The sequence below is a fragment of the Macaca mulatta genome, chromosome 14, assembly GCF_049350105.2.
Source record: "Macaca mulatta isolate MMU2019108-1 chromosome 14, T2T-MMU8v2.0, whole genome shotgun sequence".
Classification (NCBI taxonomy): Eukaryota; Metazoa; Chordata; class Mammalia; order Primates; family Cercopithecidae; genus Macaca; species Macaca mulatta.
The window spans coordinates 6,723,096-6,789,550 of NC_133419.1; the positions used below are offsets into that span (position 1 = coordinate 6,723,096).

The following is a 66,455-nucleotide window of genomic DNA, read 5'->3' on the forward strand; positions in this document are numbered from 1 at the left end:
TGTAGATTTTTCCCACAGGAGACAACTTTGCAGGGCAGTTGCAAGATATGGCAAGGAAATACATTTCGGGTTAAAGTATTTTGATTTCTTCTCTTTTTTGTTATGTGAGGTTATGCCAGAGTCAGGTCAGAAAGCAGACCACGCTACAGGGTTAAAATTAAAGCCTCTCTGATGAGACTCTGTGGTTTGTAGGGCGTGACTCCCCAGGCCCCTTAGGGGGGAATTTGGGCAAAAGAAGAAAAAAAATCAGAGTTTAGTCCTCACAAACTATAGGCACTTTATGACAGAAAATTTCCTTGAATCTGGAAAACAAAGTGAGGTGACAGTCTCATATTTAAGTCATATTAAGTCTCACATTTAAGTATTTGTATCAATTACTTAATTTCATGTAATTATTTTTGTTTTGTTCAATCTTTTTATTTTATTTTATTACCACAGAGTCTTGCTCCATCACCCAGGCTGGAGTGCAGTGGCACAATCTTGGGTCACTGAAACCTCCACCTCCCAGGTTCAAGCGATTCACCTGCACAGCCTCCTGAGTAGCTGGGATTACAGGTGCCCACCACCACACCCGACTAATTTTTTTGTATTTTTAGGAGAGACAGGGTTTCACCATGTTGGCCAGGCTGGTCTCAAACTCCTGGCCTCAAGTGATCCGTCCACCTCGGTCTCCCCAAGTGCTGAGATTACAGGTGTGGGCGGCAAGCCACCTAGGTGCCAAGGCAAGAGACTTAGGGCACAAGCTGTTCCAGTATAATAATGAAAATATATAGAATAAGAATAGTTATACTAGAAATAGATTATAGATATGATTGTATATGAATATCATTAATCATTAGTTTTTAGCATTACTCTTTATTCCAATATGATAATAATCTTTGTTCTACAATTATAACGTAGGGAAAACCAGGCCATACAGAGATAGGAGCTGAACGGGCACAGTGAGAAGTGACCAAAAGACAAGGGTGTGAGCCCTCTGTTACACCTGGACAGGGCCACTAGAGGGCTCCCTGGTGTAGCAGTAACGCCAGCGCCTGGGAAGGCACCCATTACCTAGCAGACCTTGGTCTAGGGGTAGCATCAGTGCCTGGGGAAGGCACCTGTTACTTAGCAGACCGGGAAAGGGAGTCTCTCTTTCCCCAGGGGGGCAGTGATTAGAGAAGACTCTGCTCCACCACCTCTTGTGGAAAGCCTGACATCAGTGAGGCCCGCCCACAGCCATCTGGAGGCTTAACAGTCTCCCGGTGATGCTGTGCTTCAGCGGTCACACTCCTGTCTACCAAGTAGCTGGGACTACAGGCACCTGCCAACACGCCTGGCTAATTTTTTGTATTTTTAGTAGAAACGGGGTTTCACCATGTTAGCCAGGATGGTCTCCATCTCCTGACCTCTTAATCCGCCTGCCTCCACCTCCCAAAGTGCTGGGAGTACAGACGTGAGCCACCGCGCCCTGCCAGAAATTTAAGCATTTGTGTGGCATACAACCATGCGACACAATCATCACAGTCATGACACATATTTTGGCATATCAGAGTTTTAGGAATCTCAAACCATTTCCCATAGTTTAGTGACACACTTACACAAACATTACTTAAAGGAAGTTAACACCATTTCTATTTGACAATGCTTCCCATATTATTTACCAAATAAGCCTGATCATTTAATGTCTCCAAAAGATGAGAGACACAACCTTTGAGGCTTGCTCCAGGAGGCCCTTCTGGAAGAATCTCAAAGTTGATTTTAGGCCAGATGGCTTCATTTAGGATTTGGATCCAGGGAAGCCTGCCAAAAATGTCAAAAAGTTCAAATGGCTTCCTTCAACAGAATCAGAGATCACTGCCAAATGATAGTTACTCGTTTAACCACAGTGATGATCAAAAGACTTCAAAAGCAACATGGAAAGTTACATGCATGGAAAAACCTTAGCACTTTAAAGCTCAGTCTCCCTAAGCAATCTGTTTTCCTAAGCCAGTGAGCAGGGGAATACATTAGTAATACCGTGGGAAGTCCTGGTTACATGAAACAATTCAGACACATTAAGAAAAACCCAGAACACAGAATCAATTTATACTGGTATAAAACTGCTTTTGTCGACCTTTTTTTTTCTTTTTTTTTTTTTTTTTTGAGACGGAGTCTCGCTCTGTAGCCCAGGCTGGAGTGCAGTGGCTGGATCTCAGCTCACTGCAAGCTCCGCCTCCCGGGTTTACGCCATTCTCCTGCCTCAGCCTCCCGAGTAGCTGGGAATACAGGCGCCCGCCACCTCGCCCGGCTAGTTTTTTGTATTTCTTAGTAGAGACAGGGTTTCACCGTGTTAGCCAGGATGGTCTCGATCTCCTGACCTCGTGATCCGCCCATCTCGGCCTCCCAAAGTGCTGGGATTACAGGCTTGAGCCACCACACCCGGCCATTTTGTCAACCTTTGAGATAAACTTGAAACCAGAGAAATTTGATATTAAGAAGGAATATAACAGAAACAGAAACTAATTTGTAATTTAGAGAATGGCTATTAATGAAGCAGGTTTTAGAAATACATGTCAAAGCCTCTTGGAACTTTACTAAGAGTAAATTAATGTCTTAAGAAACTGCTGTTTTTTTGTTTGTTTGTTTGTTTGTTTAAGACGGAGTCTTGAAAAGTAAAATATAAAATTGGACCACACAGGTACATAATTCACATTAAAAACAAAAACAAAACAAAGCAAAAACTAATTTGAAAAGACGGAGTCTTGCTCTGTCACCCAGGCTGGAGTGCAGTGGTACAATTTTGGCTCACTGCAAGCTCTGCCTCCTCCTGCCATTCTCCTGCCTCAGCCTCCCAAGTAGCTGGGAATATGGGTGCCCACCACCACGCCTGGCTAATTTTGTGTATTTTTAGTAGAGACAGGGTTTCACCATGTTAGCCAGGATGGTCTCGATCTCCTGACCTTGTGATCCACCTACCTCGGCCTCCCAAAGTGCTGAGATTACAGGTGTGAGCCACTGGGCCTGGCTGAAACCACTGTTATTTTAACATAGGGGGCCAAAATTTTAAGTTATGTGTCATATGTTTTAATATCCAAATTCATTATTTAGAAAAACTGTTATAAGCCAGGCATGGTGGCTTATACCTGTAAATCCCAGCACATTGGGAGGCCAGGATCACCTGAGGTCAGGAGTTCAAGAACAGCCTGACCAACATGGTGAAACCCTGTCTCTACTAAATATACAAAGATTAGCCAGGCATGGTGGTGCATGCCTGTAATCCCAGCTACTCAGGAGGCTGAGGCAGGAGAATGGCATGAACCTGGGAGGCAGAAGTTGAACCCAGGAGATGGAAGTTGCAGTGAAGCAAGATCAAACCACCGCACTCCAGCCTCGGCAAGCGAGTGAGAGAGCAAGACTCCATCTCAAAAAACAAACAAACAAACAAACAAAAAACAACTATTACAAATCATTTAATTTAATTACAGCCAATTTAATCACACCCAACACTTCTATCACAAGTTCCCATTCACAGGCCTAATCATGACTTACTCAGACACCTGTGGCATGCTTGGACTTGCCCTGTACTTCCTCTTTCTTAAATGTCTAGTCATTTTAGTCTAAGACAGAGATTGACCACACAAGGTTCTTTCCTATACAAAATTACTCTCATTGCTTCACATCTGTAACTTTCTTTACATCTATGTCTCATCTACTTACTGGTTCCTTTTAATCTTTTTTCTATTTCTTTCCTAAATCCATATTTTAAAACTCCCTTTAAATAACTGCTAAATTAGACAAATTACTTTTTTTCTCAATAAAGAATATATTTTATACCTTTCTTATTGTTTTCTTATTAAGTACACCTTACTTTTGGCACACTTCCTATATAGAATTGTATATTAGGATTTTTAAAAACCCTTAGTACTCTCAAATTTTTGTTTTTAATTATCTTTTTCCATTTTTTGAAACAGGGTCTTGCTCCATCACCCAGGCTGGAGTGTAGTGGCATTGATTTGGCTTACTGCAGCCTCGACCTCCCTGGCTCAAGTGATCCTCCCACCTCAGCCTCCTGAGTAGCTGGGACTACAGTAGGCATGTGCCACCACCCCGGCTAATTTTTTTTTTTTTTGGTAGAAACAGGGTCTCACTATTTTGCCCAGGCTGGTCTGGACCTCCTGATCTCAAATGATCCTCCCACTTCAGCTTCCCAAATTGCTGGAATTACAGGCACAAGCACCCATCCAGTTCCCTTAAATTTTGTTAAAAACATAGGAAGCACAAAATCTTGAACTGACTATCACATATTGGTATTTTATGCCATTGTATGCCATTTTGTAATTGTTAGAAAAACATGTTTTCCTATAGCATAATTTTTATACGTATTTATAGGCCCAAACATATTTAGTCTTTAAATTAAATTTAAGAGACCAACAGCAAACATATTTATGGTCAGCAATTTGTTCCAGTTTTCGTCTTATTTGGAAATAACTCACATAGTTAATGAGTATCCATTACTTAATAGAGGATTTCAAATTACATTAAAAAGTTGATAGATACTTATCCCATTTACCTTTACATACTTTATTTATTTTTAGCGGTTCACCAGGATTACTTATGAGAACTGATACATTAGACAAAGCTAGTCATCATTCCAAATTATTTATCTGTTAATTACCTTTTTATATAGCTGTATGTCAGGCAACTATCATAAAAGTAAGAACCTTTAAGGCCGGGTGCAGTGACTCACGCATGTAATCCCAGCACTTTGGGAGGCCAAGGCGGGTGGATCACGAGGTCAGGAGATCAAGACCATCCTGGCTAACATGGTGAAACCCCGTCTCTACTAAAAAAAAAAAAATACAACAAAATAGCCGGGCGTGGTGGCGGGCGCCTGTAGTCCCAGCTACTCCGGAGGCTGAGGCCAGAGAATGACGTGAACCCGGGAGGCGGAGCTTGCAGTGAGCCGAGATCGCGCCACTGTCTCCAGCCTGGGCGACAGAGCGAGACTCTGTCTCAAAAAAAAAAAAGTAAGAGCCTTTAAGTTGCGTTTCAGAAGACACAGCATTCCCATGAAACCAACAATTTTAGACTAGTTCCATTCACCAAAAGATTACCGTCATGTGAACTTGAAAAGCACTTAGTCTTATTTGCTTGGTTTATGAGTACTCATTTCTTTATAAGCCAATTCGGTACCATAGACAAATACAACCAGACCTGTACATACTATCAGATATAAACAATGATCTTGTAGCTTTAACTTTTAAAAGTTTAGCCACGGGTCAAGTAAAATTCACTACTTAAAAGACAGATTCCAACTCTGTCTCTGTCCAACTAACAATTTTAGCTAAAATGTATCTGTCCCATACAGCAGAAGCCCTTTACTAAATTTTAGGAAGAACACAGTAGAAAGGAGACAGGCAAAAATCTGGCTCTAGTGTCAGCTAGAAAACCCATGAGTCTCTCCCACAGCAATTGTTACCCAATCTAGCAGTTCCTGGATCATAGAGGCGCCCCTGAGTCCCATCACTTCTGGTCACTATTAGCAAACTGTAGCATCGGGTGGGCTGATTGATGAGGAAGTTTCTTCCCCTACCCACTGGGGACAGTTAGGACACTCTAGTACCCAATGGCCCTAGTACCCAATGGCCCTCTTGTTTACAATATGCACATTGTTGTGGTCTCAAGAGCGGGAGGCCCTTTGGCCAGGCAGTGGGGGCCCTAGGGATCTTACTTATGGCTGATCATCTCCAGTGAACTGGGTTTTGTTTTGTTTGTTTTTTTCAAGAAAGAGTTTTGCTCTTGTCGCCCAGGCTAGAGTGCAATGGCGCGGTATTGGCTCACAACCTCTGCTTCCTGGGTTCAAGCGATTCTCCTGCCTCAGCCTCCCGAGTAGCTGGGATTGCAAGTGCCCACCACCATGACTGCCTAATTTTTTGTATTTTTAGTAGAGACAGGGTTTAGCCACATTGGCCACGCTGGTCTTGAACTCCTGACCTCAGGTGATCTGCCCACCTCAGCCTCCCAAAGTGCTGGGATTACAGGCATGAGCCACCACACCTGGCCGCAGTGAACTGTTTCTTGTGTACTTACTGGCTGGTTGTAGCCAAGAGACTCGGTAGCTTCTTATCTTGTGTTGCCTTGTTGGGTTTTTTTTTTTTTTTTGCCCCTTCCTGGATTTGGCCACAGTTGCTTAATACCTTAAGGGCAATCTCAACCAATTGAGATGTCAGCATCCCCAATGTCCCTTCTGCTTTTTGTAGTTTACCCGCATGGCTTGTGCCACTGGAGTCCTGCTATAATTACTGTTTTCCCATATTACCCACCCAGCAGCTTAGAGGAGGGATTGGTGGTGACACAGATCCCACAACTCTTGGCCCACACTCAACTAGTTTAAAAAAAAAAAAATTGGCAGGAGGGGCGGGTATGGTGGCTCATGCCTATAATCACCACACTTTGGGAGGCAAAGGTGGGCAGATCACTTGAGCTTAAGAGTTCGAGACCAACCTAGGTAAGATGGTGGAACCTCGTCTCTATAATATTAGGTTGGTTCAAAAGTAACCGCTGTTTTTGCCATTGAGAGTAACGGCAAAAACTTCTATTACTTTTGCACCAATCTAATTTTTAAAAAATTAATTTTAAAAATTGGAAGGCGTAGATTTCACTCAGCAAGGCAGGAAACTCGTAACTGCTCTACACTGGCTCTGCTGACCACCCGGCGCTGCTCCAGAGGATGCAAACTGCCCGAGATTTAGATGAATTGACTGAAGGCAATAAAGACATTGTGTTGAAAAACACAGCAGAAAAGCTGGGTGTGGTGACTCACACCTGTAATCTCAGCACTTTAGGAGGCTGAAGGGGGTGGATCACTTGAGCTCAGGAGTTTGAGACCAGACTGGACAGCATAGCAAGACCCCATCTGAGAAAAAAAATTAGCTGGGCACGTGCCTGTAGTTTCAGTTACTTGGGAGGCTGAGACGGGAGGACTGTTTGAACCTGGAAGTTGGAGGTTGCAGTGAGCCAAGATTGGGCCACTGCACTGCAGCCTGGGTGACAGAGCCAGACCTTGTCCCCAAATTAAAAAAAAAAAACCCATTGCAGAAGACCTTCAGAATTGCTTGCCTCTAGAAACTATGCTGTCCTTAGAACATCTCACCCTTCAAAAACTACAGCAGCAGCCAGGACCCACCATTCACGCTGATGCATTCCTTTGTGATGAAGACTTCATTGATTCATTATGTGACAAAGGGAAAATAAGCAGCAACTACTGTGTGGTTCACACCAAACAGAACCTTTAGACTGATTGTTTGTTCCTTCTCCCTCATGGAATTGAAGTTCATTTATCTTCGTGCGCTCCCTGATCAATCAGGAAAGGTTGTGGCTGACGTCAGCTCCAGGCTCAGCACAGTCTTTAAGGGGTGATCTCATAGTTTAGCAGGTGCAACTCTGTGGAGTAGAACTGAATGGAGACTTTTGCCAGTTGCAGGAAATGGTCATTAAAAAATACCAGTTTACTCACAGAATAAAGTTGCTTCATGCAGACATCTGTCCCCAGGGTTTCTTCTGCAAAATGCTCATGCTGTTATCACGAATAATGTCTTCAAATATTCTCTTAATGAGGCAGAACAGGCCAGAGCTAGGAATATATTCGTCATAACATAAGGAATCAGATCATTATTAGTGACAGTGCCAAGTCTTGAAGATTCTCTCCTGGGTCTTCAGACTAATACACATTTATCTCCTTGGGCTGAAGAAGTACTATGGGACTATGACGTATACCCACAAAAGGATATTGACAAAGAAGCTCTTTATTTGTTTATTTATTTGTTTGTTTATTTATTTTTTCTTCTGAGACAAGGTCTTACTCTGCTATCTAGCCTGGAATGCAGCGGTACGATAACGGCTCACTGTAACTTTCAACTCCCCATGCTCAAGTGATCCTCCTGCCTCAGCCTCCTGAGTAGCTGGGGCCACGGCTGTGTGTGCCACCACCTGGCTAATTTTTTTTTTTTTTTTTTGAGACAGAGTGCCGCTCTTGTCGCCCAGGCTGCAGTGCAATGGTGTGATCTCGGCTCACTGCAGCCTCTGCCTCATGCCTCAGCGTCCCGAGTAGCTGGGATCACAGGCACCCACCACCACGCCCAGCTAATTTTTGTATTTTTAGTAGAGACGGGGTTTCGCCATGTTGGCCAGGCTGGTCTCAAACTCCTGACATCAGGTGATCCGCCCCCCTCAGCCTCCCAAAGTGCTGGGATTACAGGTGTGACCCACCGCGCCCACTCTAATTTTTTTTTCGGTAGAGACAGAGTCTCCCTATGTTGCCCAGGCTAGTCTTGAACTCCTAGGCTCAAGCGATCTGCTCCCCTTGGCCTCCCAAAGTGTTGAGATTACAGGTGTGAGCCACTGCACCTGGCTGACAAAGAAGCTCTTGAACAAATCCATTTAATGAAATTAGCATTAAAATAGTCCTGCCTCATTGTAATGTTTTGTAGAGTATCTTATAAAATAATGAAAAAAACCAGTATTTTAATACATATTTTTCTGTATATTTCCTTCTAGCCTTTGTACATATGGTCATGTAGTTGTAAAAAGTTGTATGTGTATATATACAACTTTACCCGCTTTGTGTGATAATACAATAAAAACACTTATCTGAAAAAAGCATTTTTTTCATCAAATAGCAGAGCTCCTGTTTCTGGTAACCCAGGGTATGGCAAGCGGGGGCTCTGGGAGATGGAGCAGCTCAGCCTCCTGTGAAAAAATCTGTTTCTCTAAAAAAGAACAAATTCCCGTGCCGGGCGCGGTGGCTCACACCTGTAATCCCAGCACTTTGGGAGGCTGAGGCGGGCGGATCACGAGGTCAGGAGATCGAGACCATCCTGGCTGACACGGTGAAACCCCATCTCTACTAAAAATACAAAAATTTAGCCGAGCGTGGTAGCGGGCGCCTGTGGTCCCAGCTACTCGGGAGACTGCGGCAGGAGAATGGGATGAATCCAGGAGGTGGGGCTTGCAGTGAGTCAAGATCACGCCACCGTACTCCAGCCTGGGTGACAGAGTGAGACTCCGTCTCCAAAAAAAAAAAAAAACCGATTTCCCAAAACCAGTCCCACTGTTGTCTACCCAGATCCGGGTTGCCCTTGACCTGGCTGGAGATGCCCCTCAATCCCCCAGGGCACACAGAGCAGAGACAGAAACTGGAAGCAGAGCTGCACTGCGCTGAAGTCTAGAGATCCCACTGCTAAATCCAAAGAATTTACCCTTTCAGTCAACCCAAGGGGCAACGTCCACTTTCTTCCCTGAAGGAGCAGCACCGAACAAAAGCTCCAGGCAGCTGCTTCCGCTGTTTCGGGGGTAGGGCCAAGTGACAGCCCCATGGGCCGTGCAGCAAGCGGAAGATCCCCGGGAGTCATCCTCAACCCTCTGGGGCCACGTGGGTGAGTTCTCCCGGGGGAGGTGCCGCTGCCCACTGCTTCACCTTAGTGACTGTCAAGGAGTTAGGATCAGAATCCCAGCTGGCCCCGTCTGGGTCGCCAGAGTTTTGTTATCCACACAACCGGTGGGCTCGGTTGCTTGGCAGGTGTCAACTAAAGAGGACTTAACAGGGGATTTTATTTCTTGCAACAAGTAAGGAGAACACCGAGACATCTCCCAGAGTGGTGTCTCCCCAAGCTGCCGCAGGTTTTCTAAGCATAGGGGAATGAGGCGTGATCTGATTGCATCTTGCAATGAGGTGATGCTAGGAGGCATGATCTAATTGGATGCTGCCACAGGGGGACACCACAGCTCTGACCTCTCTCTGGGTCTCAGTTTCCCCAACTGCAGTGAAGAAATTGGCCTCAGTGATGATGCCCATGACACCACCATCCTCTGCCCTCACTCACGCTGGAGTCTCCATGTGCCCATTTTCAAGCTTGTGCCCGCTCTTTGTTCCTCACTCCCCACAGGTGTCCTTGGCCAGGACTTTCACAGCGTGGAGCCAAGGCCCAGAGAGGGCACTGAACCTCTCCAGGTCACACAGCCTGTCAGGGAGGTGGGGTCTAATCCAGGTTACACGTGTGCACACACACACACATGCACACATGCTCACATACATGCACACACACGCTCTCAAGCACATGCACACATGCACACACACACATGCACATACGTTCTCATGCACACACATGCACCCATGTACACGCATGCACACGCACACACATGCACAAACACAATACTCTTGCACATGCACACAGGTACACACTCATGCACACATGCATGCTCTCACGCTCACGCACGCACACATGCTCTCATGCACATGCACATATTTACTGATGCACACATGCATGCACACACATGCACACATGCACACACACTGCTGGGACTGGGGGCTGCTGTTTCTGAGGGCTCCTGCATGGGCTCCTGGCCCCCTTTCTGTTCCATAAACACTCACTGAAATGCAGAAGCCGGACCCCAGCCAAGGGAAGTGAAACTTTCCAGCACCCCTACTGCTGTCCTCCCCGAAGCTGGGGGCCCAGCGCCTCGTGGCAGGAAGCACCCCGGCTCCCAGCAGCCCCCAAAGTAGCTAGGTCTGCCAAGCAGGCCCTTCCTTCCTGAGAGGCACCACACCGAGTCAGCAGGATCCCAGCCTCTGTGGGGGTTGGCGGGGCCTTCCAACAAAGACCATGGCCTGGGACTGGTGAAGCGGCATGGGGGTCCCTGAGACCCCTACCCCAAGCAAGGAGGGACCAGACCCAGGCCGACAGGCTCCTCTGCTGACTCCCTCTCCCACCACCTGCCAAGGACTCAGTCGAGTCACCCAACCCCTAGAGCTTCAGTCCACACCTGCAAAATGGAGCCAGTGACAGCTGCCCCCAGGGCTGGATCAGATACAGGAGTAGATGGCATGGCATGGCCCCCTAATGGCAGTCTCTGCCCTCCCTTTGCTGAGGCTCCAGGTGCCAGGAGGAGTGGTCCCTGGAGGGGGCTCCTAGGGAGCCCCGGCCTGCTGGGGGCTCAGCCTCACACTCCATCCACCCCCCTTAACACCCTGTCAAGGTCCCAGATGCCCTGATGGGAGCCAGGATGGCAAATCCCCTGTCCCCACAATCCGTATGCTCTGAGCTCACGGAGCCCTGGGTGTGGAGGGCAGGAGAGCCCAGGCCACACGGAGTTGAGTGTGATCTGGGGCAGCTTCCGAGAGGGTGTAACTTAAGAGGGTCCTGGCCACCCAGAGCCCCCCAGGCTGGTGGGCCTGGCATCTGGAGCAGGGCTGGACTGACCCGGGGAGACCCAGTGTGGTGGTAAAGAAGGCCTGGGATCGGATGCCTGGGGGAGGCTCCAGCTCGGGGTCCCAGCACCTGGCATCCAGCAGGCCCTGGCAAAGCGGCTTGCCTCACTCCCCAGTGACTTCTGAACTGGCCTCAGCTCCTCCCAGCAGACAGCTGAGCCTGGTGGGAGGGAGAGGCCCCAGGGCTGAGTGCGGGGGACCTCACCTTCATCCTTCCCCACTTTGCTCTTGAGAGGCATCGGGAGGGGATGGAGCCAGATTGGACGCCCTGAGTGCCTCCTGCAGCCCGCCTCTAGGGCTCTGTGTGCCTGTGGGCAGTCCACCTCTACCACCTCTAGGGCTGTGTGTGCCCATGGGCAGTCCACCTCTACCACCTCTAGGGCTCATGTGCCCATGGGCAGTCCACCTCTACCACCTCTAGGGCTGTGTGTGCCCATGGGCAGTCCACCTCTACCACCTCTAGGGCTGTGTGTGCCCATGGGCAGTCCACCTCTACCACCTCTAGGGCTCGTGTGCCCATGGGCAGTCCACCTCTACCACCTCTAGGGCTGTGTGTGCCCATGGGCAGTCCACCTCTACCACCTCTAGGGCTGTGTGTGCCCATGGGCAGTCCACCTCTACCACCTCTAGGGCTCGTGTGCCTGCGGACATCTGTCTGAACCTCAGTTTTCACATCTATAAAATGAGCCTGAGGTTCGTTTCCAAAACAGAGCAAACTGAGTCATCTGAGTTATTCTGTCCTTGAAAATGACTGAAATCCCGGATTTCAAACATTTTGAAATTTTGCTTAAAGCAACAAAGAGCTGTAACACTAGGGCTCCCCGTGGCACCTTTGGGTAAGGGCGACTCAGGAGTGACCACAGCCCTCTGGGGGCTGCAAGGACAGAGGCATGCTGCCAGGTGGCGAAGGAGGAGCAGCTTGTCATCTTGGTGGCCATCAAGGTGACACCTCTCTAGTAACTTTCAATAGCCTGCTCTGGTGGTGACCAAACCCGAGTCACCACCCCACTGCGGGTGTACCTCTTAGTGGTGTTAAGGAAGGTGGCCCCTCTGGGGACCAGCAGAAGGACAAAGGGCAGGGGCAGGAACTTGCCCGCAGGACCTGGACTCGATGGACCGTGGCAACACAAGTAACAGAGTGGGGAGGGCGGGGCAGGGGCAGTGGAGCAGCCCCAGCACTCCGACCTTTGGCTGCGTGAACCTCAGCCCGTCCCACCCGCCAGCTGCTCTCTGCTAACTTGCCACAAAACTTCCCATCTGTGGATCTCCAGGCCCATAAATACCAGCCTCTCTGCGAGTTAGACGCCAGTCCTGGTGGCCTGGGAAGCCCAGATTCGCATCAGCAGGCAAGTACCCCCTGCCCTAAGACCCCTGCACCAGCTTGGAGGAGCAAACAGGAGGGGCAGGAAGGCGAAGTTGTTGCCTAGAACCCAGACACTCCACAGCTAACTCCGGTGACACTTTCCACTCCCCACGCTGTGCCTCAGTTTCCCTGTCTATAAAAAGGAGCACAGTCCTCTTCCTATAGGGAGTGTGCCTTGGTGAACCCATCTTCCCGAACAGTTGGGCCCTTCTTCTCAATTTAGGAAAAATAGCCTTCTTTTCTCCAAAGGAGCAGGAAAATTGTCTCCTCAGAGAAAGAGCCCCTGGGGGTGCAGGGGGGACACAGCTGAGACACTCCCAGCCAGCCACACCTCTTGACAGGCGGTTGCCCTGAGGGGCCTCCCACCGCCATCCCCGCTCTGTGCTCAAGGCCCTGCATCGGGGCCAGGGTCTCCTAAGTATGCCCACCCCCAGGTGCTGCACCCCACACCAGCATGTGCTCACTGCCTGTGCCCCGGGAGCCCCTGCGTCGCGTGGCTGTCACCGGGGGCACACATGGCAACGAGATGTCAGGTGTCTACCTGGCCCGGCACTGGCTGCAGGCCCCCGCGGAGCTACAGAGACTCAGCTTCTCCGCTGTGCCGGTGCTGGCCAACCCGGCAGCCACAGCCGCCTGCCGCCGCTACGTGGACCATGACCTCAACCGCGCCTTCACCAGCAGCTTCCTCAAGTGAGTGCTCTTGCCTCCAGGTTGGCCCAGGCAGTCAGGCACCAAGTCCCCACCACAAACCTTCCCTCCAGCCACCAGCAGGGCCCTCCCTGTCTTCATTCCTGCTTCCCCTCTGCCTGTGTGACCCATTCCACCACGGGGACAAACTGAACATTTAGAGAAACCCAGATTGATGTCACCTCCTCCAGGAAGCCCTTTCTGACTGCAGGTTGGGTCAGGACCTCTTCTGGGGATCCCAGACTCGGTGCTTCCCTCAGATTAGCCCCACAGGCCACGTTTACTTGTGTGCCCTGACCACTGTTCATGCCTTCTTCCAATGAATAGTCACTGAGTCCTATCTCCAGGCCAGACTCTGGCCAGCTCAGGTGAGAGAATGGGGAATAGGACCAAGGTGTTGGCTTCAAGCTTAATGGGGAGACCAAGAACCGGGCAACCATAACCCAGGAGGCTAAAGGCAGGGCCAGGGGCTACACAAAGCAGCTAACCTGGCTGAGAGCAGTCAGGAAAGGCTTCCTGGAGGCAATGGTCTATCAGCCAAGCCCCAAAGGCTGAGTAAAAGCTAGCCAGGGGAAGAGAGGTGAGAGGGAATTTCCAGTGGAGGGCCAAGCACAGCACAGGCCCAGGGGTGAGACCAGCATGGTTCTCAGGCTGTGTGGTTGCAGTGAGGGCATGAGAGGCAGGCAAGTGGGCAGGCAGGCAGGAGGGCGGGCCAGGCTGAGGGCTTGGATTTTACCGGGAAGTGCAGAGCCGAGAGGGCCATGGGCAGGAGCGGACACAGCCACAATGGCGGAAGAGAAAGCCCTCGCGCTGCTCAGGGCCGTTGCCCCTTCTCCCTTAAACCACTGAAGACTGACTGAGACTGTGGGGGTCGCTGTCACCCATTCCCATCTCCACAGTTCCAGGCCCACCCCGGACGACCCATATGAGGTGACAAGAGCCCGAGAGCTGAACCAGCTGCTGGGGCCCAAGGCCTCAGGCCGGGCCTTTGACTTTGTCCTTGACCTGCACAACACCACGGCCAACATGGGCACCTGCTTAATCGCGAAGTCCTCCCACGAAGTCTTTGCCATGCACCTGTGTCGCCACCTGCAGGTGGCCCTAGCCCCCAGCACACAGCCTCCCAGAGGGGAGAGGGAGGGCAGGACGGGACAATGCTGGAGCTTCCTTTGCTTAGCCCCTCTTCCCCAGGCCAAGTTTCCCTGGGCTTCAGCCCCTGGGGTCTGCCACCCGCCAGCACTCCAGGCCCCTGGTACCCCCTCCCCCACCCTGCCAGAGGGCAGAGAGAGACCTGGCCAAGGAGGGTGGTGCCCTGTGTTTCCTCCATGCAACACCCTCCCACCTCAGTTTCCCCTCCCACATAGGCCTGGGCCCCTAACCTGCCTCTCTTGCCTCCAGCTGCAGTACCCCGAGCTGTCCTGCCAGGTCTTCCTGTGCCAGCGGTCTGGGGAGGAAAGCTACAACCTGGACTCCGTGGCCAAAAATGGATTGGGTGGGCAGCAACCTTCTGAGAAGTGGGCGGGGCCAGGAGGGTTGGAGGGGCGGGGCCAGGCACCAAGGGGAGGGGCCTCTTCAAGGAGTATATGGGTCCTGCGCTTGCCTAACCCCTTGCTTCTTGGTCCCCAGCTCTGGAGCTGGGCCCCCAGCCACAGGGTGTGCTGCGGGCTGACATTTTCTCAAGGATGAGGACCCTGGTGGCCACAGTTCTGGACTTCATCGAACTCTTCAACCAGGGTGAGACGCCAGGGGACTTTCGGGAAACAGGTCTGGGGAAGAGCAGGCCTGGCTCAGGGGTTGGGGAGCCAGGCTCACAGGCAGGCTGGCATCTAGCTCTGAGGTTCCCCCACAGCCCACTCCGTCCCCTAGCCTGGAGAGAGGGATGAGCTCACAAGCCCAGCCTCCCACACAGGTACGGCCTTTCCCGCCTTTGAGATGGAAGCCTATAGACCCGTGGGCGTCATGGACTTCCCTCGCACTGATGCCGGGAACCTGGCAGGCACTGTGCATCCTCAGCTGCAGGTGGGTGTGTGTGTGGTGGGGGGGTGATTGCTGGGGCCACAGCCTTGGGGAGGAGGGTTGTCAAGGAAAACTGAGCCCCAGAGGGTGCAGCCAAGCCTCCCATGAGCTCACCAGCATCTCAGGTTGAGGAGCAGGATGGGAGGCTGGGCTCCACCGTCCCACTTCCCCTGGCCCCGCTGCCTTCCCTGGAACCCCACACTCAGGCCTAACACAAGAGGCCACAGTGATCCCCATAGCTCCTGTGGAGGGCATGATGGAGACAACCTTACCCTGGCCATAAAAGGCAGAGGGAGGGGACATGGAGCAGGCATGACTCAATTCACCTGCTTGGAGGTACAAATACAAAACTGTCTTCTGATTTTCAGTTGAGAGCATCCCCATGCCTGTTGGCAGGTCGTCCAAGTCTCTCTCTCTGCAGGCCTTCCCTTCTGGAATGTTCCAGGATTGGGCAATCCTGCTTTCACACCTTTCTCTTGGGTGCCTGGGGAGAACCCACTGGCTGCTGCTCTGCTTGCTGCCACACGGGTCATTTTTGAATAGGGTCTGGTGCAGTTTTGTGGCCTTTTGTGCCCTGAAGTTTCATTTTGAGGAGTTACTTTCTTACAAATGGAGGCAGCACCGTCCTGTCCGTGTTTAGGGCTAGGCAGTCTTAGTTCAGCCGTGCCCAGCTACCTTGCAGATGTTAAGTAGTAACGGTCAATTTGGGTGGCCCCTCCTACAATTCTAAAATTTATTTTATTTATTATTTATTATTATTATTTTTTGAGACAGAATCTTGCTTCATCGCCCAGGCTGGAGTGCAGTGGTGCAATCTTAACTCACTGTGACCTCTGCCTCCCGAGTTCAAGCAGTTCTCCTGCCTTAGCCTCCTGAGTAGCTGGGATTACAGGCACTCGCCACGACACCCAGCTAATTTTTGTATTTTTAGTACAGACAGGGTTTCACCATGTTGGCCAGGCTGGTCTCGAACTCCTGACCTCAAGTGATCTGCCCGTCTCGGCCTCCCAAAGTGCTGAGATTACAGGCATGAGCCATTGTGCCCGGCCTTAAAATTTATTTATTTATTTGAGACAGAGCCTTGCTCTGTTGCCCAGGCTGGAGTGCAGTTGCATAATATTGGCTCACCATAACCTCCGCCTCCCAAGTTCAAGCGATTCTCCTGCCTCAGCCTCCCGAGTAGCTAGGATTACAGGCGCCCACCACCACACCTAGCTAATTTTTGTATTTTCAGTAGAGATGAAGTTTCACCATGTTGGCCAGGCTGGTCTTGAACTCCTGACCTTATGATCCACCAGCCTTGGCCTCCCAAAGTGCTGGGATTACAAGCGTGAGCCACTGTGCCCAGCCAAATTTTATTTAATAAAGAATCATATTGTACTTACTGTGTGCCAGACATGCTGTAAGCACTATTAGCCTGTTTAGTTTAAACTTCAGAATGATAGGAGGAGATACTGTAATCCTTATTTTACAGACAAGAAAGCTGAGGAACAGAGGTTAAGTGACTTGCTCACAGTCACACCGTTAGCAAGGATTTGAACTCCAGCTTCAATACCTGTGCCCATGTCCATGAGGGTCCACTTCCACATGGGCACATGCCTCCCCACGGTGACTTGTGCCTTCATTTCTAGACACAGAGCAGACTGGCATCTCACCAGACCTGCTGTCTCACGGATTGAGGAAGTGAAGCATGGGTGGGAAAGGCCACAAATGAGGGGCATCTTTTGGGTGCCAAGCTGGGGTCACCTCCCTCTGGGGCCAGGGCAGAGGTGGCTCCAGCAATCTTGGACTTGGCTCTCCTCCCAGGACCGAGACTTCCAGCCGCTGCAGCCCGGTGCTCCCATCTTCCAAATGTTCAGTGGGGAGGACCTGCTCTATGATGGGGAGTCCACGGTGTACCCCGTGTTCATTAATGAGGCTGCCTACTATGAGAAGGGCATTGCCTTTGTCCAGACTGAGAAGTTCACATTCACCGTGCCTGCCATGCCTGTGCTGAACCCTGCCCCGAGCCCAGCTTCCTAACCCAAGCCACACCTCCCCAACTTCAGTCTTCCCATCTGAACAATGGGTCCTGAGGCATAGCTCTGAGCACAGAGGTCCCTTTTGCCACCTACCATGTACCATGTTCCTTGCCAGGCCCCCCAGCCCCTGGCCTCAGTTTCCCATTCTATAAAATGGAAGATGTCCAGAGGTCCATGGTTTGTGTCCTCTGTCCTGCACAGCTCCTGTCTGGCTGGCACAGTGGATGGAGGAAGGGAGGTTGACCACAGGATCTGGGGGAGGTCTGGCCAGTGCAGCCTTGGATGCACAAGTGTCTTGGGGCCAGTGGTGGCTGCCTCTGTGCCCACAACTGTCCATCCATGCCCAGAGGAGGATCCCAGAGTGTAGGAGGAGAACCTGGAGAAGAATTTTGCTCTGGATCCAGCAGAGGGGCTTTCGGAGGAAGCCACAACCCAGAGGGGGACCCCCCAACCCTCCTACAGTCCTGGGGCCAGAGGGTGAGTGTGGGGAGTGCAGAGCCGGGCCCATGTCTGTGCACACGTGTGTGTTTGTCCATGCATAGCGCCTGCCCCGTGTGCTCTTTGGCGTGCGTGTCTGTGCGTTTCCCACACACACGTGTTTCCAAGAGCCTCAGTTGCTTGGGCGTTCTAAGGGGATCTCTATGTGGCCAGATGTGCATTTCCAAGTGTGTAATGAGCCCGGTGCCCATAGTGGTTCAAGCAGGGAGTCAGGGCTGGGGGAAGAGCCACAGCAAGACAATGCTGTCCCCATGTGGGACAGCCTGTCCAACTGCAGAGACGCAGGGAGGAGGTGGCTTGGGTTGGGGCAGAGGGACTTCCCAGCTCTAATTGGGAAGCCATCATTTCCACCATCCCCAGGACACCGCGCACTGATGTCCGGCGAGCCGGCATGAGGCCCGCTGCTGAGGGCCCCTCTGTCCTGATGCTGGCACCCTTCAGGGTGTCATGGCAGGACAAATAGGCAGGGCTACATGCGACCTGGCTGCAGCCTCACTGCCCGCACCTGCCTGAGCCTAATGGACTCCTGTTGGACAGCTGGGGCTGCTGGAGCCCAGGGTCCCCTTGCAGTGCCACTCCCGCAGCCCTCTACACCCCCGCCCGCCCCATCCATTTCCCTGCGGCCACGGCTGCCACACCAGCTCCTGGTATTGAGCAGTGAGATGAGAAGGTGTGAAGGATACGAGGGCACCAGGGACAGGCTGGCAGGCAAGATGGATGAGGGGGCAGGGGGCCAGCAGGCGCCTCGGGCAGGCAGGGCAGGCCAGCCGGGGAGGGGTGTGCAGGGAGGCCTGCCTGCGTGTGTGCGTGTGCATGCCTGCGTCTGTGCACGTGCCGTGTGGTAAGTCCATGTGCACAGAAGCTGCACGTGTGTGCACTGTGTGGCGAGTCAGCAGGCTCTGAGTTCATCCGTGTGTCTGCGTGTGTGTGGGTTAGCATGTCAGTGTGCTCATGTGTGTGTCGGGGGGCGGCTGTTTCCCATCACACAGATCAGAATCGCACACACACACATATCAGGGGCCACTACAATCCCAGCCTGGCCCTCCCTTGGTTATCTCGGTGAAGGGGAGCCACCAGGACTGGAATGGATACCCCAACTCCCTCCATCATCTCCCCACCTCCCACCCACCATGCCATGGCCAGGGCAGATGACTACACCTTGTGGTATAGCCCCAAGGGGCTGCTCAGACCCTCCATCTCACACAGATCACCCCCATCTTGCCTAGCAGCAACTCCAGAGCGCTGGCAGCCTTCTCTGACACAGCTGGGCATGGGGTTGGGCCAGGGGCCGGCCCTCCTCCCGTTACATGCCCCCAGAGCCAGCCCACCCTCTTCGTGTGGGGTCCCATCCAGCTCTGCAGGCTGAGATCTGAGACACGAGGGATTGAGCCACAGGCATCTCTGAGCTGCAGGGAGGAGCGCCCAGAACATAGCGCTCAGGGAGAAGCAGCCCTGCCACCCCCCAGCCCCTCCGTGCCCCCTCTTAGGAATCAAGATCACTGTCAACCTAACATCCCCAAGACAGGATTCTGGAGGAGGTGTGGGGTGCTCCCGCCAGACGACCCACTCTGTGCCATTGGGCAAGAGTCAAAAGGCCAAAGAGCACCCTCAACCAAGGGACCGGCATCAGCTCAGGGGGACCTCCGGGTTCTGCCTCCCTGCAGAGTGATCCGTGTGTCCCCTGAATGCCCAGCACAGGCTGCAGGCAGCCTGGAGAAGGGGCCCAGTCAGGCCAGAGAGAACAGACAGACCCACAGGCAGAGCGGACGCCCACTCTCACCTGGGCCAGCCTCACCGTTTCCACTCATGCCCAGACGGAGGCTACGTGGGCACCGTTCAGCCAGGGCACTGCCCCCAGTGCCAGGCGGGATGGGCTTACTGCTCTCCAGGCTGGGCTGGACCATCACAGGCAGAAGAGATTATGTGCTTAGGTTAACTGGGGAGACTGAGGCACTCCGGAGACTGTAGGACCTGCCAGCGTTGCGCAGCTCCCTGAGTTCATCCACGTGTTTGTGTGTGTGGATTCGCATGCCACAGGACCTGGGCTTCCCGCCACCCCAGTCTGGGGCTCTATGCTGACCACACTCATTGCTGCTGCCCCCTTGTGTTTCCTGCTCACACTCCTCCTGACAATTGCACATCTGCCGGCCGGCTGGGGCCAGCCTCGGGTCAGGGGTCTGGGTCTTGGTGGGAGGGCACCCCCTCCGCCATTCAGCCCTCAATCTGCTGCTCCCACTGTGCCTCCCAACCCCTGGGGCCCAGCCCCTCCAGTCAGCCAGGCCTGGACCCCTGCAGATGCCCAGCCGTCCTCAAGAACCACCCTCCCACCCACTCACCCCTGCCACGCCTGAGCCCATCGATCAGGAATAGCTGGGGGGTTCTTAGTTAGGGAAGGGAGGGGCCTGAAGAGGGAGGACAAGGAGGGAGGAAGGGGGGGCTCTGCAACGTCAGAACCTGCCCACCTGCCCTCCTTCCGCACAGCCTTGGACAGCACAGCCTGAGAGTGGCTTGGAGAAGGGCCCCTGCACGCCCCAGAGTCTGCATCTCACCTTCGGAGACCAGGAGTCCAGCTCAAGTGGGAAGACCACGACCTCGGGACGTGGACGAAGGGCGATCGAAGACGCAAGGACAGTCCTGCCGAGAGACCACAGCCTGTGTGAGCACCTGAGGGCTGAGCTGAGGTGCCGAGTGGACGAGTGGTGACCACTCCTCCCGGCAGGCAGGGTCCCCTTGGGTGGCAGCCACAGCCCAGCTCCAGCCAAGCAGTATTTCTCCAGGAGCCGGACAGCCGCTCTGTCTCCATGGCAGGTAGGCTACGTGAAGCAGAGGTGGGCTCATGGGTCGGGCTCAGGTTCCAGGGTGGGTGGGCAGGGTGGGAACCAAGGCAGCCCCGCTGAACCCAGGCCCTGTGCAAGAGGGTGGGGCAGGGGCACCCCAAGCTAAGGTCTGAGATCCCCATGGGACAGGGCTCATGGCTGCCCAAGTGCAATGATGGGAGAGGCCAGGGACCATGCTGTTCCGGGAGATGAGCGCCTCACTGCGCACGTGTGACCTCAGGCCTCTCCCTGAGCCCCAGCTCCTTCAGCAAGTTGGGGGCTGGACAAGAAGGCTTAGCTTCCCTTCCAGACTTGACACTCGATGCTTCCGGCAAGCTGTCATCTCTGGGCCCTAAGGAGTGCTGGCTTCTAGAGGGACTGAGCAGAGGACAGGCTCCCTCCCCAGAGTCCCTGAAAGTGTCGAGGGGCAGCACATTGGCTGCGATGGGCAGCGGGTGAGCCCGTAGAGGACTTGGGAGCCAGTGACGACCGGCAAAGCCTCCAGGCCCAGCGAAGTCATGAGCCCCTCCCCTTGGGACCCATCGCCATGGACGCAGGGGGTACTGGCATCGCCTGGATGACGTACCTGCCCCAGCAGGGCAGCCGGGTGACAAGCAGTTACCCTTCTGAGGGACTGGCCGCAGGGGCAGGGGGACATCAGCCCATCTATCTATCCTGCCCAGGGTCCTCAAACCTGATGTGACCCATTGCTGTCACAAGGACGCCCCCTCCTCTGTGAGGCTGCAGAAATTCCAGGAGCTTCGCATGCAGCTCTCAGGGCTGCTGAGGACGCAGCCACGGCCCTGGGCTCCACACTCTCCCCAGGCACATACTAAGAGCTCACCCTCGCCAGGTGCCGTCCACCTGGTACCTCGGCAGATGCTATGCCACCCTGGGAGCCTCCACCACCCGCCTGTCTGCCAGTTCATCCATCTCTGCAACACCTAGCATCCCCCCTCTGCTCCAGGCATCCCACGGTTTTACAGTCGTGTAAATGCCCCAAAGCCACTCGGGTGGGGACACAGCTGAGAATAAAACCATGTCCCCAGACTCCCAGCCACTGTGGCTTCCATGGCCCCTCTAGCTCCTCAGTCCCTTATGGGGCTGCAATAAAATAATAGTTTGTTTTTCAGGATTTTTTTCCATTTAAAATATTTTAATTATAAAATATACATAACAAAATTTACCATCTTAACCTTTTTTTTTTTTTTTAAGACACAGTCTCGCTCTGTCACCCAGGCTGGAGTGCAGTGGTGCAGTCTTGGCTCACTGCAACCTCCACCCCCTTGGGTTCAAGTGACTTGTGTCTCAGCCCCCTGAGTAGCTGGAATTACAGGTGCCCGCCAGCACTCCTGGCTAATTTTTGTATTTTAAGTAGAGATGGGCCGGGCGCGGTGGCTCAAGCCTGTAATCCCAGCACTTTGGGAGGCCGAGACGGGCGGATCACGAGGTCAGGAGATCGAGACCATCCTGGCTAACACGGTGAAACCCCGTCTCTACTAAAAAATACAAAAAACTAGCCGGGCGCGGTGGCGGGCGCCTGTAGTCCCAGCTACTCGCTACTCGGGAGGCTGAGGCAGGAGAATGGCGTGAACCCGGGAGGCGGAGCTTGCAGTGAGCTGAGATCCGGCCACTGCACTCCAGCCTGGGCGACAGAGCGAGACTCCGTCTCAAAAAAAAAAAAAAAAAAAAAAAGTAGAGATGGGGTTTGCCATGTTGGCCAGGCTGGTCTCAAACTCCTGACCTCAAATGACCCGCCCGCCTCGGCCTCCCAAAGTGCTGGGATTACAGGCATGAGCCACCGCGCCTGGCCCACCTTAACCATTTTTAAATGCACGGTTTTGTGACATTAATTACATTCACATTGTACAAGTAGAGGTTCCTCTTCAAAGACTTTCCTCCCATATAATTAGGAATAAATAATAACTTCTCTTCGAAACAAAATGTATTCAAAGACCTATGCTAACATTCTTAAATATCTGCTAGCCATAATAAAAAAAAAATCAATATACTTTATGTTCTTAGCTCCCACAATTTAGCCTAAATATTTGCCCTGGCATGCTACAAGTTTTCCCTCCTTCTTTGTTCTCCTCTGACTTTGCCTCTTTTAAAAGTTCTAAGTTACTAGGCAATCAGGACAAATACAGAATGTGAGGTCCCATTCCAGCCAATGAGAACTGGACACATGTCAGGTTGTAAATGACCTGTCTCCTTTGTTCGGTGCACTCTCGTGGCAAAACTGCTGGCGAGTGTCCCCTTTCTGCAAAAAGTTAAAAAATGACCTTGCTGAGGAAATTAAATTTATGTTCAAGTGCTATTTCTTTTTCTTTCTTTTTTTTTTTTTTTTTTTTTTTTTTTTTTGAGACGGAGTCTTGCTGTGTCACCCTGGCTGGAGTGCAATGGCCAGATCTCGGCTCACTGCAAGCTCCGCCTCCCGGGTTCACGCCATTCTCCTGCCTCAGCCTCCCGAGTAGCTGGGACTACAGGCACCCGCCACCTCGCCCGGCTAGTTTTTTTTTTTGTATTTTTTTAGTAGAGACGGGGTTTCACCGTGTTAGCCAGGATGGTCTCGATCTCCTGACCTCATGATCCGCCCGTCTCGGCCTCCCAAAGTGCTGGGATTACAGGCTTGAGCCACCGCGCCCGGCCGCTATTTCTTTTTCTTTTTCTTTTTCTTTTTTTTTGAGATGGAGTCTCGCTCTACCGCCCAGGCTGGAGTGCAATGGCGTGATCTCAGCTCACTGCAAGCTCTGCCTCCCGGGTTCACGCCATTCTCCTGCCTCAGCCTCCCAAGTAGCTGGGACTACAGGCGCCCGCCACCACACCTGGCTAATTTTTTGTATTTTTAGTAGAGACGGGGTTTCAAGCGTGTTAGCCAGGATGGTCTTGATCTCCTGACCTTGTGATCCACCCGCCTCGACCTCCCAGAGTGCTGGGATTACAGGCGTGAGCCACCGCACCTGGCCGTTCAAGTGCTATTTCTTTTTTTTTTTTTTTTTTTGAGACTAAGTCTGGCTCTGTCGCCCAGGCTGGACTGCAGTGGCCTGATCTCAGCTCACTGCAAGCTCCGCCTCCCGGGTTTACGCCATTCTCCTGCCTCAGCCTCCGGAGTAGCTGGGACCACAGGCGCCCACCACCTCGCCCGGCTAGTTTTTTGTATTTTTTAGTAGAGACGGGGTTTCACCGTGTTAGCCAGGATGGTCTCGATCTCCTGACCTTGTGATCCGCCCGTCTCAGCCTCCCAAAGTGCTGGGATTACAGGCTTGAGCCACCGCGCCCGGCCAAGTGCTATTTCTTTACGGCACCGGAAAACAAGCATTTCTAACAACGTTGTTGTGCAACCATCATTTGCATCCATCTCTAGAACTTTTTGCATCTTGCAGAACTGATACTCTGTCCTTATGAAACAACAACTCTCCATTTCCTCCTTCCCAGCCCCTGGCAACCACCGTTTTACTTTCTGTTTCTATGAATTTGGCCTCACCAGGTACCACCTATGAGTAGAATCATATGGTATTTGTCCTTTGGTGTCTGGCTTATTTCACACAACAGTGTCTTCAGGGCTCATCCATGTTGTAGCATGTGTCAGAATGTTCTTCCCTGTTCAGGCTGGATGCTATTCCCTTGCACAGATGGCCCCACTTTGTTCATCCATCCATTCTCCAATGGACACTGGGTTGCTTCCATTTCTTGGCTATTGTGAATCATGCTGATACGAACATGGGTGTGTAAATATCTGTTTGAGTTCCTTTTTTCAATTCTTTCTGGTATAGACCCAGAAGTGGAATTGCTGGATCATATGGTAATTCTAGGCTGCGCATGGTGGCTCACGCCTGTAACCCCAGCACTTTGGGAGGCTGAGGTGGGCAAATCACCTGAGGTCAGGAGATCGAGACCAGCCTGGACAACATGGTGAAAGCCCATCTCTAATGAAAATACAAAAACTAGCCAGGCATGATGGTACACACCTGTAATCCCAGCTACTCAGGAGGCTGAGGCAGGAGAATCTTTTGAACCAGGGAGGCAGAGGTTGCAGTGAGCCGAGATCATGCCATTGCACTCCAGCCTGGGTGACAGAGCAAGACTCCATCTCAAAAAGAAAAAAACAAATATATATATGTTTAGTAATTCCAGTTTTAATTTTTTGAGGAGCTACCATGCTGTTCTCCCCAGCAGCTGCACCATTTTACATTCTCACCAGCAGTGCACAAGAGTTCCAGTTTCTTGAGGCCAGGCGTAGTGGCTCATGCCTGTAATCCCAACACTTTAGGAGGCCGAGGTGGGAGGATCACTTGAGCTCAGGAGTTCAAGACCAGCCTGGTCAACGTAGGGAGATCCTATTTCTAAAAATAAATAAATAAATAAATAAAAATTTAAAAATAGCCGTGTATAGTGGTGTGTGGCTATAGTCCCAGCTACCTGTAAGGCTGATATGGGAGGATTACTTGAGGCCAGGAGGTCGAGGCTGCAGTGAGCTATGACTGAGCCATTGCTGCACTCCAGCCTGGGCAACAGAGTGAGACCCTGCCTTAAATAAATACATAAATAAATAAAAAGAAGTTCTAATTTTTCCATCTCCTTACCAACACTTTTTATTTTCTGGTTTCTTTTCTAATAGCCACCTTAATGGGTGTAAAATGGTATCTTATTTAGCTAAGTTTTTTTTTTTTTTTTAATTGGAGGGGTGAAGGGTGGCAAAGCATTTGACCAAGACTTGTGCCAGGATTGCAGATCAAAAGACAAGATGTTTAGAAAAGGGTGCAGAGGCCAGAGAAAAAGACAGTAGGATGGGCTTCTGGAGGCAGGTTCTGGGCGGGTTGTCAGGGTCAGGGATGGGTAATTGGTGCTGAATGAGGGACTCTTCTTGGCTCAGCTCTCCTTCAGCAGCACCGGGAAGCAGGGTCCCACAGAGCTGGGGAAGACCCCGGCCCCCTCCCTCCACCACACACACACACATCATCTAGAACAGATGCTGTTCGTGAAGGGCCCCTTGTGCACCAGCCCCTTCGTGTGGTCACTAATCCTCACATCAGCCTTGTGAGGCAGGTATAAAGAAACCCTTCCAACAGATGTGGAAACTGAGGCTCCAGGGGTGAAACAATTTGTTAAGGCCACATAGACACAAGATGGCCCAAACATTCTCTGGGGAGCAAGACAGGCCCTGACACTACCCTCAAGGAGCACGCTGGCAAAAAAGACTTTAAGTGAGCATTTACTTCACAGAGTGATGCTGAGTGGGGGATCCTGTGAGAACACAGCCCTGGCAGTCAGGGAGGGCTTCCTGGAGGAAGAGGCATATAGGTGCAGCCTGAAGGATGAGAGCTTGCCGGGTGATGCATGAGGCCCACGCTTCCGTCCTCTCTCTGCAGCCTTCCTGTCCGCTGGCTTCGGCATACTTGCACCCTCAGAGACCTACCCACTACCCACAACCAGCTCTGGCTGGGAGCCCCAGCTGGGGTCGCCATTCCCATCAGGCCCTTGCACCAGCTCTACTGGGGCCCAAGCTGTGGCCGAGTCCAATGGGCAGGGCCCCAAGAACCCACGTGTGTCCAGTGTGACGGTTCAGTTGGAGATGAAGCCTCTGTGGGAGGAATTCAACCAGCTGGGAACTGAGATGATCGTTACCAAGGCAGGCAGGTGTGAGCAGCAGGGGCGGGGCGGGGCAGGGGCCAGGGCTGGAGCCGTATCCGGCTGCTGAGCACCTCCCTCCTGCAGAAGGATGTTTCCCCCCTTCCAGGTGAAGATCCTGGGTATGGACTCCCTGGCTGACTACGCCCTGCTCATGGACTTCATCCCCCTGGACGACAAGAGATACAGGTGCGGGGACCGGCCTGGGGCGCAGGCTCGGGTCTCAGGTGCTGAGACCAGGAATTAGACCCTTCCTGCACTCCCAGGTGAGGCAGGGGCCTGTCCAAGCAATGTCAGGAAGGCCCAGCATAAGGGCAGGAACACAGACAGGCAACAACAGCCTGAGGGCAGGAGGGAGCCCAGCTCAGGGTACCCAGCAGACTTCCATGGGCAGTAGGCTAGCCTCGGGCAGGCAGCATTCCTTGGGCAGTGGGCTAGCCTTGGGCAGGCAGAGAGGTCTAGCCCAGGGCAGCAGGGGTTATCCTGTCATCCACCAGCCGGGTGCAGCCACAGGGATCTCAGGTCTCAGCAGGCTTCTCTGAGCCTTGGGTTCCTTAGCCAGGTGTCCACAAGGTGGGCTGGGCAGTGTTGGAGTCAGCAGCAGGCCCTTCACCCCGCCCGTATTGTTCAGGTATGACTCTGGTTAGGGCAGCCCTCACCACCTCGCTGTGCTCCCCAGGTATGCCTTCCACAGCTCGGCCTGGCTGGTGGCGGGCAAGGCAGACCCAGCCACACCCGGCCGCGTGCACTTCCACCCTGACTCACCGGCCAAGGGCGCCCAGTGGATGCGCCAGATCGTGTCCTTCGACAAGCTCAAGCTGACCAACAACCTGCTGGATGACAATGGCCACGTGAGGCCCGGGCCACGGCGGAGACGGAAGGGCCTGGGGTCAGGGCTGGTGGGGCCCTTGGTGCCCAATGGCCTTGGTGACCATCACCTAGGCCTGCTGCTGGCCAAGGCTGGGCGGGGAGTGGGGGTGGCACAGCAGGGAGGGCTGTCCAGGCAGGTGGAAAAGGGGGTGGGGCCGGGGGAATGTTCCAGCATACGTTGTCCCCCACAAGGAGAGGGAGGGCAATGTATGGAACGCCCAGCCTAGGCCAGGCCGCTATATGTGTGGACACAGCATCATTGACACTTGGTCAAAGAGCCAACAATCCCTGCCCTCACAGAGGTCACTTCCTGGGGCAGGGGCAGGGTCCAGAAGACACTGTGTCCAGCATCTCAGATAGGGACAAATGCCAAAGAGAAAGCGGAGCTATGGAAGGGGCGGAGAAAGGGTGCTGCTGCTCTCAGGGGGTGCAGCGAGCTGAAGACCTGAAGGAGGTGGGGACGGAGGGGCCCATGCCTGTCAGAGGGGACAGCAGGTGCAAAGGCCCTGAGTCCGGAGAATCCTGGGCCCGCAGAACTGCAAGAGGCACCCATGGGGCCGGAGTGGAGCCAGGAGGGGAAGCCAAAGAGGCGAGTGCCTGAGGGGCCGGGGCTGACTGCTGGGGGCTCTGGCTTTTACCGTGTGGGGTGGAAGTCGCTGGAAGGTTAGGAGCAGGGGGCTATGTGATGTGGCTTCCTAGGCAGCTGTGTGGAGAAGAAACAGAGGGGTAAGGCGGGGACAGAGGACAGGCCAGGAGGCAACCGAGGAAACCAGTGAACGTGACAGTGGCGGGCCGGCACGCAGGCAGCGGGTGGCAGCTGCGATGTGGGGTGTGAGAGGACACGGAGGCAAGGATCCTCAAACACAAGGGGCCTTTAACACAGAACCACAGCCTTTCCAGCTCAGACCCTGCGCCACCATGAAAGGAACAGGGCAGTAGGCCCGGGGCAGGCCTCCAGCTTGGAGGGAAGGACTCCAGCCTCAGGGAGTCCGCTGCGGCCTGCCTCACCTCCGTACCCCTGCTCTGTCCCTTCCACAGATCATTCTCAACTCCATGCACCGCTACCAGCCCCGTTTCCACGTGGTCTTCGTGGACCCACGCAAGGACAGTGAGCGCTACGCCCAGGAGAACTTCAAATCCTTCATCTTCACGGAGACCCAGTTCACAGCCGTGACGGCCTATCAGAACCACAGGGTGGGTGAACCAGCTCGGGAGCACCCGCTGCAGGCCCATTTCACAGGGGTGGAGACTGAGCCCGGAGGCTTGCAGCCCTCACTGGCACAGACTACTGCCCTCCCCACTTATCCTGAGCATCTGCTGTCAGTCAAGGCCCTGCCCGCACTCCTATCAGCTCAGAGTTCCTGGGCCAAGGGGACCGGGTGCCAGGGAAGACAAGGTGGCTGAGCCTGGCTCAGGGCCAGCCCCACAACTGCACTTTGTCTCCTGCAGATCACCCAGCTGAAAATCGCCAGCAACCCTTTTGCCAAGGGCTTTAGAGAGAGTGACCCGGACTCCTGGTACTGTCTGACCCCGACCCTAGCCCCTCACTCCCAACCCCAGGCATATCCTAAGGCCTCAGTTCCTGACCCTTGTTTCAGGGTCACACCCTCTGACCCATCCTGGGGCCCCACCATCTGAATCTGGCCATGATCCCTGGCCTGGGTTCTTCCCCTTGATCCCCTCCCCCAATTCCTGCTCGCTCCATCTTCAGGCCTGTGGCCCCACAGCCCCTGCTCAGTGTCCCAGCCCGGAGTCACAGCAGCCTCAGTCCCTGTTTGCTGAAGGGCGCCACAGAGAGGAAGAAAGGTAAGGCTCCAGGCCTGCAGACAGGGGGACTAAGGCGTACACGGTGGGCGGGAAGCAAAGGGACAGGACCTTCAGGAAGGGGCTTGAGCAGCTCAGCAAACCCACAGGGCCCCTGTGTGGACACAGAGGGGGAAGCAAACATGCCTAAGACAATATGGGGCTCAGAACAGACAGCACAGGCAGGGGGTGCCAGGCGGGCTTCCTGCAGGAGGTGGCTCCCAAACTGGGCTTTGGAAGACTGGGAAGCGTTTGGACAGAGGGAGAAGGTGAAGAAGAAATTCCAGATAGAGGGAAAAGCAAGGGCAAAGGCTGAGAGGTAGGTAACTTGGGAAGGAGGAGCAGGAAGGGACCAGGGCAGGCCTGGGATGAGGGCTGAGGATACGATGGGAGGCCCAGAGTCCACTCAGACCATTTCCTCCCTCAGACCCCAACAAAGCTTCAGCTTCCACCTCCAGGACCCCTGCTCGGCTCCATCATCAGCTGCTGCCCCCATCTGAGGCCCTGCTGGCCCCAGCCACCTACAGGCCTGTCACCTATCAGAGCCTGTACTCTGGAGCCTCAAACCACCTAGGGATCCCAAGGACCCGACCGGCACCATACCCCCTCCCCAACATCCGGGCTGATAGTGATCAAGGAGGCCTGCCTCTCCCAGCTGGGCTGGGGCTCCTGTCCCCCACTGTGGTGTGCCTGGGGCCTGGCCAGGACTCCCAGTGATGGCAGAAGCCCTGTGGGGAAGCCCTGCTACCCTGGACCTTACACCCGGCGTGGGAATCAGCCTCTGCCCCACCCCGTCCAGCCCCACCTCTGTCTCAAGGACAGCAGAGTAGGTGAAAGTCTACAGAAAGAGACTACCTGCCCAGGGTCACAGCAAGGCTGAGACCATGGCAAGCTTGGAACCAGGCCTTCTACCTCCCAACCCCAGCAGCCTGAATACTGTGCCCTCTTGCTTTGGGGGTAACTCCCAAAAACCCTGCCTTACCTCTCTCTTCCCCCTAACATTAAACTATTTGGCACGAGTGGTCAGAGCACTTCCGTCCTCGTGGTCAGGGCGGGGCCCTCAGGAACTCCCAGACCCATCACAGTCCCCACATCAGCCCTGTGTAGGCATCCCGAAGCTCTGCTCAGTGCCGTCCGCATCCCTGGGAGCACACAGTGATATTAAAAGTGGTGACTCCAGCCCAGTGGCAGGGCTGCACTTGCCCAGATGAGGATCGAAACTGGCGCTCAGAGAGGCACGGGATCTGCTCAAAGTCACACAGCAGGGCATGGCGGACACCCGCCACCCCACGTTTAAATACTGTGTGCAAGGCTGGGGTCATCTGGTCCCCAAGCCCAGGGTCTGGTGGAAGGGTGCGGAACCACGGTGGTCAGTGATCACAGGAGCCGAGGAAGGGACGGGGGAGGGATTTGGGAATCCGGTCAAGACTCAAGGCAGGGAGAAGAGCTCTGGACGCTGGGACAAGGAGATCAAAGGCCTGGGCTGGAGTCCGAAGGAGCCTGAGGGAAGACAAGACTGGGAGCGGCGCACGCCACTCAGCGGCACCGGGAGGGAGCACCAGAGGGAGGGCTAGGCCGGACGCTCCTCTCGTGCACCGATCGACCTCGGGGTCCTAGAGGGGCGTTCCCGTGGAATCCCAGCTCCGCACATCCTGGAGCCCCTAGGGGAGGGACGGACCAGCGGGGGCCGGCGAGGCCTCATCAGACACCCCAACGCCAGGACCCAACGGGACCGAGGACGGTCGCCGGGCGCTTCACGGTTCGCGCGGTTCCAGGATCTCGAAGGACACACCCGGCAAGTCCTCCAGCTCCGCGCCCACCTCCCTCCCCGCGGCCACGCCCCCGGCCCCGCCCCCGGCCCCGGCCCGGCCCTGCCGGTAGCACAGTCCCCCGGGACACGCCTTTCCGGCCACGCCCTCCACCTCGAGCCGCCCCCTCGCTCCCCCTAGTCCTTCTTAGCAAAAACTCCAGTCCAGGCCCCGCCCCCAGGCCGCCCCAGCGTCGATTGCCTACAAGGCCCCGCCCCCTAACAGACCCCGTCCCACCGAGGCCCCGCCTTCAAACAGGCCCCGCCCTCGAACAGACCCAGTCCCACCGAGACCCTGTCTCCGGACAGGCCCCGCCCCGGAACAGACCCAGTCCCACCGAGGCCCCCCGACACTGCCGCGGCTCCGCAGCCCCCCGGGCTGGACGCGTCGGGCGGGTGGCCCCTTCTCCCTCTCAGCTTCCGGAGGGACCCGGGCTGATCGCCCCGCCCCATCCTGCCCCGCCCCGCCCCGCCCCGCCCCGCCTCTTCCCTCGCTCGACCCCGCGCCCTCCGCGTCACGGCCGCGCAGGACTCGGCATGCTGCCCGACTGCCTGTCGGCCGAGGGCGAGCTGCGCTGCCGCCGGCTGCTGGCGGGGGCCACGGCCCGACTCCGCGCACGGCCCGCGTCGGCCGCGGTGCTCGTGCCGCTCTGCTCAGTGCGCGGGGTCCCGGCTCTGCTGTATACGCTGCGGTCCAGCCGCCTGACCGGGAGGCACAAGGGCGACGTCAGGTACAGCGGCCAGGAATTCTTTGCCCTTTGCCGGAGGCCGCGGCTGGCAGGGACCTCGGGCAGGGCACTTAGCCCCTTCGAGCCTCGGTTTCCGCCTCCGTAAAATGGGTCTGGGGAGAGCCCCTACGCCCACGGGCTGCGGCGAGGGATCAGCGATCCGTGTGCCTCGGCTCCAGTGCACCTGCCTGGGCGCCACGCCCTCACCGCTTAGACCCCTCGTGCCAGTCCCTGCGCGCACGCCTCAGCCGGGGACACCCCTCTGAGCTGTTTCCCGCTAAGAACGCGGACGCCGCCCCCTGCCGGCGACTACGGAGAGGTTCGGGCCCCGCCCGGCGGGATTTGAGGACATAGTCCCCGAGGACAATGTCAGTGCTACTGGGGCCACCATAGGCCGAATTTGGGTATCTGAGCCCCAGGATCTTCTTGCTCCTGCTGCAGACCCTCTTGTCCTGCGCTGCCCCGGGCTTCTCTTCCTTATCGCCATTGCTCAGGGAGATAAACTGGCCTCCAGAGGTCGTGTGGCTTGCCTGGGGCTTCCCAGCAAACTAGGAGCAGAGGCAGGCGATGCTTTGGTGGGCCACTGGCCCCCCGCACTGCCGACACCCCGACCTCTCCATGGCCCTAAGAGTCCAAGGATCAGACTCCCTGTGTCTGTTTAGTTTCCCAGGCGGCAAGTGCGACCCGGCTGACCAAGACGTGGTGCACACGGCCCTGCGGGAAACCCAGGAGGAACTGGGCCTGGCAGTGCCCGAGGAGCACGTGTGGGGCCTGCTGCGGCCTGTGTATGATCCGGTAAGCCACCTGGCTGAGGCCACCGCCCCCTCATTCACTCACTCTGTGCCTGCCCTGGAGCTAGGCCCCCACGGACCAGGAGAGTGGTCATGGACCCCCACAGGCACAAAGTGTGGAGGGGTGCCCCTAACCTGCCTGGTCACATGCGCCACCCCACACAACCCCTTGGGAAGAGATTGGGGAAGCTCTGGTGTCCTGAGTAGAGGTGGCCCAGGGCGACGGGGTGGGCCATCTCTGCTCAGCTTGGTGGATTAGGGTCAGGGAGGCTTCATGGGGTAGGCAGGGATTGAACCTGGGCTTGAATGCCAAGTGGGAGATTGTCCTAAGCAGAGGGAACAGGTCTAGTGCATTTGAGGAGACCTGAGTCAGTCGGCATGGCTGGAGGACACAGGCAGGTGGACCTGAACATCACTACCTAAGGCCTGTGCATGGCAAAGGGGGTCTTCCTCTCACACTCCCCTCCCCAGCCTTCAAACCCAACTGAAGCCATGCTTCCCTGACCGCCTGCCCTCTTCCCCAGCAAAAGGCCACCGTGGTGCCAGTGCTTGCTGGTGTGGGCCCACTGGATCCCCAGAGCCTCAGGCCCAACTCGGAGGAGGTGAGCTGGGGGATGTGAGGGGTTGGACTGTTCCAGTTCTCTGTCTACCCTCTCTGCCTCCTGCCTGCAGGTGGATGAGGTATTTGCACTCCCGCTAGCCCACCTGCTGCAGACGCAGAATCAGGGCTATACCCACTTCTGCCAGCGTGGCCACTTCCGCTACACACTACCTGTCTTCCTGCATGGACCACACCGGGTCTGGGGCCTCACAGCTGTCATCACCGAGTTTGCCCTGCAGCTGCTGGCACCTGGTACCTACCAGCCCCGCCTGGCCGGCCTGAGCTGGCCAGGGGCTGAGGGCCTGGCCCACCCTCAGCAGCCCCTGGTTTCACCCTGCCAGGCCAGCTCCACTTCAGGACTGAATAAAGGCCTTTGACAGCTCTAGAGCTCCTGCTTGTCCTGTGCTGGGGCCTTGACATTGGGCAGACCACTCCAGGCTGCTGGCTGGGGCTCCTCCTTCCAGTCACGCCGTTCCCCACAGCAGTGGACACTTCCTGGGTGCCAAGTACTCGAAGTCAATTCATCTCACCCTCACAACAGCCCATAAGGCGGGGCCAGCACTGTCTCTGGCTGGTGAGACTGCTTTCAGGAGGGATAGACACCTTGCCTAAGGACCCCAGGCTGGCATTGGAACCAGGGCTGTCAGACTCCACAGCCCAGACTCTTAGGCATGCACTGCCCGTGTCTCAGCCTGCACCTCCTGTTCTCTCTGCTGTGCCTGGCTGACCCTGTGCTGGGCTCCGGGATCCCAGAGAGGAGTAAAGTGCACGCATGCCCCTGGGTGTTACTGCAGGGGTCTAACATACAGAGCCCCTGTGTGTGCCAGCTGCTGTGTGGGGGCCATAGCTGTGGACCAGTCAGATGCTGACCTGCCCTCCAGAGGGGGTGCTCAGTCTAACGGAGACCTCAGACCAGGTCACACAGATAATCATGTGATTCCACATTAATTAATCACAGATAATAGTGGAATTACATAAGATGTCAACTAGGTAGACCAGGGTTCTGTGAAAGAGTTGAGGGAGTGGGTGGTCTGAACTTGCCATGGCAGGATGGCTGGATCCAGGGGCTCAGGGGCTCAGGGGCTCTCTTCTTGCTGTGCTTTGCACTGTGCTGGCCTCAGCCCTGGGGAGGTTGTCTCTAGTGCAGAGTGTGAGAGGTTGAGGAGAGGGCAGCAGCATCCATCAACAGAAAACATGGCCACTTCGCCCGGCCAGTCTAACCCAGAAGTGCACCTCACTGGCCTGTCTTGAGTCACATGTCCTTCCCTGAGCCTGTCACATGGCCAGTTGGATTTACAATACATTGATAGATAGAGTCTGGGATGCTTGCCTGGGTAGGAGGGTGAACTCCCTGGACTGAGAAGCAGTGGTTCCCAAAGAACAACTGAGGTTCACACCTTATACAAAAATCAACTCAAAATGGGCTATAAAACCTGAAGCGAACTGGACTCTGTGGCTCATGCCTGTAATCCCAGCACTTTGGTTGGCCAAGGCGGGCCACCGTGACTTCAGGAGTTCAAGACTGGCCTGGTCATATGTAGTGAAACCCTGTCTGTACAGAAATACAAATAAATTAGCCAGGCATGGTGGTGCATGCTTGTAGTCCCAGCTACTCAAGAAGCTGAGATGGGAGGATCGCTTGAGCCCAGGAGGCAGAGGCTGCAGTGAACTGAGATTGTGCCACTGCACTCCAGCCTGGGCAACAGAGTGAGATCCTATCTTAAAGGGGAAAAAAAAACCAAAAACCTGCAATGGTAACACTACTTGAAGGAAACATATGGGGAAAGTTCTAGACATTGGTCTGGGCAATGATTTCTTGGATAGGACCCCAAAAGCAAAGGCATCAAAAGTAAAAATAGGCCGGGCGCGGTGGCTCAAGCCTGTAATCCCAGCACTTTGGGAGGCCGAGACGGGCGGATCACGAGGTCAGGAGATCGAGACCATCCTGGCTAACACGGTGAAACCCCGTCTCTACTAAAAAATACAAAAAACTAGCCGGGCGAGGTGGCAGGCGCCTGTAGTCCCAGCTACTTGGGAGGCTGAGGCAGGAGAATGGCGTAAACCTGGGAGGCGGAGCTTGCAGTGAGCTGAGATCTGGCCACTGCACTCCAGCCTGGGCGACAGAGCGAGACTCCGTCTCAAAAAAAAAAAAAAAAAAAAGTAAAAATAGACAAATGGGATGGCACCCAACTAAAAAGCTTCTGCACAGCAAAAGAAACAACAAAGTGAGGAGCGAGGCTACAGGATGGGAGAAAATCTTTGTAAACCATACACCTGATAAGGGGGCTAATATCCAAAAGAAACAAGGAACTCAATAACAAGAAACAAATATCCGAATTTAAACATGGGCAAAGCACCTGAACATACATTTCTCAACAGACACATGAAAAAATGTTTAACATCGCTAATCGTGCAGGAAATACAAGTGAAAATCTCAATGAGATACCACCTCACACCTGTTAGAAAGGCTACTACCAAACCATAGGAGATAACAGATGCTCGTGAGGATGTGGAGGAAAGGGAAGCCTTACGTGCTATCGGTGGGAAGGGAAATGAGCGCAACCATTTTGGAAAATCATATGGCAGTCCCTTAGAACACCAAAAATAGAGGTACCATGTGATCCAGCAACCCCACTTGTGGATGGTATCCACGGGAATTGAAGTCAGCATGCTGAAGAGGTGTCTGCCTCCATGTTCAGTGCAGTGCCATTCACAACAGCTAAGACACGGCAGCAACCCGACTGCCCAGCATCAGACGGATGGATAGGATGGCGTGTCTACACTGTTCAGCCTTAACAGAGATGGCCATTCTATCATTTGTGACAACATGGATGAACCCAGAGGACGATATGCTAAGTGAAGTAAGCTAGGCACAGAACGACGAATACTATACGGTCTGATTTTTATGTGGAATCTGAAAAAGTTGAACTCCTAGAAGCAGAGAGAATGGTGGTCACCAGGAGCTGGAAAGTAGGGGACTAGGGATGGGGAGAGGGGAGACATTGCTCTTAGGGTACAAAGTTCCAGTCAGGAAGAGTAAGCTGAAGGCCCTATTGCACAGCATGGCAAATATCCCTAACAATAGCACCTTGTGTATTTCACAGTTGTTTAAAGAGTACATTTTAAGTGTTCTTTTTTCATTAGCTTGACTGAATCTTTCTACAATGCATATTGTAGAAATCACATTTCTACATATATCACATCAGAACATCATATTGTACCCCATAAATATCTATGGTTATGTTGATTAAAAATTAAAAGAATAACTGGGGAGAAGAGAGGAGAGGGAATGCTGGATGATTAAAACCAGCCAAGATCCCCTGCAGGGGGTGACCCAGAAACCAAAGGTGAGTAGGAGTGGCCCAGTTTGGGAGGGGAGTGGGCCCTCACTGTGAGATGCCAAGGGGACACTCCTTGGTGAGGTGAAAAGGGGTTGCGCCTCATCAAAGGGTTCGGATTTTATTCCAAGCAGGGGTGGAGGTGGGATGATCTGGTTCATGTTTCAGAGTATAAACTGGCCACCCCCGCAGGGCTCAATCACAGGGGCCCCTTCCTGTGGCTCCCCTCCCACTTTCCCATGCACCCCCTCCCCTCCTCCTATGCGCTCCCTCCTTCCCACTAACCACTTATCACCTCCACAGCCCTCTGTCACCTCCGGGCCTCCAGCCTTCTCACCTGGGAGCAGAGCCACATGATGGTGGTAAAAATAACTCCCTTTGACAAAGTGTGAAGGGGGCAGAGGAAGGAGGGAAGCTGAGCCCCAGAGCTAGGAAAGAGCTCTGGGAGGGTTCTGAGCTCTGGGTCACCCTCGCTCACTGGGGACACAGCAGTCACGGGCTCTACCCCCGAGAGTGCACACCCATTGCCAGCAGCAGTGACTCACACTGGGTGAAGTAGCTCCCAAAGCGGTAAGGACTGGGAGCTGGACTGACTCCCGACACACCCAGTCCCCTCCAAAGCCTGCCACGACCCTCCAGGCTGGGGACTCCCCCGGCCCCTCCCCCAACCCTGCGCTCTGTCCTCAGGTCCCCTGCATGGTATCAGCGATGCTTCCCCCCCCCGCCCCAGTCCTCAGGCATTTCTCTGAGTCCCCGCCCCCCGTCGGGGTCCCCATGGCGGGCACGGCGGCAGCAGGTGGGCGGCCTCCCCGGGTGAGCATGCAGGAGCACATGGCCATCGATGTGAGCCCGGGCCCCATCCGGCCCATCCGCCTCATCTCCCACTACTTCCCGCACTTTTACCCTTTGACGGAGCCTACCCTGCACCCTCCGGACCAGCGCCCCGCGGCGGCGTCTACCATCCGCTCTGCACCCCAGCCGCAGCCCGACCCAGAGCCAGAGAGAGACTCAGACGACAGCAGTGAGTAGGGGCGGGAGGAGGGGACACCCTGAGCTCAGTCCAGCCAGGAGAGGCATTGGGGTGTCCCTGCCATCTGGCCGTGGAGGGGCAAGGCAGGAGGTATGTGCCATGGGTGGGGGCAGATTGAGCTGAGGTAGGAGGTGACCCTGCCTGCCACCTGCCTTTAGCTGCCCTGGCCACCCTGGAGTTCACACTTCTTTTTGATGCGGACAACAGTGCCTTGCACTGCACAGCTCATCGTGCCAAGGTGAGGATGGGGGTGGGCGTCCCTGGGACAGAGGGCTGGGCCACAGGCCTATCTCATACCCACTGTCTGTTCCCAGGGCCTCAAGCCGTTGGCCTCAGGTTCCGTGGACACCTATGTCAAAGCGAATCTGCTGCCAGGGAACAGCAAGGTGAGGGCAAGCCCCAGGCCCCCACTGCTGCCCTCTGGTGGAACATCCAGCCTGCGGCACCCACCTGGCTCTGCTTGGCTCCTCCCCACCCCCCAAGGCCTGGGTCCCAGTTGCTGGGATGTGCAAATAGTGGGAGGTCCTACCAGGGAGGCAGGGTAGGGGGTTGGAGGATGGTCTTAACCCTAGGAGGCCCTGACCCACCCTGCTTGGGCCCTAGGCCAGCCAGCTTCGGACACGCACCATTCGAGGTACGAGGGTACCTGTCTGGGAGGAGACACTCACCTATCACGGCTTCACCCGCCAGGATGCTGTGTGCAAGACCCTTAGGTGAGGATCCAGCCTGGGCCACCTGGGGGTGGAGCAGAGGGATGGGGCTGGCCTGGCCAGGTCTGACCTGGGCGGCCACCAGGCTGTGTGTGTGTGAGGACCCATGGCTGCGGCGACGGCGGCGGGCACCTCCCCTAGGGGAGCTGCAGGTGCCCTTGAGGAAGCTGGTGCCAAACCGAGCCAGGAGCTTCAACATCTATCTGGAGAAGCGGAGGCTGGTAAGTGGGGCTGGAGCACAGGGTGGGGCACAGGGGCCAGGAATCTTGTGATGGGAGCTAGAGGGGAGGAATAGGGAGGGGGACCTGGGCAGCATCTGGCCAGGATGACCAGGCTCTCTTCCCTTTCAGGCCAAGAGGCCCAAGAGCCTGGACACAGCCCGCGGCATGTCCCTCTATGAGGTGGGTAGGACGGCTGGGCTGAACAGGGATGAGGGGGCAAGCCTGGTGGCAGGGGCGTAGGGGGCTTGGAGGAACCTGAGGCCAGCTCTCACAGGCCCTGTGAGCCCTCATTGTCCCAGGGGACAGCCAGGTCCCCAATGGCAAAGTGAGGGTGACTCCCTTGCCAGGGCAGCCCAGAGGAGCTGTGGGGCACTGGGACAAGCAGAGCCCTTGGGGGCACAGCCGGGCAGACACCTGCCTTGAGGCAGAGGCTGCAACTGGCGGCATTTATCCGTGGCCTGAGATGGGAGGCTGGGCAAGGTGGAAGAGAAGACAGACGGGCGGGGCTCACTGGGTGGGGTCTGGCCCTGAGGGGAGTGTGGGGACCACTCCTGGGGCAGGCCGTCCTAGACAGGCCCTTGTCCGGAGGCAGTGAGGGTGACTGCAGAGGTTTCTTTGACGCCACTGGAGACCAAAGACCTAGCTAGAACCCCTGTGGTCAGTGGGGGAGGCAGCTGGGATGCTGACAGCAGGGCCCCCTACCAGCTCCTCCCCAAAGTGCCGGGTGCCCTGCCCTCTGGTGGAACCACAAGTTGCTGCAGCTGTTGATTAGCTAAGCCCAAGTGGCTGAGGCCCACCAAGGTGGCACGAACAGGCCACTTCTCCCAGCGCCAGCCCTGTGTACCCTCTGCCCCAGATCCCAAGCACAACAGCGCCCAGAGCATGGTGGGTGCTCACAGAGCACTCCCGCATTCCTGAGAGCCGCCTGTGAACAAGGTGGTGGGGCTTTCTGCAAAGGGAAACCTACCCTGCGGGTGAGAGCAGCACATCCTCCTGAGGCTTCCTCCCTGAGCCTGTTCAGAAGCACCAGGGCCCAGAGTGTGGCAAAGAACACTCAGAATCTGGTCCCCAGAGAAGTAAGGGGTGAAGAGGGTGGGGTTTTGAAGAGATCTGCTTCTCCTTGGGAAGTGAACATCCTCTCAGAGCCACTTGCCTACAGGGATGGCTACGGGCACCGGATGGGAGACCACTTAGGGAGCTCCTGGCATGTCAGCCAGTTCCCTTCCCCTCCATGACAGACGTATCTGACTGGTCATGTGGTCAGCAAGCCTCACCTTTGATCAGGCCCTGGAGGGTACAGCTGACCCATAGGACCGCTTCCACGGCACTGTGCGAGTGGCTGTATTGGGAAATGAAGCCATTGCCCCTGATTTCTTTGGGGCCAGGTTGAGCTTTCCTGCCCAGAGCGCGAAGGCTAAAGGGGCTGGGCTTTGGGCTGGATGGGGGCTGACCTCAGCCTACACCTGCAGGAGGAGGTGGAGACAGAGGTGGCCTGGGAGGAACATGGGTGCGTCCTGCTGTCACTGTGCTACAGCTCTCAGCGGGGTGGCTTGCTGGTGGGTGTGCTGCGCTGCGTCCACCTGGCCCCCATGGATGCCAATGGTTACTCGGACCCCTTTGTGTGCCTGTGAGTGAATGGGGTGGGCAGGTGGGAGGTGAGGACAAGACGGTGGCTCCTCACCTCTCCAGGGCCACACCTAACCTGCCAATCCTCCCCGATCAGTTTCCTGCATCCAAATGCAGGGAAGAAATCTAAATTCAAGACCAGTGTTCGCAGGAAGACCCTGAACCCCGAGTTCAATGAGGTGAGCCAGGACCAGGCAGGTCCCAGCCAACCCTGGCCTTGACATGCTGAGCCACTCCCCTGCTGAGGCCTGCTTCTTAAACTTTGGGAGAGCCAAGGCTGCCTCCTTCCCACCTCTCTGCCCTTCTCCCTGCAGGAATTCTTCTACTCAGGCCCACGGGAGGAGCTGGCCCAGAAGACGCTGCTAGTGTCTGTGTGGGACTATGACCTGGGCACGGCTGATGACTTCATTGGTGAGTGGGAACATGAGGAGCTGGGGTGGGGGCCCAGTAGGCTACTGGCGGTTCCTGACCCATCCCCCATGGCAGGCGGGGTGCAGCTGGGCAGCCATGCCAGTGGGGAGCGCCTGCGGCACTGGCTTGAGTGCCTGGGCCACAGTGACCACCGCCTGGAGCTGTGGCACCCACTGGACAGCAAGCCTGTCCAGCTCAGCAACTAGCCCAGGGGCCCTGCCTGCCGCCCCTCCACTACAGCTGCCTAAAGTGTCCCCACAAAAATGATGGAGGTTGGGGCTGCCTCACCCATCACGCCCCCCAGTCCCAAGTCAGAGAGGTGTTTCCTCTCTCCCCGCTTTCACATTCACCCCCCCCCCCAAATCATGGAGCCGAAATAAACATCTCTTTCAAGCCAGACGAGACCCTGTCCTTCCTCTGGCCACGAGGCAGACTGGGCCCTGTTCTCCCCTCCCACCCTTGAGGATCCGGTGCTGGGTAAAGGGTAAAGAGCACAGTCACAGCAGCTGCAGCGGGAGGGTGGGCAGCACTCGCTTTATTGTCCAGCATTCCAGACGGACAGACACAGGACAGCAGGCCAGGGTGGTGGGCTAAGAGGCAGCCTGCCGGGCCTGATGCTGCTGGGCAAACCGCTGCATCCGTTCCTCAAGCTCCGGCCGAAAGTGGCGGATCAGACCCTGGGGTTGGTGGGGGGACTGTGTGAAACAGAGTCCAAAAATCCCCCAACACCCTGGGCCCTTGATGCCACCCACCCTCCGCGCTACGCAGAAGGGCGGTGAATACCTGCACAGGCCAGGCAGCCCCGTCACCCAGGGCACAAATGGTGTGGCCTTCTATCTGCTTGCTGATCTCCCACAGGGAGTCAATCTCGGCCAGCCGGGCGTCCCCCCTCACGAAACGAGCCATCACCTTGTTCATCCAGTCCACACCTGCAGCCACAGCCACAAGAGAGGGCCAGATGATCTCCCCAGCCAGGATGTGGGATGGTGCTTGAGGGGTGCAGGCCACATGGTGGGGTGGAGGTTAAGTGAAGCCACGGCAAGCAAACCCCCAGCCTGCCCGCTGCTCACCCTCGCGACATGGGGTGCACTGGCCACAGCTCTCGTGCTTATAGAACTCAATGAGGCGGGCGATGGCTTTCACGATGTCCGTCTGGGTGACAAGGGGCAATCAGCAGGCACCCACGGCCAGACAGAAGCCTGGGCCTCAACCCCCTAGTGACAGCCCCTCCCCCAGTTCCAGAAGCTCTTCCCAGCCCACCCAGCATTCTGGCCTCCTCCAGCCTCCCTGGGCCCCCTGTGCTGCCCAGACTCCGGGGTATTCTCCTCAGAGCGGCCTTCCTCCCTCCTCTTCCACCTTGCTTTACCTCAGGCTGCAGGAACTAAGACCTGAGTGCTGGCAAGAGGGTTTTCTGGGAGGCCCAGGGAGGAAGACAGCAACCAGGAGGGCAGGGACTGGGGCTGGTGTGTGAACCCTTACCGAGCGGTCCATGACGATCACCGCAGCTGTGCCCAAGCCTGTCTGTGCCTGTACCAGCGCGTCGAAGTCCATCAGCACCGTCTCACACACAGACTTGGGGATCAGTGGAGTAGACGAGCCACCAGGAATCACAGCAAGGAGGTTGTCCCAGCCGCCCGTGACACCCCCTGGGGCCCCAAGTCAGTCCCCAAAGGGATGCATGGTCAGGGCTGGGGCCGGCACACCTGCCTAGTCCTGACCCCAGGCCCTTAGTCAGCCCCTAGACCCAGCCCCGTCTCCTGAGCCCTCCCGCTCAGGCTCTCTTCATGGACACCTGTCCACCCACATCCTGGCTGGCCCCAGGCCTTACCAGCATGCTTCTCAATCAGTTCTTTCAAGGGCACAGACATCTCCTCCTCCACAGTGCAAGGGTGGTTGACATGGCCAGAGATGTTGAATAGTTTGGTGCCTGAGTTGCGCTCTCTGCCAAAGCCAGCAAACCAGGTGCCCCCACGGCGGCAGATGGTGGGGGACACTGCCACTGTCTCCACGTTGGCCACAGTTGTCGGGCAGCCAAACACTCCTTCAGGAAAATGGGAAGACAACTGGTGGCTGCTAGTGGGTGCGGCAAGTTTCCTGGCAGGGAGGTGTGTCCCAGGGTCCTGCTCCCATGGCAGAACCCCTGCTCTAATATCCCCTTATCATTCTTATCCCTGCTGGACCCCAAACTCCAGAGATGCCTCATTGCCTTGTTCACCACCATGCCCTTAGCCTCAGAACAGGCACTGTGAAGGTGGAGCCACAGAGCAGCATGGGTGTGGGGGGACCGAGGCAGGAGGAGGGACTGCAGGCAGCCCTGGGGGAGCCTGTGTATTGTTGCCAGCCTACTCTTTATCTGACCCCAGCCGGGAAGGCACTCAGAAATCCATAAGAACAATTCGAAGGGAACCTAGCCAGATCCCAGGTGTCACAGGACACAGTCTGACCCAGGGTTACGCCAGGCCTTACCCACGTCTGCAGGGAAGGGGGGCTTCAGGCGGGGCTTGCCCTGCTTGCCCTCGATGGACTCGATGAGCGCTGTCTCCTCTCCACAGATGTAGGCCCCAGCCCCGCGCACCACAAACACGTCAAAATCATAGCCAGATCCACAGGCATTCTTGCCAATCAGACCTGCCTCATAGGCCTCTCGGATGGCCACCTGCAGGACAAAGGTGTGACTTTCCCAGCTGACCCCCAGCCCAGGGGTCAGCCTATAACTTCAGGAGTCATGAAGCCCTTGAAGGCCTCCTACGGTGAGGATCCTAATGCTCCTGGTATAAAAAATTTTGCTAGACAAATTGGAAAACTTGACTATAATCTGCAACAGATATGCAAGAAGGAACACGTAAGTAAGCTGCTTTGCTGCCAGGAAAATAAAAGTGAAGTAGCTATTATCAGGTCTCCTAACTACCCCAGTTTGTAAGGAAAAATAAAAGTCTTTATAAAATTAAAATAAAGGCCGGGCGCGGTGGCTCAAGCCTGTAATCCCAGCACTTTGGGAGGCCGAGACGGGCGGATCACGAGGTCAGGAGATCGAGACCATCCTGGTTAACATGGTGAAACCCCGTCTCTACTAAAAAAAAAAAAAATACAAAAAACTAGCCGGGCGAGGTGGCGGACGCCTGTAGTCCCAGCTACTCGGGAGGCTGAGGCAGGAGAATGGCGTGAACCCGGGAGGCGGAGCTTGCAGTGAGCTGAGATCCGGCCACTGCACTCCAGCCTGGGTGACAGCGCGAGACTCCGTCTCAAAAAAAAAAAAAAAAAAAAAATTAAAATAAAAATGTAATTGCCTATATCCTTATTGCCTTAACCTATTTTATTTTTCTGTATTTCCTACAGATATAAGTATTATTCATAGTTCCAAGCAATGAACATAATGTATTTTCCCCAAATAGGAATTATTTATATTCATAATTATTCAGCTCTCTTGCTAAACACATAGTTCCACTTATGTTCTTCTTGCTACTTGTTGTTATAATAAATACTATTATTTTTGAAGCAAAAAAAAAAATCATACCAGCAGCATTAGGACCCCTGGAAGGTGGCTTTGGGAGCCAAGTCCCATTAGGGATGCATGCAAGACTGGCCACCACTCCCCCAGTTCAACCATTGAGAGACCAGGTGCTAACACCTCAGAACAACTGTGCTGGGTGAGGGGTGTGTAAGTGCACACTGAGCACCTTCTCATCTGCCCACGTCTCTCCCTGCCCACCTGCAGATTGGAGGCCTCATTGTAGAATTCCCCTCGGATGTAGATATAGGCGGCGCGGGCGCCCATGGCCCGGCCCCCAACCAGGCAGCCTTCCACCAGCTTGTGAGGATCATGGCGTATGATCTCCCGGTCCTTGCAGGTGCCTGGCTCCCCCTCGTCTGCGTTCACCACCAGATACTTGGGCCTGCAGGGGCCCACAGGTCAGACAGGCTACAGGGCCACCAGGGCTGGGTCTTCAACTCCATGCTACCCCACTCCACCCAGGGAGGCCTCAACGATGTCTCCTCAGACAGCCAATCCTTCACTGCCCTCCCAACATGTCCCAGGGGCTCTGCTTGCTCACCACCAAATGACAAGGAGCTTACTGCCTATTCTATCTTTGGGCAGCTATAACCACAAGAAAGGTCTTCATTCGGCTCATCCAAACATCTCTCCTTGTGTCTGCCCCTGAGAGCCAGATTCTGCTCTTGGTGACAAAGAGCATTCCTCAAGCTCTACCACCAAAAGGAGGTAAAGCAGGTGACATTTATCATTTGCTTTATGTGCCAACCAGCATACAGGCCAAAAGCTGTATGAACATTATCTCTTTAATCCTTGCATGGTATCACTGTACCTATTTACAAAAAAGCTAAGGTTCACAAAGGCCGGGAAATTGCCCAAAGCTCTATGATTAGGAGGCAGAACTAGGATTTGAACAAAGTCTGCCTAAGTCAAAATCATGTGTTGATTCTGCTACGTAAGTCTCCCCTGTGGAAGTCCACAGAGTAAGTCCCATCCATTTAAGGCCTGGGAACATGTGCCCACCTCATTCATGCTGTTTTTAATTAAAGAGCCCAAAGGTCCAGGGAAGCCCCAGCCACCCCTAAGGTCTCTCCCACAGTCACATCTGCCCCACTCCCCAGCACACACCTGCCATCTGAGGGCTTATTCATGAAGCTCCACTTGAGGCCAGTGGGGAAGCCAGCGCCTCCACGGCCCCGCAAACCCGATGTCTTGATCTCACCCAGGATCCAATCGGGCCCCTTCAGCAGGATCTCTTTTGTCTTGTACCAGTCACCTCGACTCAGGGCACCTTTCAGCCTGGACAGAGTAGGGAAGGCAGTGAAGGGGACGCCTTGCTCCGGGACCCAACACACGAAGGGCACTGTCTCACCTCCAGTCATGGCGGCCGTACAGGTTGGTGAAGATCCGGTCTTCATCCTTCAGCGAGCCAAATGAGGTTTTCTTGGGTGCTGTCTGGGGAGACAGAGGGTCAGGAGGCCCAGCAGCGCTCTGGGGCCATGAGGGATTGGGCCAGAAGCTACAGAATCTTGTGTCTCCCTATTTAGGAGGGGCTGGGCTAGGGCTAGGGGAGCATCTATAGCATCACAGCTACCACTGCCACTTAGTAACCTTTTTTTTTTTTTTTTTTGAGACAGACTCTTGCTCTGTTGCCCAGGCTGGAGTGCAGTGGCATAATCTCAGCTCACTGCAACATCCACCTCCCAAGTTCAAGTGATTTTTGTGCCTCAGCCTCCGGATAGCTGGGATCACAGGCTTTCACCACCACGCCAGGGTAATTTTTGCATTTTTAGTAGAGACGGGGTTTCACCATATTGGCCAGGCTGGTCTCGAACTCCTGACCTCAAGCGATCCACCCGCCTCAGCCTCCCAAAGTGCTGGGATTACAGGCATGAGCCACCGCGCCCGGCCATTAGTAAGCATTTTGTTTAGCAGATACTGGATGGAAGCATTTTACATTCAAAATCCCATTTCATCCTCATAACAACTCTGATAGGAACGATTTTCTCTATTTCACAGAGGAGAAAACTGAGGCTCGGAGCAAAAGGAACTTATGGAACGTCTCACAGTCAAAAGCAGCAGGTCGAATTTGAGCCCAGGTCTGTCGGTGGCCAAAGCCCACACCTGCATCACAGCACCTCACCGCCCCACAAGCCGAGTGTGGGCATGGCCCTTTCCTGGCCTGGCTTTGGGTAGGCCAGGGGCCTTTTATATTCCTAACTCGGCCGAAGAGGCGAAATGTGTTTACTGATGGGAAAGAAATGCCTCCCTAACACACACATGATGGAGCGGCTCACTTAGGATGAAAATGAGGAGCCCCACGACCCAGTGGAGAGCGCCCCAGCTAAGGGCGATGGGATTCCCATCCGTGTAAGAGCACTTTTCAGCCACTTCAGGGTGCAGAGCAGTGGACAGGAAATCAGGAGGTGCGCATCCCTAAATGGGGCAATGACCCCTTCACGCCCTACAAGGCTGTTAACAAAGAAGGAACGAAAACAAGGGCGCTTCATAACCTGCAAAACTTCCGCCAGGCCGAGGACTGTGAAACAAGGGAAGCTAGCAAGCCGGCGGGCCAAGGGAGTCGGCCCCGCCATGGGACCCGTTCCCCTACTTCAACCAGGCCGGAGCGGGAGTCTTCCCGCCTGGCCTGGGGAGAAGGGCTCTCCAGAGGCCACTACAGACCCCAGGGACTGCTCGTGCACAGGCGCGGCCGCGACACCGGGCCCCGAAAACCCCTGGCCCCAGCCAGGCCGGGCCTCACCGTGTCGCCGCTGAAACGCACAGATACCCGAGAGGGGAGCGACCCGCCGAGCAGCCGCCGTGCTGCCAGCATCGCGGGGGGCCAGCTGGGTCACCTCAGGCTGTCACCTTCACAGCACTCAGGCTGAGGAACTGGCGCGATAGAAACGCTAGGTGGCGCACAGGAAAGACGTCACGCTCCCGACGCCGGCGCCGCGCACTGGCATCGCTGCACCCCTTCCGCTTCGCCCGCGGCCCCGCCTCCTTGGGGGAGGGCGGAGAGGCCAATGCCTTGGCGCCGGGACTTCTGGGAGATGTGGTCCCGCCGGCCTAGGGCCCGCCTTCCTCCCTCTGCCCGGCTGGCATTTAGTGGCGGCTGTCCCCACTGCTCTTTCGCGCCCGCCTTAGCCCGCTTCACTTCGTGGACTACGCCTGCTGGCTCCCAGCCTTTCATGCCACGAGTAAACAAAACTCGCATGTCGCCTTCTGCTGGGTCCTGATGTGTTCCACTTTCTATGGATTTGGCGTTTAGTGTGCACCTGCTGTATGCATCGGTGTATCATGGGAGGAGGGAGAAGTCAGGCAGGCCACAGCCCGATCCTCACGACTACGTTGCAGTTATTCTGCCCAGTCTGAGCCCTGCCAGACTGTGGACTTCCCCACCCTGGGCGTCCGTGTGCTTGAGGAAGGACTGCAGACTCCAAGGCAGGGGGTTGTTCGCAGAGGTCTCCCCGGAGGGCCTCTCACGGAGTCCTAGGCTGGAGTGAGGCAGAGAGGATGCAGATGGTCAGTGCATGGCACATCCTTTTGCTGGCGCAGCTGTGTGGGCAGCAAGCCACCCAGGTGCCGAGGCAAGAGACCCAGGGCACGCACGAACTGTTCCAGCATAATGAAATATATAAAATAAGAATCGTTAGACTAGATATAGATCATAGATATGATTATGTATGAATATCATTAATCATTAGTTTGTTATAATTACTCTTTATTCCAATATTATAATAATCCTCGCTCTACAATCATAACCTAGAAAAAACCAGGCCATACGGAGATAGGAGCTGAAGGAACATAAAAGTGACCAGAAGACGAGTGTGAGCCCTCTGTCACGCCCAGACAGGGCCACTAGAGGTCTCTTTGGTCTAGCAGTAATGCCAGCGTCTGGGAAGACGCCCATTGCCAAGTGGACCGTGGTCTAGAAGTAGCATCAGTGCCAAGGAAAAACACCCGCTGGTTAGCAGAACGGGAAAGGGAGACCGACCAGGAAAGGGAGTCTCCCTTTCCCCAAGGGGAGTTTACAGAAAACTACTCCTCCACCTCTTGTGGAGGGCCTGCTCCCGCCCGCAGTTATCCGGAGGCCTAACCGTCTCCCTGTGATGCTGTGCTTCAGTGGTCACACTCATAGTCCGCCTTCATGTTCCAGAGGCCTTTTAGATAGCAGTAGCAAAATTAACGAAAGTACTAAAAGTCTCTAATATGCAGAAATAATGACATAAGCTGTTTCTCTCTCTCTCTCTCTCTCTCTCTGCCTTGCCTGCCAGGCAGGGAGGGGCCCCCTGTACAGTGGACACGTGACCCACGTGACCTCACCTATCATTGGAGATGGCTCACACTCCACTCCTTACCCTGCCCCTTTGTCTTGTATCCAATAAATATCAGCACAGCCTGGCATTCAGGGCCACTACCAGTCTCCGCATCTTGGTGGTAGTTGTCCCTTGGGCCCAGCTGTCTTTTCTTTCATCTCTTTATCTTGTGTCTTCATTTCTACAACATCTCGTCTCCACACATGGAGAGAAAAACCCACCAACCCTGTGGGGCTGGTCCCTACACCGCTGAGTTCTCTCAGCCCTTTTAAGGAGAGTCCAGCACTTTGTGCTTCTGCCCAAAATCCTGGCATGGTCCCTGCTGCCTTTGGAATCAGCCACTGGTCCAGGATTTAAGGGCTTTGCAACCCCGTCCTTCACCAGGGTCATCACGCCCAGGCCACTGCTGTGAACCCCACCCCCGTCCCCCAAGACCCCTGCCATCATTAGACTTTAGGGCGTTTGTGTCACTGTCCCCTTCCCTCGGTTTTCCCCTGACCTGGGGAGGTCCCTCTGTCCTTTGCCTTCCCAGGAGGACTTGGAAGCCTGATGAACTCATCTTTTTCAGTTTCCTGGAACCCTCTGCTCTGGTCCTCGTGATGAGAGTGACCTTTCTGGCCTGCTCTCCCCAGCTGTTTTCCAGTCCTCCTGGGAAGGAACCATCTCTGTTCTTTTGTGCTATAATCATCCTTTCTGATCTCTCTAAAATGTGCTATTCACAAAACTCCTTTGCAGCTATTTTTCTCACATACCCCACAGCAGCCCCACAAGGTGTTCACTCCATTTTGTCCATGAAAAAACTGAGGCTCAGGGGGATTTTGTCCTTTGTCTGTGGGCATGAAGCTGCTGAGTGGTAGAGCTGGACTGGAATCTAGGCCTTTCTTCCCTCCCACAGTGCCCCGCACAGAAAAACCTACAGAACAACTGACGCGCATGTGACAGTCACTGTGGACGTCAGTGACATTCCCAAGAGAGGCACCAAGAGCATCTCTCCCCTGTCTGAGGTTGCCCAGACAGGTAGGGTAGTATCAGGCCCAGAGCCCAGGAGTCCTGGCTGCCAGCCCCAGGCCCCCTCTCTTGGGCAAGGAAAGAGGTTGCCTAGGCAAAGCTGGGGATTACACAGCTAATCCGGGCTCAGACCTGAGTCCTCGGATCCCTCCCTTTGGGGCAGAAGAAGGGGGGCGGGTTGGAGCCATGGGTGGATTCCTTCCTCATCTCTCTCTAACTGGGTCAAAGGAATACAGGCTGAAGGAGAGGCAGGTTGGGGATGCTGGGGACAGGAGATGCTGGGCATGGAGGGTTGGGAAATGGAGAGTGAGGGGCAGGAGCCTCTGTTCATTCAGTGGCAGGCTCTGTGCCAAGCACTTGCCATGTGTTACCTCCTTAATCCTCCAAAACTCCATTCTCAGGAATGATGAGCCCTGTTTTCAGAAGCAGAGTGTCCGCATGGCTGAAGCTGAGTGGCCTGCCTAGGATGACACAACTGCCAGAACTCGGCCTGAGGTCTCCTAATGACAAATCCCCCACTGGTCCCCACCCACTGGAGCACCTGCTTGCCAAGCTTCTCAAGTGAAGAAGGAGATCCACTCTGATGTCGTCTCCCAGGAGCCTCCTCTGCAGCATCTCAGGTCCTGGCTCTCACCTCCTCAGCACCCATCCCATCCTGTGTCACTCTGTGTATCAGCCTCCCCCACCAGCCTCCAGACCACAAGCCACGGGGTATCAAGGGCTTGTTCCTGTTCCACTGATCCCACATCCACTGTGTCTATCTGGTCAACTTTACCTTCCAAACATTCCCAGCACAGTGAGAGATGGCTGTGGCCCTGTCATCTCTCACCTGAAATTAACAATGTGTCCTTGGGGTCTCCCACCCTCACATTTTGGCTTCTCCAGCCCCTTCTCTGCAAACATGGAACAGTGGGATTATTATAAATCTCAGACCCGTTTTGCCCCTTTCCTGCCTGAGAGTTTTTGTGGTTCCCCACTGCCCTCAGAACAAAGCTGAAGACCCTTTGGCCTGCCATTCCAGGTCCTTTGTGGCTGCCACCTGTCGACCTCCCCAGTTCCAGCTCCTTTGGTTTTGCCTATGCAAGCTGGATCTGCACCAGAGGCTCTGTCTTCCTCCCGACTTGGCCCTACTCCTCCTAGGAGCCCTTTGGACATCACCTCGCCCAGGAAGTTTTCTGCAACCACCCTACAACCATCCCTATAAACTTCATAAAACCAATTAGGGAAGAAGTAGGGGGGAAAGATGAAAATAAACCAAGCCTTCAGCACACTCAGCATTCATCATGAGGTCAGCTGCTCTCTAACCTACTTCCTCATGGCTGTTTGGTGCCTGTTGTCCCGGAGTCACAAAGACCCTAGATTATAGCTGCCCTTAACTGCTGTATAAATAACAACTTGAACATGAAATGTTAAATTTTCCTTTTGAAATATTCCTCCAGGTCCTGCATGTTGATAAAACTACTGACTCAGCTGGTCCCCATGAGGAGCTGGCTCACCTAAGGATGCGATTTCCAATCCCAATTATTTCATGCCCCTTGCTCGGATAATCAGCAATCCCAAATATCCAGCCCTTTGCCCTCCACAATCTCCTTAAAAAACCCAGCCCAAAACTCCTTGGGGAGATGGATTTGAAGGTCTCTTCCCATCTCCAAACTTGATGCCCTGCAATCATTAAACTCTTTCTCTGCTGCAAACCCTGCTATCTCAGTGTAATTGGTCTGTTACTGCATACATATGGGCATACAAACCTGCTAGTCCTACAACAACCCCATGCAACTATTTTGAGCATCTATTGTCAGGCCCAGTGTGAGGAAGGCATGATCAGATCTTCCCCAACCTCCAGCACAGAGCTTCTCAAGGGAAGGACTTACTCAATATTGTAATCAAATATTATATTTGGAAAATGAAAAACATCAATTTTTTTCCTGCATTTGAAATTGAATACCAAAAAAGCAAGAAAAAAGTAATAACATATTATGACCATCCTAACAATACCCGTTACTGTTTCTACGTGATTTCTTAAAAAATATTTATTTATTGAGATGGAGTCTCGCTCTTGCCACCCAGGCCAGAGTGCAGTGGTACAATCAGCTTGCTGCAACCTCTGCCTCCTGGGTTCAAGCGATTCTCCTGCCTCAGCCTCCCAAGTAGCTGGGATTACAGGTGCACACCACCACACAGGCTAATTTTTGTATTTTTAGTAGAGACAGGGTTTCACCATGTTGACCAGGCTGGTCTTGAACTCCTGACCTCAGGTGATCCACCCACCACAGCCTCCCAAAGTGCTGGGATTATAGGCATGAGCCACTGTGCCCAGCTGGTTTTCTAGGTGATTTTAAAACACTTCACAGTAGCATATTAATATACTGGTTCTTAAAAGTTTAGACCTTTACCAAAAAACTATAAAGTCCCCTCCTGCCATCTTGGAGCCAAATGCTGTTGAATCTGATATCATCTTCCAATCCTTTAAAAAAATTACTTTACTTGTGCTTTTACTTTACTTATATTTACCCACAGAAAAATATGAGTGTTTGGTGATTTTTATTTGCAGTAATGGCATTTTGTACGTTTGATTTGAGACGGGTCTCACTCTGTCACCCAGGCTGGAGTGCAGTGGCAAGATCATGGCTCACTGCAGCCTTGACCCCCCAGCCTCAAGTGATCCTCCTGCCTCACCTTCCTGAGTAGCTGGAGCCAAAGATGTGCGTCACCATACCGGGCTATTTTTTAAAATTTGTATATACACGGACTCTCTATGTTGCCCAGGCTGGTCTCGAACTCCTGGGCTTAAGTGATCCTCAGGTCTTTGCTTCCCAAAGTACTGGGAATACAGGCATGAGCAGCTGCACCAGCCTAGTATTTCGACATAATGAGTCTACACCTTGCTTTTTTCATTCAACACAATGTTTTTGAGATTAGTCCACGCTGGCACAAATAGATTTAGAAACATGATTATCTGCAAGTGACATCAAAGCTTCAAGGTTAAGGGCTTGGATTCAAAATCCTGCTTCTGTCACTTCCTACCAGTGAGATTTTATGACCCCTGCCTCAGTTTCCTCAAGTGGAAAATGAAGATAACATATGCCCTAAAGGAGTGATGGTTAGAGTTACTGAGAAAGTGAACGAGGTGCTTGTAAAGTGCTCAGAGCCATGCCTGACACACAGCAAATGTCCCAAGAGTGTTTAACTCCGTGAACAGAATTCTAAATGAATTCAGAGAAGAACCATGTCTTTACAATCACGCATCTTCCCAACCAGGGAATGGTCACTCCCATTGATTCAGATCTTTTAGCTCCTTCACTAAAGATTTAGAATTATTTTAAATTCTGTACTTTTTTAGTGCAGGAATTTTCTGTGATATTTTTGTGGTTTTATGTTTTTGTAATCCCTTTTCTGATTACATTTCTAATTGGTTGTTGCTTGTGAATGGAATACTATCGATTTACCTTTTTGATATTGTATCTAGATGACTTCATGGACTCTGCTATTACAAAAGTTTATCCAGGCCAGGTGTGGCAGCTCACGCCTGTAACCCTAGCACTTTGGGAGGCTGAGGCAGGAGGATTGCTTGAACCCAGGAGTACAAGACCAGCCCTGGCAACAGAGTGAGATCCCATCTCTACAAAAAAAAAAAAAAAAAAAAAAGAAGTGAAAACTTCGCTGGCCGTGGTGGTGCACACCTATAATCCCAGCTCCTTGGGATGCTAAGGCAGGAAGATGGTTTGAGGCTGGGAAGGTGAGACTGCAGTAAGCCATGACAGCACCACTGTGCTCCAGCTTCAATGAGACAGCAAGACCCTGTCTCAAAACCAAAACAAACAAACAAAAAAACTAAATAAAGGATTTTTATTTTATTTATTTATTTTTTATCTTTATTTTTGGGGGGAGGTGGGGACGGAGTCTCGCTGTGTCGCCCAGGCTGGAGTGCAGTGGCGCGATCTCGGCTTGCCCGAGTAGCTGGGACTACAGGCGCCCGCCACCACGCCTGGCTAATTTTTTTTTTGTATTTTTAGTAGAGACAGGGTTTCACCGTGTTAGCCAGGGTGGTCTCGATCTCCTGACCTCGTGATCCGCCCGCCTTGGCCTCCCAAAGTGCTGGGATTACAGGTGTGAGCCACTGCGCCCGGCCAATAAATGATTTTTTTTTTTTTTTTTTTCGAGACGGAGTCTCACGCTGTTGCCCAGGCTGGAGTGAAGTGGCGCGATCTCGGCTCACTGCAAGCTCCGCCTCCCGGGTTCCCGCCATTCTCCTGCCTCAGCCTCCTGAGTAGCTGGGACTACAGGCACCCGCCACCGCGCCCGGCTAATTTTTTGTATTTTTAGTAGAGACGGGGTTTCACTGTGGTCTCGATCTCCTGACCTTGTGATCCACCCGCCTCGGCCTCCCAAAGTGCTGGGATTACAGGCTTGAGCCACCGCGCCCGGCCAATGATTTTTAAAAGGCTACATCAGTGTAGTGTGGGAAGTAAAAAATAAAATAAATAAATTGTACCCAGTCAAGCTTTTCTTGTTTTGTTCTTGTTGTAGTTGTTGTTTTTTGAGACAGGGTCTCACTCCATCACATAGGTTGGAGTGCAGTGGCATGATCATAGCTCACCACAGCCTTGCCCTCCCAGGCTCAGGTGATTCTCCCACTTCAGCCTCCCAAAGTGCTGAGACTATAAGCCTGAGCCACTGCGCCCAGCCTGCTTTTCTGTTTTCCCTGCTGGTGATCAGAGTCTCATCAGGCTGGTCTCGAATTCCTGACCTCAGGTGATCCACCTGCGTTGGCCTCCCAAAGTGCTGGGATTACAGGCGTAAGCCACTGTTGAGAAATAGTAAGGACGGTGTCTCTTCCTTTCTAATATCAGGTATCTCGTTTCCTTTCATTATTACAACAACTAAAAACTTCAGAATAAGGCTGAATAGTGGTGGTAGCAAGCTTCCTTATCTGGGGTGTGACTTTAATGGGAATGTGTAAAGGTTTGACATTATAAACCAAAAGGAAAATTCTAAGCCCCTCACCCATCCGAGTGGACCTCTCCTCTCAGCAAGCACTTTCCAAAGTTAACCTGAAAAGCTAGTTCAGGCCATGATGAAAAGGGGAGCTGGACATGCCTCATTATACCCTCCTGTCTTTGGGAATTACTGATAGAACAGACTCTTTTTTTTTTTTTTTTTTGAGACGGAGTCTCGCTCTGTAGCCCAGGCTGGAGTGCAGTGGCCCGATCTCAGCTCACTGCAAGCTCCGCCTCCCGGGTTCACGCCATTCTCCGGCTTCAGCCTCCCGAGTAGCTGGGACTACAGGCACCCGCCACCTCGCCCGGCTAGTTTTTTGTATTTCTTAGTAGAGACGGGGTTTCACCGTGTTAGCCAGGATGGTCTCGATTTCCTGACCTCGTGATCCGCCCGTCTCGGCCTCCCAAAGTGCTGGGATTACAGGCTTGAGCCACCGCGCCCGGCCTAGAACAGACTCTTATGTCTGACAAGGAACATTGATGATCTATTCTCTCCGAAGCCTGCTACCTAGGGGCTTTATCTGCATGACAAACTGACAAGGAACATTGATGATCTATTCTCTCCGAAGCCTGCTACCTAGGGGCTTTATCTGCATGACAAAACCTTGGTCTCCACAACCCCTTTGTAACCTAGACATTCCTTTCTGTTGATCACTCTTTCAACTGACTGCCAATCAGAAAAACCTTCGAATCCACCTAGTACCTGGAAGCAGCCCCCAACCTGCTTCCTATGTTTGGAATCTTACATGTATTGATTGATGTCTTATGTCTCCCTAAAATGTATAAAATTAAGTTGTGGCCTAACCACCTTGGGCACATGTTCTCAGGATCTCCTGAGGGCTGTGTCACAGACCACCAGTCACTCACATTCAACTTAGAATAAATATCGGCTGGGCACAGCGGCTCACGCCTGTAATCCCAGCACTTTGGGAAGCTGAGGCAGGCAGATCTCTTGAGGTCAGGAGTTCAAGACCAGGCTGGCCAACATGGTGAAACCTTGTCTCTACTAAAAACACAAAAAATTAGCCAGGCGTGGTGGTACATGCCTGTAATCTCAGCTACTGGGGAGGCTGAGGCAGGACAATTGTTTGAACTTGGAGGCGGAGGTTGCAGTGAGCCGAGATCGTGCCATTGCACTCCAGCCTGGGCAACAGAGCAAAACTCTGTCTCCAAAAAAAAAAAAAAAAAAAAATACATCTCTTCAAATATTGTACAGAGTTTGACTCTTTTTGTTGACAATATTAAGGTCCTCAGTTCTATTTTAAAATTTTTTTTTATCTTTTCATATCAAATGCCTTAGGCCAGAAGTTTTTCACTGGATGCTCATAAACAGAATTCCTGTGAGTGGATTTCTGATTATATTCCTGCTAATTAGTAGTAGCCATTTGTGAAAAATAAAATAAAGACAGAGTGACTGCAGAAAAGAACTGTCAATCCAGGTGCAAAGGGAGAAGACATTCTCAACAATAACACCTTAAACCTTCTTAGATAAAGCTGGCAGCTGGAAACATTCACCAGTCTCTGGTTTATTCTCTTCTCTGACATTTTTTTTTTTTTTTCACCCTCCCAAGTAGCTGGGATTACAGGTGCATGCCACCACATCCAACTAATTTTGTATTTTTAGTAGAGACAGGGTTTCACCATATTGGTCAGGCTGGTCTCGAATTCCTGACCTCAGGTGATCCACCTGCCTTGGCCTCCCAAAGTGTTGGAATTACAGGCATGAGCCACCATACCTGGCTTCTGACATCTTTTATTGTCCTCTTCTGCTATATGTTTTCTCCCCCAGTCACCCAGAGGTTTCTTTCATGGCACCCACTGCATTCTTTTTTTTTTTTTTTTTTTTTTTTTTGAGACAGAGTGTTGCTCTGTCGCCCAGGCTGGAGTGCAGTGGCCGGATCTCAGCTCACTGCAAGCTCCACCTCCCGGGTTTACGCCATTCTCCTGCCTCAGCCTCCCGAGTAGCTGGGACTATAGCCGCCCGCCACCTCGCCCGGCTAGTTTTTTGTAGTTTTTTTTTTTTTTTTTTTTTTTTTTTTTTTTTGGGACGGAGTCTCACGCTGTTGCCCAGGCTGGAGTGCAGTGGCGCGATCTCGGCTCACTGCAAGCTCCGCCTCCTGGGTTCACGCCATTCTCCTGCCTCAGCCTCCTGAGTAGCTAGGACTACAGGCGCCCGCCACCGCGCCCGGCTAATTTTTTGTATTTTTAGTAGAGACGGGGTTTCACTGTGGTCCCGATCTCCTGACCTTGTGATCCGCCCGCCTCGGCCTCCCAAAGTGCTGGGATTACAGGCTTGAGCCACCGCGCCCGGCCTTTTGTAGTTTTTAGTAGAGACGGGGTTTCACCGTGTTAGCCAGGATGGTCTCGATCTCCTGACCTCGTGATCCGCCCGTCTCGGCCTCCCAAAGTGCTGGGATTACAGGCGTGAGCCACCGCGCCCGGCCACCCACTGCATTCTTAAGAAAGTACCTTTAGCTTCCAAATGGCTTGCTTAAAAACTGGGTGTGTAGGCTGGGTGTGGTGGCTCATGCCTATAATCCCAGCACTTTGGGAGGCCGAGGCAGGTGGATCACGAGGTCAGGAGATTGAGACCATCCTGGCCAACATGGGGAAAACCCATCTCTACTAAAAATACAAAAATGAGCCGGGTGTGGTGGTGCGTGCCTGTAATCCCAGCTACTCGGGAGGCTGAAGCAGGAGAATCGCTTGAACCAGGGAGTTGGAGGTTGTAGTGAACCGAGATCAAGCCACTGCACCCCAGGCTAGTGACAGAGCAAGACTTCTCTTAAAAAACAAAACTGAGTTATGGGCAATTGTAGTTCAGGGCTATAAAATTCCATTTGCCCTAACTGATCTGGGTGTGGCTTGTCTGGTTGCTCAGAGGAATCTTGGAAATGGGCCTCTCCTCCTATCGGGCATGAAGGTAAAACATGCTGAGAACTCTGGCCTATTTATCTTTGAACAATTAGTGTGTGTGACAATTGTCATAGCAACAGTAAGATGTTTGCTGAGGCTTTTGGCAGAGACCGTGATTATGTTATGAAAACTCCCTTTGAAAAAAATAAAAATAAAGTAAAACAAAAGAAAAAAAAAAAGAAAACTCCCTTTGAGTACACAGTTCTATCATGAAGGCGTGCTCAGTTTCATGGAAGGCTTTTTCTGCATCTGAGATGATGTTGCTTTTCTTCTTTAATCTGTGGTTAATCACATCAATCATTTTTCTAATCTGTTGACCTAACGGGGTGGCAGAGTGCAGTGGCTGAGAACACAGAAGGAGGCCTCTCTGGACTTAATTTTGGATTCTTCCACTGAATCAGCTGCGTGTCATGGAGCAAGTTCCTTGACCTCTCTCTGTTTCAAGGTGGTGTTGTGACGATTACATGTTTTCATCTCCGTGTAAGTGCTTGCTATTCTTATTTTTTTCTTATTCCGGGTATAAACACCAATTGGTCATGATGTAATATGATTTCACCGTCCTGCTGCATTTGTTTTGCTAACATTTTACTCAGTTTTTACACCAGTGCTCACAAGAGAGAGTAGCCTCTAGTTTTACTTTCTCTGGGGCATATTGTTCAGTTTTGTTCAAGATTATGCTAGCCCCTTAAAATGAGGTAAGCCACTTCCCATCTTTTCCCACATACTGGAAGAGTTTGCTCAGGTTAAAAATTATCTATTTCCTGAAGCATGTCTATAACTTATTATAAAGCTATCTGGAGCTGGGACCTCTGCTTGGGGGTGATCGAAACACTATTTCCATTTCTTTTTCTTTTTCTTTTTCTTTTTTTTCTTTTTCTTCTTCTTCTTCTTCTTTTTTTTTTTTTTTTGAGATGGAGTCTCGCTCTGTCGCCCAGACTGAGTGCAGTGGCACAGTCTCGGCTCACTGCAACCTCCGCCTCCCAGGTTCAAGCAATTCTCCTGCCTCAGCCTCCTGAGTAGCTGGGACTACAGGCACGTGCCACCATACCCGGCTAATATTTTGTATTTTTGGTAGAGATGGGGTTTCACCGTGTTAGCCAGGATGGTCTCGATCTCCTTGCCTCATGATCCACCCGCCTCAGCCTCCCAAAGTGCTGGGATTACAGGCATGAGCCACCACGCCTGGCCTCCATTTCTTTTATGGTTATTTATCTATTTCCTTGAGCCAATTTTGATCACTTATAAATAAAGTTTTCTTGATGAATTGTTAATTTTTGTATTTTATTTGATTTTTTTTTTAGTTTTTTGAGATGGAGTTTTGCTCTATCACATAGGCTGGAGTGCAGTGGTGCGATCTTGGCTCATCGCAACCTCCACCACTTGGGTTCAAGTGATTCTCGTGCCTCAGCCTCCTTAGTAGCTAGGATTACAGGTGTGCACCACCACACCCAGCTAATTTTTGTGTTTTTAGTAGAAATGGGGTTTTGCCATGTTAGCCAGGCTGGTCTCGAATTCTTGGCCTCAAGTGATCCACCCGCCTTGGCCTCCCAAAGTGGTGGGATAACAGGCCTGTAAGCCACCGAACCTGGCCAAATTGTTACTTTTTCTCAAACTCGTGACCTCTCAGCTCACTCATGTGCCACTACGCCCAGCTAATCTTTTTTTTTTTTTTTTTAGTAGAGACAGGGTTTTTCCATGTTGGCCAGGCTGGTCTCGAACTCCTGATCTCAGGTAATCCACTCACCTTGGCCTCCCAAAGTGTTGGGATTACAGGCATGAGCCACTGCGCCTGGACATATACTCTGTTTTTGTTTTCGCTTCATATTCAGGAAGGGGGATAGAGATATTAATTAGCTTTTGCTTGGACATGAAATTTAGGTATGATCTAAAAATTTAAGAGTGACCACTAAAGATAAAAGCAAAATTTGTAACTTCCAATAGTATGGCGAGAAGAGACTAGAACAAAAAAACTCAATTCAACTGAAGACAGGAAAACAGAGTAAAGAAGAAATACAGGGAAAGAATGCTAAATAGGAAATACAGGCCATGTGTGGTGGCTCACACCTGTAATCCCAACACTTTGGGAGGCTGAGGCGGGTGGATCACTTGAGGCCAGGAATTTGAGACCATCCTGGCTAACACGGTGAAACCCCATCTCTACTAAAAATACAAAAAATTAACCGGGCGTGGTGGCAGATGCCTGTAATCCCAGCTACTCGGGGGGCTGAGGCAGGAGAATTGCTTGAACCCAGGAGGCGGAGGTTGCAGTGAGCTGAGATCGTGCCATTGCACTCCAGCCTGGGCAACAGAGCAAGACTCCGTCTTAAAAAAAAAAAAAAGGTTTTTCCAGTTTTTCTTCTCTGGTCTTGATGTGTTTGAGAAAGACATAGTGGGTTTCAGGTTGCATCCTGCTGTCTTGATCTGGAAATTTTTTTTTTCCATGAATTTAAACTGGAAAGAGTAGTCACTCAATCACGGCCGGCGGGGTATGCAAAGGACGAGGTGAACGTATTGAAGGCAAGCAGCACAATGAATGACGCATCTGACCCAGCCCTCTCTCCCTGCTGGCCCAGCTTGAGGGCCATGGAATAACCTCCGCACTGCCGTCCTGGTGTGGCCACTCTCCATCACCCAGCCAAGATCTCAGGGTCCCTCTTCAGCATATACCATCCTGACACATTGGGCATGGTCTGCAGTTTCCATCAGGGAGGACCAGGGAGGTCTTGGGCATGCACAGACCCCAGGTACCAGTATCAGTCCCCTGGGTCCAGTCCTGCTGGCGCCTCCCTGCAGCAAACTCACATCCGGGAACCCAGAAGATCAGGTCTAGGTAACGATTGTTTCCGCATTGGTCCTTTGCCCATCCCCCTGTTGTCACCTGAAGTCTTGCCTACACCCTCTTTGTCCCTTAACACAAAAGCTCTTGTCCCTTAACACAAAAGCTCTAGTCTCTTCTTTTTCGCTCCTCATAGTCCTTGATGGCTATTTGGGATGACAGACACCAGGAAGAGCTTACACGCCCCTTCAACGCCCCTTCTAAGCTGTTAGAAATGTGAAACTCGTCTTCCCCATTCCTCAAGGGTTCAGGATTCAGAAACGCCAGGCCTCATCTTATAAATCAGCAAAAAGAAAAAGACTGTTGAGTTTTTATGATCAAAAACAGGTTGAGCAGTTGTCTTCTATTACATTTTCTTCCTCCTGGGGCCACTTTGCACCTTGCAAAGACGATTTCCTCCCACCATGCAAAACTCAAAGCCACAAAGGACATTGAAGGGGACCTCTGTGGCTGCAGCAGGTCATGAGGCCATGGCCAGTATTTATGGCTTCCTTCCTTTATCGTGCACCCACAGTCCCCTCCAGTCGGCCCCTCAGCTGCTGGGAGGATGGGGGAGCCAGGCTGGTTCACAGGGCTTTCACCAGGTGGATGACTTAATATCATAAAGGTGTCACATCTTTTCAAATTAATCTACAAATTCATGCAAATTCCCATCAAAATCCCACCAGGGCTTTTCATGTAAGTGGGAAAGCTGACACCAAAATGTATATAGAACAACAAAGGGCCAAGAACAGCCAAGGCAGTTTTGAAGAAGAAGATGTGGTGGGTGGTGGGTTTTGCCCTGGCAGATAGCAAGACTGATTCTAAAGCCATAGCAATCCAGTCAAGTAGACCAATGGTTCTGACATATAGCGCATCTTTATCATCACTCGCTACATGTTCTGCAATTTTGGTTTTGATTTCTTCTTTGACAGGAGTCATTTTAAGAAAGATTTATAAATGTACAGGTGTTAGGGAGATTTGGTTTCCTGGTTTTGTTATTTTTCGTTTTATTGCCTCACAATGAAAGACTGTTGTCTGTACTATTTCTCTCCCTCTCCCCACCCCTCTTAATCCCTGGAATGTTCTAAAACTTCCTTTAAGGCATAATACATAATTATTACTATTATTATTATTATTTTTTGAGACAGAGTCTTGCTCTGTTGCCCAGGCTGGAGTGCAGTAGCACAATCTCGGCTCACTGCAAGCACCGTCTCCCAGGTTCAAGCAATTCTCCTGCCTCAGCCTTCTGAGTAGCTGGGATTACAGGCACCCGCCACCACACCTGGCTAATTTTTGTAGTTTTTAGTAGAGACGGGTTTCGCCATGTTGGCCAGGCTGGTCTCGAACTCTTGGCCTCAGGTGATCTGTCTGCCTCGGCCTCCCAAAGTGCTGGGATTACAGGCGTGAGCCACCATGCCCGGCCAAGCTTATAGAAACTTGAACCTTCTCTGGCTTAAGACTCTTCCATTGTTATTGCTTAATTCACATTGTACCCCAGTTCAACAACATCAGCTTTCTTTTTTTGAAATAACAGGAAGGTCCATGTGCCTGAATGCAGGAGTCTATGAGCCAGCTCTTCTTAAAAATGCTATACTTCATGATTGCCAGGACCTTATAAAGCTTCTCACTAAAAAAAAAAAAAAAAAAAAAAAAAAATTAAATTAATGAAGAATTCTTTTAAAAAGCAATCTCCCTGGAGACAGACATCAAAGATCACAGCTTCCAACCTAGAGATTTTGTTTATTGGAAACATCAAATAAAGTATTCCCCAACCATGTTGAAAGGGATCATGTCATGTATTGTTAACCAATCCTTGTGCAGCTAACATCAGAGGCATTGACTCATGGATTCACATTTCCTTTTCACTTTAAAAACGCAGCACCACCTCAGTGGACATCTTTCATCACCAGAGATCTCGCGCCAAAGCTGACCACAACCAGTCACCTTGTTCTTTTTCTTTTTTTTTTTTTCTGAGACGGAGTCTCCCTCTGTCGCCCAGGCTGGAGTGCAGTGGTGTGATCTCAGCTCACTGCAAGCTCCGCCTCCCGGGTTCACACCATTCTCCTGCCTCAGCCTCCCGAGCAGCTGGGACGACAGGCTCCTGCCACCACACCCAGCTAATTTTTTGTGTTTTTAGTAGAGACGGGGTTTCACCGTGTTAGCCAGGATGGTCTCGATCGCCTGACCTCGTGATCCACCTGCCTCGGCCTCCCAAAGTGCTGGGATTACAGGCGTGAGTCACTGCGCCCAGCCCACCTTGTTCTTCAAACCTGGATGAGAAGTGGAAACTCAGTTTGGAAGGATCACTCAAGAGGATAAATGGCTGCAAGCTGTCAAAAAGCCACACCCATTACATGATCTATTTGATTTGTTACCTTCACAAATAAGAAGACTTTTCAGATCTGGATTTCAACTTGTTTTGTTAATAATTGTCTTTATTTGCATCACATTTTTTGTTCTTTTTTTTTTTTTTTTGATAGTTTCACTCTTGTCGCCCAGGCTGGAGTGCAGTGGCACCATCTCAACTCACTGCAACCTCCGCCTCTGGGTTCAAGAGATTCTCCTGCCTCAGCCTCCTGAGTAGCTGGGATTACAGGCATGCGCCACCACACCTGGCTAATTTTTGTATTTTCAGTAGAGGCAGGTTTCACCATGTTGGCCAAGCTGGTCCTGAACTCCTAACCTCAGGTGATCCACCCACCTTGGCCTCCCAAAGTGCTGGGATTACAGGCATGAGCCACCGTGCCCAGCCAGTACTTTTTATTCTTAAATTGATTATGCTTTGCATTTCTAGATGTCTTAAGTCAACAACAAAAAATAAAATCATGATAGCTAGATGCTTAGAAATGCTCTCACATGTCATGGCTCCTTTGTAAGCAGATGGCTCAACTGAGTTCCCATTGCTTTGTTCCTCTGTGTTTCTAATCAATTTGGCCTTGAGCCTTCACTAAATTCTGTTTTTTGAGCCCAGGAGATTGAGTCCTGAAATTTGTGATAGGAAGAACAATGTATATCCAATCAATAGTTAATTTTTAGCTAAGAAGCCACCCATTCTTTTTTTCTTTAAACCCCCCTTTGTGGCCAGGTGTGGTGGCTCACATCCGTAATCCCAGTATTTTGGGAGGCCAAGGTGGGCAGATCACAAGGTCAGGAGTTCGAGACCAGCCTGGCCAATATGGTGAAACCCCATCTCTACTAAAAATACAAAAATTAGCTGGGCATGATAGCGGGCACCTGTAGTCCCAGCTACTCGGGAGGCTGAGGCAGGAGAATCGTTTGAACCCGGGAGGCAGAGGTTGCAGTGAGCTGAGATTACACCATTGCATTCCAGCCTGGGCAACACAGTGAGACTCCATCTCAAAAATAAATAAATAAATAAATAACCAAAAAAATGAAACAAAACAAAAAAATCCCTTGTATCTGCTGATAATCAGAACATATATTCAGGACAGCTTGAATTCCTATCTCTACAAAAAATAAAAACTAGCCTGGCAGGGTGGTATGTGCTTATGGTCCCAGCTATTCAGGAGGCTAAGATGGGAGGATCGCTTGAGCTTGGAAGGTCGAGGCTGCAGTGAACTGAGATTACACCACTGCACTCCAGCCTGGGTGACAGTGCAAGACTCCATCTCAAAGAAACAAAACAAAACAAAACAAACAAATAAAAAACAGTGCAGTGGCATGATCTCGGCTCACTGTAAGCTCCACCTCCCAGGTTCATGCCATTCTCCTGCCTCAGCCTCCCAAGTAGCTGGGACTACAGGCGCCTGCCAGCACACTTGGCTAATTTTTTTGTATTTTTAGTAGAGACAGGGTTTCACCAAGTTAGCCAGGATGGTCTCGATCTCCTGACCTCGTGATCTGCCCGCCTCAGCCTCCTAAAGTGCTAGGATTACAGGTGTGAGCCACTGTGCCTGGCCAAAAGTTTGTGTTTTTTTCTGGCCTATATATGGACCAAATAGGGGCTTGTGGACCTTGGCTATTGTCCTCAGAGCAGTACCATTCTGCTCTTGCATCTAACTTTGAGCTTCCTCAGGTCCCTATCAACATATGTGTAACTAGATTACTGAGGTCAGGGTGGAGCCCATTCACAAATAGGGCAGACAAAGCATTTTCTATGCCGGACAGGAATACCTTTCATTATTGCTCTGAGCTTAAGATTTTAACCACGGCATAGGGTAGTTAAAGAAACAGACATGGTTGATTTGACAGCCTAACTTTTATAACTTATCTAGCTGGGTTTTTTTTCATTGCATCGTCAAGGTGGGAAAGTAACCAAGCAAAGAAGTCAGCAGATTCAGAGGAGGCAGAGGCGGCTAGTGAGAAAGAGGGAGAACTTAGAAGCCTCTGCTTGCCAACCAAAAATACATCCCATTATTTCTGGGGTGTTTGGGATCCTCCCTCTTTTTTTTCAATGCAGTCTGGAGATGAGCAGTTTTGTTCAGGTTAAAACTTCCCCACTGTGGCCACTAAAATTCTAAATTATTTTTGGTAAGATTCACTCATTTCTCTAGAAGAGCACGAGTCCTGCGATGGAGTCCCAGACCCCCTGGATTTAAATGAACCCAGAATTGTTTGTTTTCCTGGAACCTTACCTATTAGAGGTCTTTTACTAAAACCATTTCAGTTTCTGTCTGACCCAGTCAGACACCTGAAGCCTCCCTACAGGATTCGTTAAACTTCCATCACAACTTCCAAACCCAGTCCAGATCAGCAAAATTCAATTAAAGTTCTGGAGTTTGTATGTGATATGGTTTGGTTTTGTCCCCACTCAAATCTCATCTTGAATTCTAATCTCCACGTGTTGAGGGAGGGGCTTAGTGGGGGGTGATTGGATCATGGGGGCGAATTTCCCCCTTGCTGTTCTCCTGACAGTGAGTTCTCATGTGCTCTGTTGGTTTAAAAGTGCGTGGAACATCCCCCCTCACCTCCCCTGCCACCACGTAAGACGTGCCTTGCTTCCCATTCGCCTTCCACCACAATTGTAAGTTTCCTGAGGCCTCCCCAGCCATGCAGAACTGTGAGTCAATCAAGCCTTGTCACCCAGGCTGGAGCGCAGAGGCATGATCTCGGCTCACTGCAGCCTCTGCCTCCCGGGTTCAAGGGATTCTCCTACCCCAGCCTCCTGAGTAGCTGTGATTATAGGCATGTGCCACCATGCCCAGCTAATTTTTTTGTCTTTTTAGTAGAAACGGGGTTTCACCATGTTGGCCAGGCTGGTCTCCAACTCCTGACCCCAAGTGATCTGCTCACCTCGGCCTCCTGAAGTGCTAGGATTGGCCGGGTGCAGTGGCTTACGCCTGTAATCCCAGCACTTTGAGAGGCCAAGGCGAGTGGATCACCTGAGATCAGGAGTTTTGAGACCAGCCTGGCCAACACGGTGAAACCCTGTCTCTACCAAAAATACAAAAATTAGCCAGGCGTGGTGGCGTGTGCCTGTAATCCCAGCTACTTGGGAGGCAGAGGCAGGAGAATCGCTTGAACCCATGAGGTGGAGCTTGCAGCTGAAATGGTGCCACTGCACTCCAGCCTGGGCGACAGAGTGAGACTCTGATTCAAAAAACAACAACAACAAAACCAAACCAAAGTGTTGGGATTACAGGTATGAGCCACCACACCCGGCTTAGCCTCTTTTCTTTATAATCACCCAGTCTCAGGTAGTTCTTTACAGCAGTGTGAGAAGGGACTAATACATCTGAGTGGGAATTACCAGTGATGACCTTCAAATATGCTGTGGAAAGCGGCATGCAGGGGGCTCAGTGAAATGCCTACACCTGTTTGCTCATTGCTCCTGGAGGCCATCATTAGGCCCAGCATGGGGAGAAATCCTTCAGATCCTTCTGATGTCCTTTTGAAGGATCCTACTTCTGACATCAGATCTGCTGAAATATAAACTTAAGCCCATTTACATTTTAAAGAGCTTGAGCATTCAGTGACACATGGATTAAGATGGCAGCAGATGAAAGCAGCTAGTGCCTCTCTTAGACAGGAAGCAAAACCTAATCATGGATTTGCAGAAGCCACAGAAAACAATTTTGACTGGTTAGAGTGAAAAGTCCCAAGTTAGAGGTTAGCTGGCAGTTTCTGATTAATATAGTGTATTAGGCTGGGCGCAGTGGCTCACGCCTATAATTGCAGCACTTTGGGAGGCCAAGGCAGGTGGATCACCTGAGGTTAAAAGTTTGAAACCAGCCTGGCCAACATGACGAAACCCCATCTCTACTAAAAATACAAAAATTAGCTGGGCATGGTGGTGGGCACCTGTAATCCCAGCTACTCAGGAGGCTGAGGCAGGAGAATTGCTTGAGCCTGGGAGGCGGAGGTTACAGTGAGCAGAGATTGCACCAGTGTACTCCAGCCTAGGCGCTAGAGTGAGACTCCATCTCAAAAATAAACAAAACAAAACAGTGTATTAGTCTATTCTCACACTGCTGTAAAGAACTATCCGAGACTGGGTAATTTATGAAGAAAAGAGGTTTGATTGACTCACAGTTCTGCAGGCTTAACAGGAAGCATAACTGGGAAGCCTCAGGAAACTTACAATCAGGTGAAGGGGAAGCAGGCACATCTTTATCAAGGTGGCGAGAGAGCGAGAGCAATTCTCCTGCCTCAGCCTCCCAAGTAGCTGGGACTACAGGTACCCACCACCACGCCTGGCTAATTCTTGTATTTTTAGTAGAGATGGGGTTTCACCATGTTGGTCAGGCTGGTCTTC

The 66,455-nt window shown here is 52.8% G+C and overlaps 5 protein-coding genes, 2 long non-coding RNA genes and 1 pseudogene across 21 annotated transcripts; 6 read left to right on the forward strand and 2 right to left on the reverse strand.

Moving 5' to 3' along the window:
- Positions 1-9,243: 9,243 nt before the first annotated feature.
- Positions 9,244-20,432, forward strand: ACY3 (aminoacylase 3). Of its 2 annotated transcripts, none has more exons than XM_015113550.3 (8): positions 9,244-9,395; positions 12,499-12,573; positions 13,025-13,280; positions 14,177-14,372; positions 14,676-14,769; positions 14,904-15,011; positions 15,187-15,296; positions 17,100-17,481. In XM_015113550.3, exons 3-8 carry the CDS (start codon positions 13,045-13,047, stop codon positions 17,313-17,315), a joined length of 960 nt encoding a protein of 319 aa, XP_014969036.1. In that variant the 5' UTR covers positions 9,244-9,395; positions 12,499-12,573; positions 13,025-13,044; the 3' UTR covers positions 17,316-17,481. The 2 variants fall into 2 exon arrangements, with proteins under 2 accessions (XP_014969036.1, XP_077818097.1); XM_077961971.1 differs by lacking the exons at positions 9,244-9,395; positions 17,100-17,481 and adding exons at positions 17,662-17,791; positions 20,294-20,432 and having other exon boundaries at positions 12,363-12,573.
- Positions 20,433-20,480: 48 nt separating this feature from the next.
- On the forward strand, positions 20,481-29,949 carry TBX10 (T-box transcription factor 10). 2 transcript variants are annotated; one of them, XM_015113552.3, is made up of 8 exons: positions 20,481-20,620; positions 25,998-26,265; positions 26,344-26,445; positions 26,936-27,107; positions 28,165-28,320; positions 28,576-28,643; positions 28,838-28,932; positions 29,357-29,949. In XM_015113552.3, the coding sequence occupies exons 1-8, from the start codon at positions 20,614-20,616 to the stop codon at positions 29,644-29,646; spliced, it is 1,158 nt and encodes a 385-aa protein (XP_014969038.3). In that variant the 5' UTR covers positions 20,481-20,613; the 3' UTR covers positions 29,647-29,949. The 2 variants fall into 2 exon arrangements, with proteins under 2 accessions (XP_014969038.3, XP_028688993.1); XM_028833160.2 differs by lacking the exons at positions 20,481-20,620; positions 25,998-26,265; positions 26,344-26,445 and having other exon boundaries at positions 26,845-27,715.
- On the reverse strand, positions 26,073-31,181 carry LOC144334077 (uncharacterized). The gene is made up of 4 exons (XR_013403490.1): positions 31,065-31,181; positions 27,765-27,829; positions 27,022-27,089; positions 26,073-26,209 (listed from the first exon to the last, which is right to left on the reverse strand). It is a non-coding gene; the product is annotated as an uncharacterized LOC144334077 (long non-coding RNA).
- Positions 31,182-31,261: 80 nt separating this feature from the next.
- Positions 31,262-34,450, forward strand: NUDT8 (nudix hydrolase 8). Of its 2 annotated transcripts, XM_015113557.3 has the most exons (4): positions 31,262-31,467; positions 32,127-32,259; positions 32,780-32,857; positions 32,928-34,450. In XM_015113557.3, the coding sequence occupies exons 1-4, from the start codon at positions 31,274-31,276 to the stop codon at positions 33,231-33,233; spliced, it is 711 nt and encodes a 236-aa protein (XP_014969043.1). In that variant the 5' UTR covers positions 31,262-31,273; the 3' UTR covers positions 33,234-34,450. The 2 variants fall into 2 exon arrangements, with proteins under 2 accessions (XP_014969043.1, XP_077818098.1); XM_077961972.1 differs by lacking the exon at positions 32,780-32,857.
- Positions 34,451-36,503: 2,053 nt separating this feature from the next.
- On the forward strand, positions 36,504-40,589 carry DOC2G (double C2 domain gamma). Of its 7 annotated transcripts, none has more exons than XM_077961970.1 (11): positions 36,504-36,556; positions 36,925-37,215; positions 37,383-37,462; positions 37,539-37,610; positions 37,828-37,937; positions 38,020-38,155; positions 38,285-38,335; positions 39,625-39,782; positions 39,879-39,960; positions 40,096-40,192; positions 40,268-40,589. In XM_077961970.1, exons 2-11 carry the CDS (start codon positions 36,969-36,971, stop codon positions 40,396-40,398), a joined length of 1,164 nt encoding a protein of 387 aa, XP_077818096.1. In that variant the 5' UTR covers positions 36,504-36,556; positions 36,925-36,968; the 3' UTR covers positions 40,399-40,589. The 7 variants fall into 7 exon arrangements, 6 of the variants coding, with proteins under 6 accessions (XP_077818096.1, XP_077818095.1, XP_077818094.1 ...); XM_077961969.1 differs by lacking the exon at positions 36,504-36,556 and adding an exon at positions 36,588-36,764; XM_077961968.1 differs by lacking the exons at positions 36,504-36,556; positions 38,285-38,335 and adding an exon at positions 36,595-36,764 and having other exon boundaries at positions 38,020-38,202; positions 39,612-39,782.
- Positions 40,590-40,699: 110 nt separating this feature from the next.
- NDUFV1 (NADH:ubiquinone oxidoreductase core subunit V1) lies at positions 40,700-46,604 on the reverse strand. 6 transcript variants are annotated; one of them, XM_077961960.1, is made up of 10 exons: positions 46,471-46,604; positions 45,055-45,137; positions 44,811-44,981; positions 43,902-44,085; positions 42,659-42,848; positions 42,021-42,233; positions 41,672-41,838; positions 41,263-41,344; positions 40,976-41,121; positions 40,700-40,869 (listed from the first exon to the last, which is right to left on the reverse strand). In XM_077961960.1, exons 1-10 carry the CDS (start codon positions 46,513-46,515, stop codon positions 40,783-40,785), a joined length of 1,368 nt encoding a protein of 455 aa, XP_077818086.1. In that variant the 5' UTR covers positions 46,516-46,604; the 3' UTR covers positions 40,700-40,782. The 6 variants fall into 6 exon arrangements, with proteins under 6 accessions (XP_077818086.1, XP_014969039.3, XP_077818085.1 ...); XM_015113553.3 differs by having other exon boundaries at positions 46,444-46,604; XM_077961959.1 differs by having other exon boundaries at positions 42,659-42,876; positions 43,870-44,085; positions 46,444-46,604.
- Positions 46,605-49,475: 2,871 nt separating this feature from the next.
- Positions 49,476-50,272, forward strand: LOC100423529 (uncharacterized protein NDUFV1-DT-like; annotated as a pseudogene).
- Positions 50,273-62,188: 11,916 nt separating this feature from the next.
- Positions 62,189-65,863, forward strand: LOC144334087 (uncharacterized). The gene is made up of 3 exons (XR_013403500.1): positions 62,189-62,886; positions 63,639-64,787; positions 65,392-65,863. It is a non-coding gene; the product is annotated as an uncharacterized LOC144334087 (long non-coding RNA).
- The last annotated feature ends 592 nt before the right edge of the window (positions 65,864-66,455 follow it).

What these genes read in the sequence shown, in the direction of transcription:
- ACY3 (XM_015113550.3), top strand. Translation starts at nt 13,045, where the DNA reads ATGTGCTCACTGCCTGTGCCCCGGGAGCCCCTGCGTCGCGTGGCTGTC. An exon ending in ACCTGTGTCGCCACCTGCAG is followed by an intron (nt 14,373 to 14,675) that starts GTGGCCCTAGCC and finishes TCTTGCCTCCAG; the next exon opens with CTGCAGTACCCCGAGCTGTC. An exon ending in CATCGAACTCTTCAACCAGG is followed by an intron (nt 15,012 to 15,186) that starts GTGAGACGCCAG and finishes CCTCCCACACAG; the next exon opens with GTACGGCCTTTCCCGCCTTT.
- TBX10 (XM_015113552.3), top strand. An exon ending in CTGGACGACAAGAGATACAG is followed by an intron (nt 26,446 to 26,935) that starts GTGCGGGGACCG and finishes TGTGCTCCCCAG; the next exon opens with GTATGCCTTCCACAGCTCGG. An exon ending in GAGAGTGACCCGGACTCCTG is followed by an intron (nt 28,644 to 28,837) that starts GTACTGTCTGAC and finishes CTCCATCTTCAG; the next exon opens with GCCTGTGGCCCCACAGCCCC.
- NUDT8 (XM_015113557.3), top strand. Translation starts at nt 31,274, where the DNA reads ATGCTGCCCGACTGCCTGTCGGCCGAGGGCGAGCTGCGCTGCCGCCGG. An exon ending in AGGCACAAGGGCGACGTCAG is followed by an intron (nt 31,468 to 32,126) that starts GTACAGCGGCCA and finishes GTGTCTGTTTAG; the next exon opens with TTTCCCAGGCGGCAAGTGCG. An exon ending in TCAGGCCCAACTCGGAGGAG is followed by an intron (nt 32,858 to 32,927) that starts GTGAGCTGGGGG and finishes TCCTGCCTGCAG; the next exon opens with GTGGATGAGGTATTTGCACT.
- DOC2G (XM_028833155.2), top strand. Translation starts at nt 36,891, where the DNA reads ATGGTATCAGCGATGCTTCCCCCCCCCGCCCCAGTCCTCAGGCATTTC. An exon ending in GCACAGCTCATCGTGCCAAG is followed by an intron (nt 37,463 to 37,538) that starts GTGAGGATGGGG and finishes GTCTGTTCCCAG; the next exon opens with GGCCTCAAGCCGTTGGCCTC. An exon ending in GCGGCATGTCCCTCTATGAG is followed by an intron (nt 38,336 to 39,624) that starts GTGGGTAGGACG and finishes CTACACCTGCAG; the next exon opens with GAGGAGGTGGAGACAGAGGT.
- NDUFV1 (XM_077961956.1), bottom strand. Translation starts at nt 46,515, where the DNA reads ATGCTGGCAGCACGGCGGCTGCTCGGCGGGTCGCTCCCCTCTCGGGTA. An exon ending in CCCCTTCCCTGCAGACGTGG is followed by an intron (nt 42,234 to 42,658) that starts GTAAGGCCTGGC and finishes ATTTTCCTGAAG; the next exon opens with GAGTGTTTGGCTGCCCGACA. An exon ending in GTGCACCCCATGTCGCGAGG is followed by an intron (nt 41,122 to 41,262) that starts GTGAGCAGCGGG and finishes CTGTGGCTGCAG; the next exon opens with GTGTGGACTGGATGAACAAG.